We start from the raw sequence: 72,089 nt of genomic DNA, 5'->3' as shown, positions 1-72,089 counted from the left end.
TTTTGTCGTTTTCAGCCAATAGTTTGGATTTTTGAAAATTTCACTTTTTTGTGAAAATATCCACTAAATGAGGGGGAATAATATGTGTGAGGGTACCCCAGGAGAGTTCCAATTGTGTGTGGGTAGAATATATATCCCACGGGGGTAAAATTGAAAAAAGTTGAAAAAAAATTTTTTTTGGACTTAGTCATTTTTCCGGCGTTTATCAGACTTTCAGATAGGGGAAACGTCAGTGAGCGTTCCGATTTCGGTTCCAGAGCGATTCGCCCAATGAGTCCTTGATATTTAGTCGTTTTCAGCCAATTTTCTGGATTTTTGAAAATTTCACTTTTTTTGTGAAAATATCCACTAATTGAGGGAATAATATGTGTGAGGGTACCCCAGGAGAGTTCCAAATGTGTGTGGGTAGAATATATATCCCACGGGGGTAAAATTGAAAAAAGTTGAAAAAATTTTTTTTTTGGACTTAGTCATTTTTCCAACGTTTATCAGACTTTCAGATAGGGGAAATGTCAGTGAGCGTTCCGATTTCAGTTCCAGAGCGATTCGCCCAATGAGTCCTTGATATTTGGTCGTTTTCAGCCAATTTTTGGGATTTTTGAAAATTTCACTTTTTTGTGAAAATATCCACTAAATGAGGGAATAATATGTGTGAGGGTACCCCAGGAGAGTTCCAAATGTGTGTGGGTAGAATATATATCCCACGGGGGTAAAATTGAAAAAAGTTGAAAAAAAATTTTTTTTGGACTTAGTCATTTTTCCGGCGTTTATCAGACTTTCAGATAGGGGAAATGTCAGTGAGCGTTCCGATTTAAGTTCCAGAGCGATTCGCCCAATGAGTCCTTGATATTTTGTCGTTTTCAGCCAATAGTTTGGATTTTTGAAAATTTCACTTTTTTGTGAAAATATCCACTAAATGAGGGGGAATAATATGTGTGAGGGTACCCCAGGAGAGTTCCAATTGTGTGTGGGTAGAATATATATCCCACGGGGGCAAAATTGAAAAAAGTTAAAAAAAAATTTTTTTTGGACTTAGTCATTTTTCCGACGTTTATCAGACTTTCAGATAGGGGAAATGTCAGTGAGCGTTCCGATTTCAGTTCCAGAGCGATTCGCCCAATGAGTCCTTGATATTTGGAAGTTTTCAACCAATTTTTTGGATTTTTGAAAATTTCACTTTTTTGTGAAAATATCCACTAAATGAGGGAATAATATGTGTGAGGGTACCCCAGGAGAGTTCCAAATGTGTGTGGGTAGAATATATATCCCACGGGGGTAAAATTGAAAAAAGTTGAAAAAAAATTTTTTTTGGACTTAGTCATTTTTCCGGCGTTTATCAGACTTTCAGATAGGGGAAATGTCAGTGAGCGTTCCGATTTAAGTTCCAGAGCGATTCGCCCAATGAGTCCTTGATATTTTGTCGTTTTCAGCCAATAGTTTGGATTTTTGAAAATTTCACTTTTTTGTGAAAATATCCACTAAATGAGGGAATAATATGTGTGAGGGTACCCCAGGAGAGTTCCAAATGTGTGTGGGTAGAATATATATCCCACGGGGGTAAAATTGAAAAAAGTTGAAAACATTTTTTTTTTAACTTAGTCATTTTTCCGACTTTTATCAGACTTTCAGATAGGGGAAATGTCAGTGAGCGTTCCTATTTCAGTTCCAGAGCGATTCGCCCAATGAGTCCTTGATATTTTATCGTTTTCAGCCAATAGTTTGGATTTTTGAAAATTTCACTTTTTTGTGAAAATATCCACTAAATAAGGGAATAATATGTGTGAGGGTACCCCAGGAGAGTTCCAAATGTGTGTGGGTAGAATATATATCCCACGGGGGTAAAATTGAAAAAAGTTGAAAAAAAATATTTTTTGGACTTAGTTATTTTTCCGGCATTTATCAGACTTTCAGATAGGGGAAACGTCAGTGAGCGTTCCGATTTCAGTTCCAGAGCGATTCGCCCAATGAGTCCTTGATATTTGGTCGTTTTCAGCCAATTTTTTGGATTTTTGAAAATTTCACTTTTTTGTGAAAATATCCACTAAATGAGGGAATAATATGTGTGAGGGCACCCCAGGAGAGTTCCAAATGTGTGTGGGTAGAATATATATCCCACGGGGGTAAAATTGAAAAAAGTTGAAAACATTTTTTTTTTAACTTAGTCATTTTTCCGACTTTTATCAGACTTTCAGATAGGGGAAATGTCAGTGAGCGTTTCTATTTCAGTTCCAGAGCGATTCGCCCAATGAGTCCTTGATATTTAATCGTTTTCAGCCAATTTTCTGGATTTTTGAAAATTTCACTTTTTTTGTGAAAATATCCACTAATTGAGGGAATAATATGTGTGAGGGTACCCCAGGAGAGTTCCAAATGTGTGTGGGTAGAATAAATATCCCACGCGGGTAAAATTGAAAAAAGTTGAAAAAAATTTTTTTTTGGACTTAGTCATTTTTCCGGCGTTTATCAGACTTTCAGATTGGGCAAATGTCAGTGAGCGTTCCGATTTCAGTTCCAGAGCGATTCGCCCAATGAGTCCTTGATATTTAGTCGTTTTCAGCCAATTTTCTGGATTTTTGAAAATTTCACTTTTTTGTGAAAATATCCACTAAATGAGGGAATAATATGTGTGAGGGTACCCCAGGAGAGTTCCAAATGTGTGTGGGTAGAATATATATCCCACGGGGGTAAAATTGAAAAAAGTTGAAAAAAAATTTTTTTTGGACTTAGTCATTTTTCCGGCGTTTATCAGACTTTCAGATAGGGGAAATGTCAGTGAGCGTTCCGATTTAAGTTCCAGAGCGATTCGCCCAATGAGTCCTTGATATTTTGTCGTTTTCAGCCAATAGTTTGGATTTTTGAAAATTTCACTTTTTTGTGAAAATATCCACTAAATGAGGGGAAATAATATGTGTGAGGGTACCCCAGGAGAGTTCCAATTGTGTGTGGGTAGAATATATATCCCACGGGGGTAAAATTGAAAAAAGTTGAAAAAAAATTTTTTTTGGACTTAGTCATTTTTCCGGCGTTTATCAGACTTTCAGATAGGGGAAACGTCAGTGAGCGTTCCGATTTCGGTTCCAGAGCGATTCGCCCAATGAGTCCTTGATATTTAGTCGTTTTCAGCCAATTTTCTGGATTTTTGAAAATTTCACTTTTTTGTGAAAATATCCACTAAATGAGGGAATAATATGTGTGAGGGTACCCCAGGAGAGTTTCAAATGTGTGTGGGTATAATATATATCCCACGGGGGTAAAATTGAAAAAAGTTGAAAACATTTTTTTTTTTAACTTAGTCATTTTTCCGACTTTTATCAGACTTTCAGATAGGGGAAATGTCAGTGAGCGTTCCTATTTCAGTTCCAGAGCGATTCGCCCAATGAGTCCTTGATATTTAGTCGTTTTCAGCCAATTTTCTGGATTTTTGAAAATTTCACTTTTTTTGTGAAAATATCCACTAAATGAGGGAATAATATGTGTGAGGGTACCCCAGGAGAGTTCCAAATGTGTGTGGGTAGAATATATATCCCACGGGGGTAAAATTGAAAAAAGTTGAAAAAAAATTTTTTTTGGACTTAGTCATTTTTCCGGCGTTTATCAGACTTTCAGATAGGGGAAATGTCAGTGAGCGTTCCGATTTAAGTTCCAGAGCGATTCGCCCAATGAGTCCTTGATATTTTGTCGTTTTCAGCCAATAGTTTGGATTTTTGAAAATTTCACTTTTTTGTGAAAATATCCACTAAATGAGGGAATAATATGTGTGAGGGTACCCCAGGAGAGTTCCAAATGTGTGTGGGTAGAATATATATCCCACGGGGGTAAAATTGAAAAAAGTTGAAAACATTTTTTTTTTAACTTAGTCATTTTTCCGACTTTTATCAGACTTTCAGATAGGGGAAATGTCAGTGAGCGTTCCTATTTCAGTTCCAGAGCGATTCGCCCAATGAGTCCTTGATATTTTATCGTTTTCAGCCAATAGTTTGGATTTTTGAAAATTTCACTTTTTTGTGAAAATATCCACTAAATAAGGGAATAATATGTGTGAGGGTACCCCAGGAGAGTTCCAAATGTGTGTGGGTAGAATATATATCCCACGGGGGTAAAATTGAAAAAAGTTGAAAAAAAATATTTTTTGGACTTAGTTATTTTTCCGGCGTTTATCAGACTTTCAGATAGGGGAAACGTCAGTGAGCGTTCCGATTTCAGTTCCAGAGCGATTCGCCCAATGAGTCCTTAATATTTGGTCGTTTTCAGCCAATTTTTTGGATTTTTGAAAATTTCACTTTTTTGTGAAAATATCCACTAAATGAGGGAATAATATGTGTGAGGGTACCCCAGGAGAGTTCCAAATGTGTGTGGGTAGAATATATATCCCACGGGGGTAAAATTGAAAAAAGTTGAAAACATTTTTTTTTTAACTTAGTCATTTTTCCGACTTTTATCAGACTTTCAGATAGGGGAAATGTCAGTGAGCGTTCCTATTTCAGTTCCAGAGCGATTCGCCCAATGAGTCCTTGATATTTAATCGTTTTCAGCCAATTTTCTGGATTTTTGAAAATTTCACTTTTTTTGTGAAAATATCCACTAATTGAGGGAATAATATGTGTGAGGGTACCCCAGGAGAGTTCCAAATGTGTGTGGGTAGAATAAATATCCCACGCGGGTAAAATTGAAAAAAGTTGAAAAAAATTTTTTTTTGGACTTAGTCATTTTTCCGGCGTTTATCAGACTTTCAGATTGGGCAAATGTCAGTGAGCGTTCCGATTTCAGTTCCAGAGCGATTCGCCCAATGAGTCCTTGATATTTGGTCGTTTTCAGACAATTTTTGGGATTTTTGAAAATTTCACTTTTTTGTGAAAATATCACTAAATGAGGGAATAATATGTGTGAGGGTACCCCAGAAGAGTTCCAAATGTGTGTGGGTAGAATATATATCCCACAGGGGTAACTTGAAAGAAGTTGAAAAAAATTTTTTTTTGGACTTAGTCATTTTTACGACGTTTATCAGACTTTCAGATAGGGTAAATGTCAGTGAGCGTTCCGATTTAAGTTCCAGAGCGATTCGCCCAATGAGTCCTTGATATTTTGTCGTTTTCAGCCAATAGTTTGGATTTTTGAAAATTTCACTTTTTTGTGAAAATATCCACTAAATGAGGGGGAATAATATGTGTGAGGGTACCCCAGGAGAGTTCCAATTGTGTGTGGGTAGAATATATATCCCACGGGGGTAAAATTGAAAAAAGTTGAAAAAAATTTTTTTTGGACTTAGTCATTTTTCCGGCGTTTATCAGACTTTCAGATAGGGGAAATGTCAGTGAGCGTTCCGATTTAAGTTCCAGAGCGATTCGCCCAATGAGTCCTTGATATTTTGTCGTTTTCAGCCAATAGTTTGGATTTTTGAAAATTTCACTTTTTTGTGAAAATATCCACTAAATGAGGGAATAATATGTGTGAGGGTACCCCAGGAGAGTTCCAAATGTGTGTGGGTAGAATATATATCCCACGGGGGTAAAATTGAAAAAAGTTGAAAACATTTTTTTTTTAACTTAGTCATTTTTCCGACTTTTATCAGACTTTCAGATAGGGGAAATGTCAGTGAGCGTTCCTATTTCAGTTCCAGAGCGATTCGCCCAATGAGTCCTTGATATTTTATCGTTTTCAGCCAATAGTTTGGATTTTTGAAAATTTCACTTTTTTGTGAAAATATCCACTAAATAAGGGAATAATATGTGTGAGGGTACCCCAGGAGAGTTCCAAATGTGTGTGGGTAGAATATATATCCCACGGGGGTAAAATTGAAAAAAGTTGAAAAAAAATATTTTTTGGACTTAGTTATTTTTCCGGCGTTTATCAGACTTTCAGATAGGGGAAACGTCAGTGAGCGTTCCGATTTCAGTTCCAGAGCGATTCGCCCAATGAGTCCTTGATATTTGGTCGTTTTCAGCCAATTTTTTGGATTTTTGAAAATTTCACTTTTTTGTGAAAATATCCACTAAATGAGGGAATAATATGTGTGAGGGTACCCCAGGAGAGTTCCAAATGTGTGTGGGTAGAATATATATCCCACGGGGGTAAAATTGAAAAAAGTTGAAAACATTTTTTTTTTAACTTAGTCATTTTTCCGACTTTTATCAGACTTTCAGATAGGGGAAATGTCAGTGAGCGTTCCTATTTCAGTTCCAGAGCGATTCGCCCAATGAGTCCTTGATATTTAATCGTTTTCAGCCAATTTTCTGGATTTTTGAAAATTTCACTTTTTTTGTGAAAATATCCACTAATTGAGGGAATAATATGTGTGAGGGTACCCCAGGAGAGTTCCAAATGTGTGTGGGTAGAATAAATATCCCAAGCGGGTAAAATTGAAAAAAGTTGAAAAAAATTTTTTTTTGGACTTAGTCATTTTTCCGGCGTTTATCAGACTTTCAGATTGGGCAAATGTCAGTGAGCGTTCCGATTTCAGTTCCAGAGCGATTCGCCCAATGAGTCCTTGATATTTGGTCGTTTTCAGACAATTTTTGGGATTTTTGAAAATTTCACTTTTTTGTGAAAATATCACTAAATGAGGGAATAATATGTGTGAGGGTACCCCAGAAGAGTTCCAAATGTGTGTGGGTAGAATATATATCCCACAGGGGTAACTTGAAAGAAGTTGAAAAAAATTTTTTTTTGGACTTAGTCATTTTTACGACGTTTATCAGACTTTCAGATAGGGTAAATGTCAGTGAGCGTTCCGATTTAAGTTCCAGAGCGATTCGCCCAATGAGTCCTTGATATTTTGTCGTTTTCAGCCAATAGTTTGGATTTTTGAAAATTTCACTTTTTTGTGAAAATATCCACTAAATGAGGGGGAATAATATGTGTGAGGGTACCCCAGGAGAGTTCCAATTGTGTGTGGGTAGAATATATATCCCACGGGGGTAAAATTGAAAAAAGTTGAAAAAAAATTTTTTTTGGACTTAGTCATTTTTCCGGCGTTTATCAGACTTTCAGATTGGGCAAATGTCAGTGAGCGTTCCGATTTCAGTTCCAGAGCGATTCGCCCAATGAGTCCTTGATATTTGGTCGTTTTCAGCCAATTTTTGGGATTTTTGAAAATTTCACTTTTTTGTGAAAATATCACTAAATGAGGGAATAATATGTGTGAGGGTACCCCAGGAGAGTTCCAAATGTGTGTGGGTAGAATATATATCCCACGGGGGTAACTTGAAAGAAGTTGAAAAAAATTTTTTTTTGGACTTAGTCATTTTTACGACATTCATCATACTTTCAGATAGGGGAAATGTCAGTGAGCGTTCCGATTTCAGTTCCAGAGCGATTCGCCCAATGAGTCCTTGATATTTAGTCGTTTTCAGCCAATTGTTTGGATTTTTGAAAATTTCACTTTTTTGTGAAAATATCCACTAAATGAGGGGGAATAATATGTGTGAGGGTACCCCAGGAGAGTTCCAATTGTGTGTGGGTAGAATATATATCCCACGGGGGCAAAATTGAAAAAAGATGAAAAACATTTTTTTTTGGACTTAGTCATTTTTCCGACGTTTATCAGACTTTCAGATAGGGGAAATGTCAGTGAGCGTTCCGATTTCAGTTCCAGAGCGATTCGCCCAATGAGTCCTTGATATTTGGTCGTTTTCAGCCAATTTTCTGGATTTTTGAAAATTTCACTTTTTTGTGAAAATATCCGCTAAATGAGGGAATAATATGTGTGAGGGTACCCCAGGAGAGTTCCAAATGTGTGTGGGTAGAATATATATCCCACGGGGGTAAAATTGAAAAAAGTTGAAAAAAATTTTTTTTTGGACTTAGTCATTTTTCCGGCGTTTATCAGACTTTCAGATTGGGCAAATGTCAGTGAGCGTTCCGATTTCAGTTCCAGAGCGATTCGCCCAATGAGTCCTTGATATTTGGTCGTTTTCAGCCAATTTTTGGGATTTTTGAAAATTTCACTTTTTTGTGAAAATATCCACTAAATGAGGGAATAATATGTGTGAGGGTACCCCAGGAGAGTTCCAAATGTGTGTGGGTAGAATATATATCCCACGGGGGTAACTTGAAAGAAGTTGAAAAAAATTTTTTTTTGGACTTAGTCATTTTTACGACGTTTATCAGACTTTCAGATAGGGGAAATGTCAGTGAGCCTCCGATTTCAGTTCCAGAGCGATTCGCCCAATGAGTCCTTGATATTTTGTCGTTTTCAGCCAATAGTTTGGATTTTTGAAAATTTCACTTTTTTGTGAAAATATCCACTAAATGAGGGGGAATAATATGTGTGAGGGTACCCCAGGAGAGTTCCAATTGTGTGTGGGTAGAATATATATCCCACGGGGGCAAAATTGAAAAAAGTTAAAAAAAAATTTTTTTTGGACTTAGTCATTTTTCCGACGTTTATCAGACTTTCAGATAGGGGAAATGTCAGTGAGCGTTCCGATTTCAGTTCCAGAGCGATTCGCCCAATGAGTCCTTGATATTTAGTCGTTTTCAGCCAATTTTCTGGATTTTTGAAAATTTCACTTTTTTGTGAAAATATCCACTAATTGAGGGAATAATATGTGTGAGGGTACCCCAGGAGAGTTCCAAATGTGTGTGGGTAGAATATACATCCCACGGGGGTAAAATTGAAAAAAGTTGAAAAAAATTTTTTTTTGGACTTAGTCATTTTTCCGGCGTTTATCAGACTTTCAGATAGGGGAACCGTCAGTGAGCGTTCCGATTTCGGTTCCAGAGCGATTCGCCCAATGAGTCCTTGATATTTAGTCGTTTTCAGCCAATTTTCTGGATTTTTGAAAATTTCACTTTTTTTATGAAAATATCCACTAATTGAGGGAATAATATGTGTGAGGGTACCCCAGGAGAGTTCCAAATGTGTGTGGGTAGAATATATATCCCACGGGGGTAAAATTGAAAAAAGTTGAAAAAATTTTTTTTTTGGACTTAGTCATTTTTCCGGCGTTTATCAGACTTTCAGATTGGGCAAATGTCAGTGAGCGTTCCTATTTCAGTTCCAGAGCGATTCGCCCAATGAGTCCTTGATATTTAGTCGTTTTCAGCCAATTTTCTGGATTTTTGAAAATTTCACTTTTTTGTGAAAATATCCACTAAATGAGGGAATAATATGTGTGAGGGTACCCCAGGAGAGTTCCAAATGTGTGTGGGTAGAATATATATCCCACGGGGGTAAAATTGAAAAAAGTTGAAAACATTTTTTTTTTTTAACTTAGTCATTTTTCCGACTTTTATCAGACTTTCAGATAGGGGAAATGTCAGTGAGCGTTCCTATTTCAGTTCCAGAGCGATTCGCCCAATGAGTCCTTGATATTTAGTCGTTTTCAGCCAATTTTCTGGATTTTTGAAAATTTCACTTTTTTTGTGAAAATATCCACTAAATGAGGGAATAATATGTGTGAGGGTACCCCAGGAGAGTTCCAAATGTGTGTGGGTAGAATATATATCCCACGGGGGTAAAATTGAAAAAAGTTGAAAAAAAATTTTTTTTGGACTTAGTCATTTTTCCGGCGTTTATCAGACTTTCAGATAGGGGAAATGTCAGTGAGCGTTCCGATTTAAGTTCCAGTGCGATTCGCCCAATGAGTCCTTGATATTTTGTCGTTTTCAGCCAATAGTTTGGATTTTTGAAAATTTCACTTTTTTGTGAAAATATCCACTAAATGAGGGGGAATAATATGTGTGAGGGTACCCCAGGAGAGTTCCAATTGTGTGTGGGTAGAATATATATCCCACAGGGGCAAAATTGAAAAAAGGTAAAAAAAAAAAAAATTTTTTGGACTTAGTCATTTTTCCGACGTTTATCAGACTTTCAGATAGGGGAAATGTCAGTGAGCGTTCCGATTTCAGTTCCAGAGCGATTCGCCCAATGAGTCCTTGATATTTGGTCGTTTTCAGCCAATTTTTGGGATTTTTGAAAATTTCACTTTTTTGTGAAAATATCCACTAAATGAGGGAATAATATGTGTGAGGGTACCCCAGGAGAGTTCCAAATGTGTTTGGGTAGAATATATATCCCACGGGGGTAAAATTGAAAAAGTTGAAAAAAATTATTTTTTGGACTTAGTTATTTTTCCGGCGTTTATCAGACTTTCAGATAGGGGAAACGTCAGTGAGCGTTTCGATTTCGGTTCCAGAGCGATTCGCCCAATGAGTCCTTGATATTTAGTCGTTTTCAGCCAATTTTCTGGATTTTTGAAAATTTCACTTTTTTTGTGAAAATATCCACTAATTGAGGGAATAATATGTGTGAGGGTACCCCAGGAGAGTTCCAAATGTGTGTGGGTAGAATATATATCCCACGGGGGTAAAATTGAAAAAAGTTGAAAAAAATTTTTTTTTGGACTTAGTCATTTTTCCGGCGTTTATCAGACTTTCAGATTGGGCAAATGTCAGTGAGCGTTCCGATTTCAGTTCCAGAGCGATTCGCCCAATGAGTCCTTGATATTTGGTCGTTTTCAGCCAATTTTTGGGATTTTTGAAAATTTCACTTTTTTGTGAAAATATCCACTAAATGAGGGAATAATATGTGTGAGGGTACCCCAGGAGAGTTCCAAATGTGTGTGGGTAGAATATATATCCCACGGGGGTAAAATTGAAAAAAGTTGAAAAAAATTTTTTTTTGGACTTAGTCATTTTTCCGGCGTTTATCAGACTTTCAGATTGGGCAAATGTCAGTGAGCGTTCCGATTTCAGTTCCAGAGCGATTCGCCCAATGAGTCCTTGATATTTGGTCGTTTTCAGCCAATTTTTGGGATTTTTGAAAATTTCACTTTTTTGTGAAAATATCCACTAAATGAGGGAATAATATGTGTGAGGGTACCCCAGGAGAGTTCCAAATGTGTGTGGGTAGAATATATATCCCACGGGGGTAACTTGAAAGAAGTTGAAAAAAATTTTTTTTTGGACTTAGTCATTTTTACGACGTTTATCAGACTTTCAGATAGGGGAAATGTCAGTGAGCGCTCCGATTTCAGTTCCAGAGCGATTCGCCCAATGAGTCCTTGATATTTTGTCGTTTTCAGCCAATAGTTTGGATTTTTGAAAATTTCACTTTTTTGTGAAAATATCCACTAAATGAGGGGGAATAATATGTGTGAGGGTACCCCAGGAGAGTTCCAATTGTGTGTGGGTAGAATATATATCCCACGGGGGCAAAATTGAAAAAAGTTAAAAAAAAATTTTTTTTGGACTTAGTCATTTTTCCGACGTTTATCAGACTTTCAGATAGGGGAAATGTCAGTGAGCGTTCCGATTTCAGTTCCAGAGCGATTCGCCCAATGAGTCCTTGATATTTAGTCGTTAACAGCCAATTTTCTGGATTTTTGAAAATTTCACTTTTTTGTGAAAATATCCACTAATTGAGGGAATAATATGTGTGAGGGTACCCCAGGAGAGTTCCAAATGTGTGTGGGTAGAATATACATCCCACGGGGGTAAAATTGAAAAAAGTTGAAAAAAATTTTTTTTTGGACTTAGTCATTTTTCCGGCGTTTATCAGACTTTCAGATAGGGGAACCGTCAGTGAGCGTTCCGATTTCGGTTCCAGAGCGATTCGCCCAATGAGTCCTTGATATTTAGTCGTTTTCAGCCAATTTTCTGGATTTTTGAAAATTTCACTTTTTTTATGAAAATATCCACTAATTGAGGGAATAATATGTGTGAGGGTACCCCAGGAGAGTTCCAAATGTGTGTGGGTAGAATATATATCCCACGGGGGTAAAATTGAAAAAAGTTGAAAAAATTTTTTTTTTGGACTTAGTCATTTTTCCGGCGTTTATCAGACTTTCAGATTGGGCAAATGTCAGTGAGCGTTCCTATTTCAGTTCCAGAGCGATTCGCCCAATGAGTCCTTGATATTTAGTCGTTTTCAGCCAATTTTCTGGATTTTTGAAAATTTCACTTTTTTGTGAAAATATCCACTAAATGAGGGAATAATATGTGTGAGGGTACCCCAGGAGAGTTCCAAATGTGTGTGGGTAGAATATATATCCCACGGGGGTAAAATTGAAAAAAGTTGAAAACATTTTTTTTTTTTAACTTAGTCATTTTTCCGACTTTTATCAGACTTTCAGATAGGGGAAATGTCAGTGAGCGTTCCTATTTCAGTTCCAGAGCGATTCGCCCAATGAGTCCTTGATATTTAGTCGTTTTCAGCCAATTTTCTGGATTTTTGAAAATTTCACTTTTTTTGTGAAAATATCCACTAAATGAGGGAATAATATGTGTGAGGGTACCCCAGGAGAGTTCCAAATGTGTGTGGGTAGAATATATATCCCACGGGGGTAAAATTGAAAAAAGTTGAAAAAAAATTTTTTTTGGACTTAGTCATTTTTCCGGCGTTTATCAGACTTTCAGATAGGGGAAATGTCAGTGAGCGTTCCGATTTAAGTTCCAGAGCGATTCGCCCAATGAGTCCTTGATATTTTGTCGTTTTCAGCCAATAGTTTGGATTTTTGAAAATTTCACTTTTTTGTGAAAATATCCACTAAATGAGGGGGAATAATATGTGTGAGGGTACCCCAGGAGAGTTCCAATTGTGTGTGGGTAGAATATATATCCCACGGGGGCAAAATTGAAAAAAGTTAAAAAAAAAAATTTTTTGGACTTAGTCATTTTTCCGACGTTTATCAGACTTTCAGATAGGGGAAATGTCAGTGAGCGTTCCGATTTCAGTTCCAGAGCGATTCGCCCAATGAGTCCTTGATATTTGGTCGTTTTCAGCCAATTTTTGGGATTTTTGAAAATTTCACTTTTTTGTGAAAATATCCACTAAATGAGGGAATAATATGTGTGAGGGTACCCCAGGAGAGTTCCAAATGTGTTTGGGTAGAATATATATCCCACGGGGGTAAAATTGAAAAAGTTGAAAAAAATTATTTTTTGGACTTAGTTATTTTTCCGGCGTTTATCAGACTTTCAGATAGGGGAAACGTCAGTGAGCGTTTCGATTTCGGTTCCAGAGCGATTCGCCCAATGAGTCCTTGATATTTAGTCGTTTTCAGCCAATTTTCTGGATTTTTGAAAATTTCACTTTTTTTGTGAAAATATCCACTAATTGAGGGAATAATATGTGTGAGGGTACCCCAGGAGAGTTCCAAATGTGTGTGGGTAGAATATATATCCCACGGGGGTAAAATTGAAAAAAGTTGAAAAAAATTTTTTTTTGGACTTAGTCATTTTTCCGGCGTTTATCAGACTTTCAGATTGGGCAAATGTCAGTGAGCGTTCCGATTTCAGTTCCAGAGCGATTCGCCCAATGAGTCCTTGATATTTGGTCGTTTTCAGCCAATTTTTGGGATTTTTGAAAATTTCACTTTTTTGTGAAAATATCCACTAAATGAGGGAATAATATGTGTGAGGGTACCCCAGGAGAGTTCCAAATGTGTGTGGGTAGAATATATATCCCACGGGGGTAACTTGAAAAAAGTTGAAAAAAATTTTTTTTTGGACTTAGTCATTTTTCCGGCGTTTATCAGACTTTCAGATAGGGGAACCGTCAGTGAGCGTTCCGATTTCGGTTCCAGAGCGATTCGCCCAATGAGTCCTTGATATTTAGTCGTTTTCAGCCAATTTTCTGGATTTTTGAAAATTTCACTTTTTTTATGAAAATATCCACTAATTGAGGGAATAATATGTGTGAGGGTACCCCAGGAGAGTTCCAAATGTGTGTGGGTAGAATATATATCCCACGGGGGTAAAATTGAAAAAAGTTGAAAACATTTTTTTTTTTTAACTTAGTCATTTTTCCGACTTTTATCAGACTTTCAGATAGGGGAAATGTCAGTGAGCGTTCCTATTTCAGTTCCAGAGCGATTCGCCCAATGAGTCCTTGATATTTAGTCGTTTTCAGCCAATTTTCTGGATTTTTGAAAATTTCACTTTTTTTGTGAAAATATCCACTAAATGAGGGAATAATATGTGTGAGGGTACCCCAGGAGAGTTCCAAATGTGTGTGGGTAGAATATATATCCCACGGGGGTAAAATTGAAAAAAGTTGAAAAAAAATTTTTTTTGGACTTAGTCATTTTTCCGGCGTTTATCAGACTTTCAGATAGGGGAAATGTCAGTGAGCGTTCCGATTTAAGTTCCAGAGCGATTCGCCCAATGAGTCCTTGATATTTTGTCGTTTTCAGCCAATAGTTTGGATTTTTGAAAATTTCACTTTTTTGTGAAAATATCCACTAAATGAGGGGGAATAATATGTGTGAGGGTACCCCAGGAGAGTTCCAATTGTGTGTGGGTAGAATATATATCCCACGGGGGCAAAATTGAAAAAAGTTAAAAAAAAAAATTTTTTGGACTTAGTCATTTTTCCGACGTTTATCAGACTTTCAGATAGGGGAAATGTCAGTGAGCGTTCCGATTTCAGTTCCAGAGCGATTCGCCCAATGAGTCCTTGATATTTGGTCGTTTTCAGCCAATTTTTGGGATTTTTGAAAATTTCACTTTTTTGTGAAAATATCCACTAAATGAGGGAATAATATGTGTGAGGGTACCCCAGGAGAGTTCCAAATGTGTTTGGGTAGAATATATATCCCACGGGGGTAAAATTGAAAAAGTTGAAAAAAATTATTTTTTGGACTTAGTTATTTTTCCGGCGTTTATCAGACTTTCAGATAGGGGAAACGTCAGTGAGCGTTTCGATTTCGGTTCCAGAGCGATTCGCCCAATGAGTCCTTGATATTTAGTCGTTTTCAGCCAATTTTCTGGATTTTTGAAAATTTCACTTTTTTTGTGAAAATATCCACTAATTGAGGGAATAATATGTGTGAGGGTACCCCAGGAGAGTTCCAAATGTGTGTGGGTAGAATATATATCCCACGGGGGTAAAATTGAAAAAAGTTGAAAAAAATTTTTTTTTGGACTTAGTCATTTTTCCGGCGTTTATCAGACTTTCAGATTGGGCAAATGTCAGTGAGCGTTCCGATTTCAGTTCCAGAGCGATTCGCCCAATGAGTCCTTGATATTTGGTCGTTTTCAGCCAATTTTCTGGATTTTTGAAAATTTCACTTTTTTGTGAAAATATCCACTAAATGAGGGAATAATATGTGTGAGGGTACCCCAGGAGAGTTCCAAATGTGTGTGGGTAGAATATATATCCCACGGGGGTAAAATTGAAAAAAGTTGAAAACATTTTTTTTTTTTAACTTAGTCATTTTTCCGACTTTTATCAGACTTTCAGATAGGGGAAATATCAGTGAGCATTCCTATTTCAGTTCCAGAGCGATTCGCCCAATGAGTCCTTGATATTTAGTCGTTTTCAGCCAATTTTCTGGATTTTTGAAAATTTCACTTTTTTTGTGAAAATATCCACTAAATGAGGGAATAATATGTGTGAGGGTACCCCAGGAGAGTTCCAAATGTGTGTGGGTAGAATATATATCCCACGGGGGTAAAATTGAAAAAAGTTGAAAAAAAATTTTTTTTGGACTTAGTCATTTTTCCGGCGTTTATCAGACTTTCAGATAGGGGAAATGTCAGTGAGCGTTCCGATTTAAGTTCCAGAGCGATTCGCCCAATGAGTCCTTGATATTTTGTCGTTTTCAGCCAATAGTTTGGATTTTTGAAAATTTCACTTTTTTGTGAAAATATCCACTAAATGAGGGGGAATAATATGTGTGAGGGTACCCCAGGAGAGTTCCAATTGTGTGTGGGTAGAATATATATCCCACGGGGGCAAAATTGAAAAAAGTTAAAAAAAAAAATTTTTTGGACTTAGTCATTTTTCCGACGTTTATCAGACTTTCAGATAGGGGAAATGTCAGTGAGCGTTCCGATTTCAGTTCCAGAGCGATTCGCCCAATGAGTCCTTGATATTTGGTCGTTTTCAGCCAATTTTTGGGATTTTTGAAAATTTCACTTTTTTGTGAAAATATCCACTAAATGAGGGAATAATATGTGTGAGGGTACCCCAGGAGAGTTCCAAATGTGTTTGGGTAGAATACATATCCCACGGGGGTAAAATTGAAAAAGTTGAAAAAAATTATTTTTTGGACTTAGTTATTTTTCCGGCGTTTATCAGACTTTCAGATAGGGGAAACGTCAGTGAGCGTTTCGATTTCGGTTCCAGAGCGATTCGCCCAATGAGTCCTTGATATTTAGTCGTTTTCAGCCAATTTTCTGGATTTTTGAAAATTTCACTTTTTTTGTGAAAATATCCACTAATTGAGGGAATAATATGTGTGAGGGTACCCCAGGAGAGTTCCAAATGTGTGTGGGTAGAATATATATCCCACGGGGGTAAAATTGAAAAAAGTTGAAAAAAATTTTTTTTTGGACTTAGTCATTTTTCCGGCGTTTATCAGACTTTCAGACTGGGCAAATGTCAGTGAGCGTTCCGATTTCAGTTCCAGAGCGATTCGCCCAATGAGTCCTTGATATTTGGTCGTTTTCAGCCAATTTTTGGGATTTTTGAAAATTTCACTTTTTTGTGAAAATATCCACTAAATGAGGGAATAATATGTGTGAGGGTACCCCAGGAGAGTTCCAAATGTGTGTGGGTAGAATATATATCCCACGGGGGTAAAATTGAAAAAAGTTGAAAAAAATTTTTTTTTGGACTTAGTCATTTTTCCGGCGTTTATCAGACTTTCAGATTGGGCAAATGTCAGTGAGCGTTCCGATTTCTGTTCCAGAGCGATTCGCCCAATGAGTCCTTGATATTTGGTCGTTTTCAGCCAATTTTTGGGATTTTTGAAAATTTCACTTTTTTGTGAAAATATCCACTAAATGAGGGAATAATATGTGTGAGGGTACCCCAGGAGAGTTCCAAATGTGTGTGGGTAGAATATATATCCCACGGGGGTAACTTGAAAGAAGTTGAAAAAAATTTTTTTTTGGACTTAGTCATTTTTACGACGTTTATCAGACTTTCAGATAGGGCAAATGTCAGTGAGCGTTCCCATTTCAGTTCCAGAGCGATTCGCCCAATGAGTCCTTGATATTTAGTCGTTTTCAGCCAATTTTCTGGATTTTTGAAAATTTCACTTTTTTGTGAAAATATCCACTAAATGAGGGAATAATATGTGTGAGGGTACCCCAGGAGAGTTCCAAATGTGTGTGGGTAGAATATATATCCCACGGGGGCAAAATTGAAAAAAGTTGAAAAAAATTTTTTTTTGGACTTAGTCATTTTTCCGAAGTTTATCAGACTTTCAGATAGGGCAAATGTCAGTGAGCGTTCCGATTTCAGTTCCAGAGCGATTCGCCCAATGAGTCCTTGATATTTTGTCGTTTTCAGCCAATAGTTTGGATTTTTGAAAATTTCACTTTTTTGTGAAAATATCCACTAAATGAGGGGGAATAATATGTGTGAGGGTACCCCAGGAGAGTTCCAAATGTGTTTGGGTAGAATATATATCCCACGGGGGTAAAATTGAAAAAGTTGAAAAAAATTATTTTTTGGACTTAGTTATTTTTCCGGCGTTTATCAGACTTTCAGATAGGGGAAACGTCAGTGAGCGTTCCGATTTCGGTTCCAGAGCGATTCGCCCAATGAGTCCTTGATATTTAGACGTTTTCAGCCAATTTTCTGGATTTTTGAAAATTTCACTTTTTTTTTAAAATATCCACTAAATGAGAGAATAATATGTGTGAGGGTACCCCAGGAGAGTTCCAAATGTGTGTGGGTAGAATATATATCCCACGGGGGTAAAATTGAAAAAAGTTGAAAAAAATTATTTTTTGGACTTAGTCATTTTTCCGGCGTTTATCAGACTTTCAGATTGGGCAAATGTCAGTGAGCATTCCAATTTTAGTTCCAGAGCGATTCGCCCAATGAGTCCTTGATATTTAGTCGTTTTCAGCCAATTTTCTGGATTTTTGAAAATTTCACTTTTTTGTGAAAATATCCACTAAATGAGGGAATAATATGTGTGAGGGTACCCCAGGAGAGTTCCAAATGTGTGTGGGTAGAATATATATCCCACGGGGGTAAAATTGAAAAAAGTTGAAAAAATTTTTTTTCTGGACTTAGTCATTTTTCCGGCGTTTATCAGACTTTCAGATAGGGGAAATGTCAGTGAGCGTTCCGATTTAAGTTCCAGAGCGATTCGCCCAATGATTCCTTGATATTTGGTCGTTTTCAGCCAATTTTTGGGATTTTTGAAAATTTCACTTTTTTGTGAAAATATCCACTAAATGAGGGATTAATATGTGTGAGGGTACCCCAGGAGAGTTCCAAATGTGTGTGGGTAGAATATATATCCCACGGGGGTAAAATTGAAAAAAGTTGAAAAAAATTATTTTTTGGACTTAGTTATTTTTCCGGCGTTTATCAGACTTTCAGATAGGGGAAACGTCAGTGAGCGTTCCGATTTCGGTTCCAGAGCGATTCGCCCAATGAGTCCTTGATATTTAGTCGTTTTCAGCCAATTTTCTGGATTTTTGAAAATTTCACTTTTTTTGTGAAAATATCCACTAAATGAGGGAATAATATGTGTGAGGGTACCCCAGGAGAGTTCCAAATGTGTGTGGGTAGAATATATATCCCACGGGGGTAAAATTGAAAAAAGTTGAAAAAATTTTTTTTTTGGACTTAGTCATTTTTCCGGCGTTTATCAGACTTTCAGATTGGGCAAATGTCAGTGAGCGTTCCGATTTCAGTTCCAGAGCGATTCGCCCAATGAGTCCTAGATATTTGGTCGTTTTCAGCCAATTTTTTGGATTTTTGAAAATTTCACTTTTTTGTGAAAATATCCACTAAATGAGGGAATAATATGTGTGAGGGTACCCCAGGAGAGTTCCAAATGTGTGTGGGTAGAATATATATCCCACAGGGGCAAAATTGAAAAAAGTTGAAAAAATTTTTTTTTTGGACTTAGTCATTTTTCCGGCGTTTATCAGACTTTCAGATTGGGCAAATGTCAGTGAGCGTTCCGATTTCAGTTCCAGAGCGAATCGCCCAATGAGTCCTTGATATTTAGTCGTTTTCAGCCAATTTTCTGGATTTTTGAAAATTTCACTTTTTTGTGAAAATATCCACTAAATGAGGGAATAATATGTGTGAGGGTACCCCAGGAGAGTTCCAAATGTGTGTGGGTAGAATATATATCCCACGGGGGCAAAATTGAAAAAAGTTAAAAAAAAATTTTTTTTGGACTTAGTCATTTTTCCAACGTTTATCAGACTTTCAGATAGGGCAAATGTCAGTGAGCGTTCCTATTTCAGTTCCAGAGCGATTCGCCCAATGAATCCTTGATATTTAGACGTTTTCAGCCAATTTTCTGGATTTTTGAAAATTTCACTTTTTTTTTAAAATATCCACTAAATGAGAGAATAATATGTGTGAGGGTACCCCAGGAGAGTTCCAAATGTGTGTGGGTAGAATATATATCCCACGGGGGTAAAATTGAAAAAAGTTGAAAAAAATTATTTTTTGGACTTAGTCATTTTTCCGACTTTTATCAGACTTTCAGATTGGGCAAATGTCAGTGAGCGTTCCAATTTTAGTTCCAGAGCGATTCGCCCAATGAGTCCTAGATATTTAGTCGTTTTCAGCCAATTTTCTGGATTTTTGAAAATTTCACTTTTTTGTGAAAATATCCACTAAATGAGGGAATAATATGTGTGAGGGTACCCCAGGAGAGTTCCAAATGTGTGTGGGTACAATATATATCCCACGGGGGTAACTTGAAAGAAGTTGAAAAAAATTTTTTTTTGGACTTCGTCATTTTTACGACGTTTATCAGACTTTCAGATAGGGCAAATGTCAGTGAGCGTTCCGATTTCAGTTCCAGAGCGATTCGCCCAATGAGTCCTTGATATTTAGTCGTTTTCAGCCAATTTTCTGGATTTTTGAAAATTTCACTTTTTTGTGAAAATATCCACTAAATGAGGGAATAATATGTGTGAGGGTACCCCAGGAGAGTTCCAAATGTGTGTGGGTAGAATATATATCCCACGGGGGCAAAATTGAAAAAAGTTGAAAAAAATTTTTTTTTGGACTTAGTCATTTTTCCGAAGTTTATCAGACTTTCAGATAGGGCAAATGTCAGTGAGCGTTCCGATTTCAGTTCCAGAGCGATTCGCCCAATGAGTCCTTGATATTTTGTCGTTTTCAGCCAATAGTTTGGATTTTTGAAAATTTCACTTTTTTGTGAAAATATCCACTAAATGAGGGGGAATAATATGTGTGAGGGTACCCCAGGAGAGTTCCAAATGTGTTTGGGTAGAATATATATCCCACGGGGGTAAAATTGAAAAAGTTGAAAAAAATTATTTTTTGGACTTAGTTATTTTTCCGGCGTTTATCAGACTTTCAGATAGGGGAAACGTCAGTGAGCGTTCCGATTTCGGTTCCAGAGCGATTCGCCCAATGAGTCCTTGATATTTAGTCGTTTTCAGCCAATTTTCTGGATTTTTGAAAATTTCACTTTTTTTGTGAAAATATCCACTAATTGAGGGAATAATATGTGTGAGGGTACCCCAGGAGAGTTCCAAATGTGTGTGGGTAGAATATATATCCCACGGGGGTAAAATTGAAAAAAGTTGAAAAAAAATTTTTTTTGGACTTAGTCATTTTTCCGGCGTTTATCAGACTTTCAGATAGGGGAAATGTCAGTGAGCGTTCCGATTTAAGTTCCAGAGCGATTCGCCCAATGAGTCCTTGATATTTTGTCGTTTTCAGCCAATAGTTTGGATTTTTGAAAATTTCACTTTTTTGTGAAAATATCCACTAAATGAGGGGGAATAATATGTGTGAGGGTACCCCAGGAGAGTTCCAATTGTGTGTGGGTAGAATATATATCCCACGGGGGCAAAATTGAAAAAAGTTAAAAAAAAAAATTTTTTGGACTTAGTCATTTTTCCGACGTTTATCAGGCTTTCAGATAGGGGAAATGTCAGTGAGCGTTCCGATTTCAGTTCCAGAGCGATTCGCCCAATGAGTCCTTGATATTTGGTCGTTTTCAGCCAATTTTTGGGATTTTTGAAAATTTCACTTTTTTGTGAAAATATCCACTAAATGAGGGAATAATATGTGTGAGGGTACCCCAGGAGAGTTCCAAATGTGTTTGGGTAGAATACATATCCCACGGGGGTAAAATTGAAAAAGTTGAAAAAAATTATTTTTTGGACTTAGTTATTTTTCCGGCGTTTATCAGACTTTCAGATAGGGGAAACGTCAGTGAGCGTTTCGATTTCGGTTCCAGAGCGATTCGCCCAATGAGTCCTTGATATTTAGTCGTTTTCAGCCAATTTTCTGGATTTTTGAAAATTTCACTTTTTTTGTGAAAATATCCACTAATTGAGGGAATAATATGTGTGAGGGTACCCCAGGAGAGTTCCAAATGTGTGTGGGTAGAATATATATCCCACGGGGGTAAAATTGAAAAAAGTTGAAAAAAATTTTTTTTTGGACTTAGTCATTTTTCCGGCGTTTATCAGACTTTCAGATTGGGCAAATGTCAGTGAGCGTTCCGATTTCAGTTCCAGAGCGATTCGCCCAATGAGTCCTTGATATTTGGTCGTTTTCAGCCAATTTTTGGGATTTTTGAAAATTTCACTTTTTTGTGAAAATATCCACTAAATGAGGGAATAATATGTGTGAGGGTACCCCAGGAGAGTTCCAAATGTGTGTGGGTAGAATATATATCCCACGGGGGTAAAATTGAAAAAAGTTGAAAAAAATTTTTTTTTGGACTTAGTCATTTTTCCGGCGTTTATCAGACTTTCAGATTGGGCAAATGTCAGTGAGCGTTCCGATTTCTGTTCCAGAGCGATTCGCCCAATGAGTCCTTGATATTTGGTCGTTTTCAGCCAATTTTTGGGATTTTTGAAAATTTCACTTTTTTGTGAAAATATCCACTAAATGAGGGAATAATATGTGTGAGGGTACCCCAGGAGAGTTCCAAATGTGTGTGGGTAGAATATATATCCCACGGGGGTAACTTGAAAGAAGTTGAAAAAAATTTTTTTTTGGACTTAGTCATTTTTACGACGTTTATCAGACTTTCAGATAGGGCAAATGTCAGTGAGCGTTCCCATTTCAGTTCCAGAGCGATTCGCCCAATGAGTCCTTGATATTTAGTCGTTTTCAGCCAATTTTCTGGATTTTTGAAAATTTCACTTTTTTGTGAAAATATCCACTAAATGAGGGAATAATATGTGTGAGGGTACCCCAGGAGAGTTCCAAATGTGTGTGGGTAGAATATATATCCCACGGGGGCAAAATTGAAAAAAGTTGAAAAAAATTTTTTTTTGGACTTAGTCATTTTTCCGAAGTTTATCAGACTTTCAGATAGGGCAAATGTCAGTGAGCGTTCCGATTTCAGTTCCAGAGCGATTCGCCCAATGAGTCCTTGATATTTTGTCGTTTTCAGCCAATAGTTTGGATTTTTGAAAATTTCACTTTTTTGTGAAAATATCCACTAAATGAGGGGGAATAATATGTGTGAGGGTACCCCAGGAGAGTTCCAAATGTGTTTGGGTAGAATATATATCCCACGGGGGTAAAATTGAAAAAGTTGAAAAAAATTATTTTTTGGACTTAGTTATTTTTCCGGCGTTTATCAGACTTTCAGATAGGGGAAACGTCAGTGAGCGTTCCGATTTCGGTTCCAGAGCGATTCGCCCAATGAGTCCTTGATATTTAGACGTTTTCAGCCAATTTTCTGGATTTTTGAAAATTTCACTTTTTTGTGAAAATATCCACTAAATGAGGGAATAATATGTGTGAGGGTACCCCAGGAGAGTTCCAAATGTGTGTGGGTAGAATATATATCCCACGGGGGTAAAATTGAAAAAAGTTGAAAAAATTTTTTTTCTGGACTTAGTCATTTTTCCGGCGTTTATCAGACTTTCAGATAGGGGAAATGTCAGTGAGCGTTCCGATTTAAGTTCCAGAGCGATTCGCCCAATGATTCCTTGATATTTGGTCGTTTTCAGCCAATTTTTGGGATTTTTGAAAATTTCACTTTTTTGTGAAAATATCCACTAAATGAGGGATTAATATGTGTGAGGGTACCCCAGGAGAGTTCCAAATGTGTGTGGGTAGAATATATATCCCACGGGGGTAAAATTGAAAAAAGTTGAAAAAAATTATTTTTTGGACTTAGTTATTTTTCCGGCGTTTATCAGACTTTCAGATAGGGGAAACGTCAGTGAGCGTTCCGATTTCGGTTCCAGAGCGATTCGCCCAATGAGTCCTTGATATTTAGTCGTTTTCAGCCAATTTTCTGGATTTTTGAAAATTTCACTTTTTTTGTGAAAATATCCACTAAATGAGGGAATAATATGTGTGAGGGTACCCCAGGAGAGTTCCAAATGTGTGTGGGTAGAATATATATCCCACGGGGGTAAAATTGAAAAAAGTTGAAAAAATTTTTTTTTTGGACTTAGTCATTTTTCCGGCGTTTATCAGACTTTCAGATTGGGCAAATGTCAGTGAGCGTTCCGATTTCAGTTCCAGAGCGATTCGCCCAATGAGTCCTAGATATTTGGTCGTTTTCAGCCAATTTTTTGGATTTTTGAAAATTTCACTTTTTTGTGAAAATATCCACTAAATGAGGGAATAATATGTGTGAGGGTACCCCAGGAGAGTTCCAAATGTGTGTGGGTAGAATATATATCCCACAGGGGCAAAATTGAAAAAAGTTGAAAAAATTTTTTTTTTGGACTTAGTCATTTTTCCGGCGTTTATCAGACTTTCAGATTGGGCAAATGTCAGTGAGCGTTCCGATTTCAGTTCCAGAGCGAATCGCCCAATGAGTCCTTGATATTTAGTCGTTTTCAGCCAATTTTCTGGATTTTTGAAAATTTCACTTTTTTGTGAAAATATCCACTAAATGAGGGAATAATATGTGTGAGGGTACCCCAGGAGAGTTCCAAATGTGTGTGGGTAGAATATATATCCCACGGGGGCAAAATTGAAAAAAGTTAAAAAAAAATTTTTTTTGGACTTAGTCATTTTTCCAACGTTTATCAGACTTTCAGATAGGGCAAATGTCAGTGAGCGTTCCTATTTCAGTTCCAGAGCGATTCGCCCAATGAATCCTTGATATTTAGACGTTTTCAGCCAATTTTCTGGATTTTTGAAAATTTCACTTTTTTTTTAAAATATCCACTAAATGAGAGAATAATATGTGTGAGGGTACCCCAGGAGAGTTCCAAATGTGTGTGGGTAGAATATATATCCCACGGGGGTAAAATTGAAAAAAGTTGAAAAAAATTATTTTTTGGACTTAGTCATTTTTCCGGCGTTTATCAGACTTTCAGATTGGGCAAATGTCAGTGAGCGTTCCGATTTCTGTTCCAGAGCGATTCGCCCAATGAGTCCTTGATATTTGGTCGTTTTCAGCCAATTTTTGGGATTTTTGAAAATTTCACTTTTTTGTGAAAATATCCACTAAATGAGGGAATAATATGTGTGAGGGTACCCCAGGAGAGTTCCAAATGTGTGTGGGTAGAATATATATCCCACGGGGGTAACTTGAAAGAAGTTGAAAAAAATTTTTTTTTGGACTTAGTCATTTTTACGACGTTTATCAGACTTTCAGATAGGGCAAATGTCAGTGAGCGTTCCCATTTCAGTTCCAGAGCGATTCGCCCAATGAGTCCTTGATATTTAGTCGTTTTCAGCCAATTTTCTGGATTTTTGAAAATTTCACTTTTTTGTGAAAATATCCACTAAATGAGGGAATAATATGTGTGAGGGTACCCCAGGAGAGTTCCAAATGTGTGTGGGTAGAATATATATCCCACGGGGGCAAAATTGAAAAAAGTTGAAAAAAATTTTTTTTTGGACTTAGTCATTTTTCCGAAGTTTATCAGACTTTCAGATAGGGCAAATGTCAGTGAGCGTTCCGATTTCAGTTCCAGAGCGATTCGCCCAATGAGTCCTTGATATTTTGTCGTTTTCAGCCAATAGTTTGGATTTTTGAAAATTTCACTTTTTTGTGAAAATATCCACTAAATGAGGGGGAATAATATGTGTGAGGGTACCCCAGGAGAGTTCCAAATGTGTTTGGGTAGAATATATATCCCACGGGGGTAAAATTGAAAAAGTTGAAAAAAATTATTTTTTGGACTTAGTTATTTTTCCGGCGTTTATCAGACTTTCAGATAGGGGAAACGTCAGTGAGCGTTCCGATTTCGGTTCCAGAGCGATTCGCCCAATGAGTCCTTGATATTTAGACGTTTTCAGCCAATTTTCTGGATTTTTGAAAATTTCACTTTTTTGTGAAAATATCCACTAAATGAGGGAATAATATGTGTGAGGGTACCCCAGGAGAGTTCCAAATGTGTGTGGGTAGAATATATATCCCACGGGGGTAAAATTGAAAAAAGTTGAAAAAATTTTTTTTCTGGACTTAGTCATTTTTCCGGCGTTTATCAGACTTTCAGATAGGGGAAATGTCAGTGAGCGTTCCGATTTAAGTTCCAGAGCGATTCGCCCAATGATTCCTTGATATTTGGTCGTTTTCAGCCAATTTTTGGGATTTTTGAAAATTTCACTTTTTTGTGAAAATATCCACTAAATGAGGGATTAATATGTGTGAGGGTACCCCAGGAGAGTTCCAAATGTGTGTGGGTAGAATATATATCCCACGGGGGTAAAATTGAAAAAAGTTGAAAAAAATTATTTTTTGGACTTAGTTATTTTTCCGGCGTTTATCAGACTTTCAGATAGGGGAAACGTCAGTGAGCGTTCCGATTTCGGTTCCAGAGCGATTCGCCCAATGAGTCCTTGATATTTAGTCGTTTTCAGCCAATTTTCTGGATTTTTGAAAATTTCACTTTTTTTGTGAAAATATCCACTAAATGAGGGAATAATATGTGTGAGGGTACCCCAGGAGAGTTCCAAATGTGTGTGGGTAGAATATATATCCCACGGGGGTAAAATTGAAAAAAGTTGAAAAAATTTTTTTTTTGGACTTAGTCATTTTTCCGGCGTTTATCAGACTTTCAGATTGGGCAAATGTCAGTGAGCGTTCCGATTTCAGTTCCAGAGCGATTCGCCCAATGAGTCCTAGATATTTGGTCGTTTTCAGCCAATTTTTTGGATTTTTGAAAATTTCACTTTTTTGTGAAAATATCCACTAAATGAGGGAATAATATGTGTGAGGGTACCCCAGGAGAGTTCCAAATGTGTGTGGGTAGAATATATATCCCACAGGGGCAAAATTGAAAAAAGTTGAAAAAATTTTTTTTTTGGACTTAGTCATTTTTCCGGCGTTTATCAGACTTTCAGATTGGGCAAATGTCAGTGAGCGTTCCGATTTCAGTTCCAGAGCGAATCGCCCAATGAGTCCTTGATATTTAGTCGTTTTCAGCCAATTTTCTGGATTTTTGAAAATTTCACTTTTTTGTGAAAATATCCACTAAATGAGGGAATAATATGTGTGAGGGTACCCCAGGAGAGTTCCAAATGTGTGTGGGTAGAATATATATCCCACGGGGGCAAAATTGAAAAAAGTTAAAAAAAAATTTTTTTTGGACTTAGTCATTTTTCCAACGTTTATCAGACTTTCAGATAGGGCAAATGTCAGTGAGCGTTCCTATTTCAGTTCCAGAGCGATTCGCCCAATGAATCCTTGATATTTAGACGTTTTCAGCCAATTTTCTGGATTTTTGAAAATTTCACTTTTTTTTTAAAATATCCACTAAATGAGAGAATAATATGTGTGAGGGTACCCCAGGAGAGTTCCAAATGTGTGTGGGTAGAATATATATCCCACGGGGGTAAAATTGAAAAAAGTTGAAAAAAATTATTTTTTGGACTTAGTCATTTTTCCGGCGTTTATCAGACTTTCAGATTGGGCAAATGTCAGTGAGCGTTCCGATTTCAGTTCCAGAGCGATTCGCCCAATGAGTCCTTGATATTTAGTCGTTTTCAGCCAATTTTCTGGATTTTTGAAAATTTCACTTTTTTTTTGAAAATATCCACTAAATGAGGGAATAATATGTGTGAGGGTACCCCAGGAGAGTTCCAAATGTGTGTGGGTAGAATATATATCCCACGGGGGTAAAATTGAAAAAAGTTGAAAAAATTTTTTTTTTGGACTTAGTCATTTTTCCGGCGTTTATCAGACTTTCAGATTGGGCAAATGTCAGTGAGCGTTCCGATTTCAGTTCCAGAGCGATTTGCCCAATGAGTCCTTGATATTTGGTCGTTTTCAGCCAATTTTTTGGATTTTTGAAAATTTCACTTTTTTGTGAAAATATCCACTAAATGAGGGAATAATATGTGTGAGGGTACCCCAGGAGAGTTCCAAATGTGTGTGGGTAGAATATATATCCCACGGGGGTAAAATTGAAAAAAGTTGAAAACATTTTTTTTTTAACTTAGTCATTTTTCCGACTTTTATCAGACTTTCAGATAGGGGAAATGTCAGTGAGCGTTCCGATTTAAGTTCCAGAGCGATTCGCCCAATGAGTCCTTGATATTTGGTCGTTTTCAGCCAATTTTTGGGATTTTTGAAAATTTCACTTTTTTGTGAAAATATCCACTAAATGAGGGGGAATAATATGTGTGAGGGTACCCCAGGAGAGTTCCAAATGTGTTTGGGTAGAATATATATCCCACGGGGGTAAAATTGAAAAAGTTGAAAAAAATTATTTTTTGGACTTAGTTATTTTTCCGGCGTTTATCAGACTTTCAGATAGGGGAAACGTCAGTGAGCGTTCCGATTTCGGTTCCAGAGCGATTCGCCCAATGAGTCCTTGATATTTAGTCGTTTTCAGCCAATTTTCTGGATTTTTGAAAATTTCACTTTTTTTGTGAAAATATCCACTAATTGAGGGAATAATATCTGTGAGGGTACCCCAGGAGAGTTCCAAATGTGTGTGGGTAGAATATATATCCCACGGGGGTAAAATTGAAAAAAGTTGAAAAAATTTTTTTTTTGGACTTAGTCATTTTTCCGGCGTTTATCAGACTTTCAGATTGGGCAAATGTCAGTGAGCGTTCCGATTTCAGTTCCAGAGCGATTCGCCCAATGAGTCCTTGATATTTGGTCGTTTTCAGCCAATTTTTGGGATTTTTGAAAATTTCACTTTTTTGTGAAAATATCCACTAAATGAGGGAATAATATGTGTGAGGGTACCCCAGGAGAGTTCCAAATGTGTGTGGGTAGAATATATATCCCACTGGGGTAAAATTGAAAAAAGTTGAAAATAAAATTTTTTTGGACTTAGTCATTTTTCCGGTGTTTATCAGACTTTCAGATAGGGGAAATGTCAGTGAGCGTTCCGATTTCAGTTCCAGAGCGATTCGCCCAATGAGTCCTTGATATTTTGTCGTTTTCAGCCAATAGTTTGGATTTTTGAAAATTTCACTTTTTTGTGAAAATATCCACTAAATGAGGGGGAATAATATGTGTGAGGGTACCCCAGGAGAGTTCCAATTGTGTGTGGGTAGAATATATATCCCACGGGGGCAAAATTGAAAAAAGATGAAAAACATTTTTTTTTGGACTTAGTCATTTTTCCGACGTTTATCAGACTTTCAGATAGGGGAAATGTCAGTGAGCGTTCCGATTTCAGTTCCAGAGCGATTCGCCCAATGAGTCCTTGATATTTGGTCGTTTTCAGCCAATTTTTGGGATTTTTGAAAATTTCACTTTTTTGTGAAAATATCCGCTAAATGAGGGAATAATATGTGTGAGGGTACCCCAGGAGAGTTCCAAATGTGTGTGGGTAGAATACATATCCCACGGGGGCAAAATTGAAAAAAGTTGAAAAAAATTTTTTTTTGGACTTAGTCATTTTTCCGAACTTTATCCGACTTTCAGATAGGGCAAATGTCAGTGAGCATTCCGATTTCAGTTCCAGAGCGATTCGCCCAATGAGTCCTTGATATTTAGTCGTTTTCAGCCAATTTTCTGGATTTTTGAAAATTTCACTTTTTTGTGAAAATATCCACTAAATGAGGGAATAATATGTGTGAGGGTACCCCAGGAGAGTTCCAAATGTGTGTGGGTAGAATATATATCCCACGGGGGTAAAATTGAAAAAAGTTGAAAAAAAATTTTTTTTGGACTTAGTCATTTTTCCGGCGTTTATCAGACTTTCAGATAGGGGAAATGTCAGTGAGCGTTCCGATTTAAGTTCCAGAGCGATTCGCCCAATGAGTCCTTGATATTTTGTCGTTTTCAGCCAATAGTTTGGATTTTTGAAAATTTCACTTTTTTGTGAAAATATCCACTAAATGAGGGGGAATAATATGTGTGAGGGTACCCCAGGAGAGTTCCAATTGTGTGTGGGTAGAATATATATCCCACGGGGGCAAAATTGAAAAAAGTTAAAAAAAAATTTCTTTGGGACTTAGTCATTTTTCCGACGTTTATCAGACTTTCAGATAGGGGAAATGTCAGTGAGCGTTCCGATTTCAGTTCCAGAGCGATTCGCCCAATGAGTCCTTGATATTTAGTCGTTTTCAGCCAATTTTCTGGATTTTTGAAAATTTCACTTTTTTTTTGAAAATATCCACTAAATGAGGGAATAATATGTGTGAGGGTACCCCAGGAGAGTTCCAAATGTGTGTGGGTAGAATATATATCCCACGGGGGTAAAATTGAAAAAAGTTGAAAAAATTTTTTTTTTGGACTTAGTCATTTTTCCGGCGTTTATCAGACTTTCAGATTGGGCAAATGTCAGTGAGCGTTCCGATTTCAGTTCCAGAGCGATTTGCCCAATGAGTCCTTGATATTTGGTCGTTTTCAGCCAATTTTTTGGATTTTTGAAAATTTCACTTTTTTGTGAAAATATCCACTAAATGAGGGAATAATATGTGTGAGGGTACCCCAGGAGAGTTCCAAATGTGTGTGGGTAGAATATATATCCCACGGGGGTAAAATTGAAAAAAGTTGAAAACATTTTTTTTTTAACTTAGTCATTTTTCCGACTTTTATCAGACTTTCAGATAGGGGAAATGTCAGTGAGCGTTCCGATTTAAGTTCCAGAGCGATTCGCCCAATGAGTCCTTGATATTTGGTCGTTTTCAGCCAATTTTTGGGATTTTTGAAAATTTCACTTTTTTGTGAAAATATCCACTAAATGAGGGATTAATATGTGTGAGGGTACCCCAGGAGAGTTCCAAATGTGTGTGGGTAGAAAATATATCCCACGGGGGTAAAATTGAAAAAAGTTGAAAAAAAATATTTTTTGGACTTAGTTATTTTTCCGGCGTTTATCAGACTTTCAGATAGGGGAAACGTCAGTGAGCGTTCCGATTTCGGTTCCAGAGCGATTCGCCCAATGAGTCCTTGATATTTAGTCGTTTTCAGCCAATTTTCTGGATTTTTGAAAATGTCACTTTTTTTGTGAAAATATCCACTAAATGAGGGAATAATATGTGTGAGGGTACCCCAGGAGAGTTCCAAATGTGTGTGGGTAGAATATATATCCCACGGGGGTAAAATTGAAAAAAGTTGAAAAAATTTTTTTTTTGGACTTAGTCATTTTTCCGGCGTTTATCAGACTTTCAGATTGGGCAAATGTCAGTGAGCGTTCCGATTTCAGTTCCAGAGCGATTCGCCCAATGAGTCCTAGATATTTGGTCGTTTTCAGCCAATTTTTTGGATTTTTGAAAATTTCACTTTTTTGTGAAAATATCCACAAAATGAGGGAATAATATGTGTGAGGATACCCCAGGAGAGTTCCAAATGTGTGTGGGTAGAATATATATCCCACGGGGGTAAAATTTAAAAAAGTTGAAAACATTTTTTTTTTTAACTTAGTCATTTTTCCGACTTTTATCAGACTTTCAGATAGGGGAAATGTCAGTGAGCGTTCCTATTTCAGTTCCAGAGCGATTCGCCCAATGAGTCCTTGATATTTGGTCGTTTTCAGCCAATTTTTTAGATTTTTGAAAATTTCACTTTTTTGTGAAAATATCCACTAAATGAGGGGGAATAATATGTGTGAGGGTACCCCAGGAGAGTTCCAATTGTGTGTGGTAGAATATATATCCCACAGGGGCAAAATTGAAAAAAGTTGAAAAAATTTTTTTTTGGACTTAGTCATTTTTCCGGCGTTTATCAGACTTTCAGATTGGGCAAATGTCAGTGAGCGTTCCAATTTTAGTTCCAGAGCGATTCGCCCAAAGAGTCCTTGATATTTAGTCGTTTTCAGCCAATTTTCTGGATTTTTGAAAATTTCACTTTTTTGTGAAAATATCCACTAAATGAGGGAATAATATGTGTGAGGGTACCCCAGGAGAGTTCCAAATGTGTGTGGGTAGAATATATATCCCACGGGGGTAAAATTGAAAAAAGTTGAAAAAAATTATTTTTTGGACTTAGTTATTTTTCCGGCGTTTATCAGACTTTCAGATAGGGGAAACGTCAGTGAGCGTTCCGATTTCGGTTCCAGAGCGATTCGCCCAATGAGTCCTTGATATTTAGTCGTTTTCAGCCAATTTTCTGGATTTTTGAAAATTTCACTTTTTTTGTGAAAATATCCACTAAATGAGGGAATAATATGTGTGAGGGTACCCCAGGAGAGTTCCAAATGTGTGTGGGTAGAATATATATCCCACGGGGGTAAAATTGAAAAAAGTTGAAAAAATTTTTTTTTTGGACTTTGACATTTCCCCTATCTGAAAATCTGATAAACGTCGGAAAAATGACTGTGAGCGTTCTGATTTCAGTTCCAGAGCGATTCGCCCAATGAGTCCTTGATATTTGGTCGTTTTCAGCAAATTTTTTGGATTTTTGAAAATTTCACTTTTTTGTGAAAATATCCACTAAATGAGGGAATAATATGTGTGAGGGTACCCCAGGAGAGTTCCAAATGTGTGTGGGTAGAATATATATCCCACGGGGGTAAAATTGAAAAAAGTTGAAAAAAAATTTTTTTTGGACTTAGTCATTTTTCCGGCGTTTATCAGACTTTCAGATAGGGCAAATGTCAGTGAGCGTTCCTATTTCAGTTCCAGAGCGATTCGCCCAATGAGTCCTTGATATTTCGACGTTTTCAGACAATTTTCTGGATTTTTGAAAATTTCACTTTTTTTTTAAAATATCCACTAAATGAGAGAATAGTATGTGTGAGGGTACCCCAGGAGAGTTCCAAATGTGTGTGGGTAGAATATATATCCCACGGGGGTAAAATTGAAAAAAGTTGAAAAAAATTATTTTTTGGACTTAGTCATTTTTCCGGCGTTTATCAGACTTTCAGATAGGGGAAATGTCAGTGAGCGTTCCGATTTAAGTTCCAGAGCGATTCACCCAATGAGTCCTTGATATTTGGTCGTTTTCAGCCAATTTTTGGGATTTTTGAAAATTTCACTTTTTTGTGAAAATATCCACTAAATGAGGGATTAATATGTGTGAGGGTACCCCAGGAGAGTTCCAAATGTGTGTGGGTAGAATATATATCCCACGGGGGTAAAATTGAAAAAAGTTGAAAAAAATTATTTTTTGGACTTAGTTATTTTTCCGGCGTTTATCAGACTTTCAGATAGGGGAAACGTCAGTGAGCGTTCCGATTTCGGTTCCAGAGCGATTCGCCCAATGAGTCCTTGATATTTAGTCGTTTTCAGCCAATTTTCTGGATTTTTGAAAATTTCACTTTTTTGTGAAAATATCCACTAAATGAGGGAATAATATGTGTGAGGGTACCCCAGGAGAGTTCCAAATGTGTGTGGGTAGAATATATATCCCACGGGGGTAAAATTGAAAAAAGTTGAAAAAATTTTTTTTTTGGAATTTGACATTTCCCCTATCTGAAAATCTGATAAACGTCGGAAAAATGACTGTGAGCGTTCCGATTTCAGTTCCAGAGCGATTCGCCCAATGAGTCCTTGATATTTGGTCGTTTTCAGCCAATTTTTTGGATTTTTGAAAATTTCACTTTTTTGTGAAAATATCCACTAAATGAGGGAATAATATGTGTGAGGGTACCCCAGGAGAGTTCCAAATGTGTGTGGGTAGAATATATATCCCACGGGGGTAAAATTGAAAAAAGTTGAAAAAAAATTTTTTTTGGACTTAGTCATTTTTCCGGCGTTTATCAGACTTTCAGATAGGGGAAATGTCAGTGAGCGTTCCGATTTCGGTTCCAGAGCGATTCGCCCAATGAGTCCTTAATATTTAGTCGTTTTCAGCCAATTTTCTGGATTTTTGAAAATTTCACTTTTTTTGTGAAAATATCCACTAAATGAGGGAATAATATGTGTGAGGGTACCCCAGGAAAGTTCCAAATGTGTGTGGGTAGAATATATATCCCACGGGGGTAAAATTGAAAAAAGTTGAAAAAAATTATTTTTTGGACTTAGTCATTTTTCCGACGTTTATCAGACTTTCAGATAGGGGAAATGTCAGTGAACGTTCCAATTTTAGTTCCAGAGCGATTCGCCCAATGAGTCCTTGATATTTGGTCGTTTTCAGCCAATTTTTTGGATTTTTGAAAATTTCACTTTTTTGTGAAAATATCCACTAAATGAGGGAATAATATGTGTGAGGGTACCCCAGGAGAGTTCCAAATGTGTGTGGGTAGAATATATATCCCACGGGGGTAAAATTGAAAAAAGTTGAAAAAAATTATTTTTTGGACTTAGTCATTTTTCCGGCGTTTATCAGACTTTCAGATTGGGCAAATGTCAGTGAGCATTCCAATTTTAGTTCCAGAGCGATTCGCCCAATGAGTCCTTGATATTTAGTCGTTTTCAGCCAATTTTTTTGATTTTTGAAAATTTCACTTTTTTGTGAAAATATCCACTAAATGAGGGAATAATATGTGTGAGGGTACCCCAGGAGAGTTCCAAATGTGTGTGGGTAGAATATATATCCCAAGGGGGTAAAATTGAAAAAAGTTGAAAAAAATTATTTTTTGGACTTAGTCATTTTTCCGACGTTTATCAGACCTTCAGATTGGGCAAATGTCAGTGAGCGTTCCAATTTTAGTTCCAGAGCGATTCGCCCAATGAGTCCTTGATATTTGGTCGTTTTCAGCCAATTTTTTGGATTTTTGAAAATTTCACTTTTTTGTGAAAATATCCACTAAATGAGGGAATAATATGTGTGAGGGTACCCCAGGAGAGTTCCAAATGTGTGTGGGTAGAATATATATCCCACGTGGGTAAAATTGAAAAAAGTTGAAAAAAATTATTTTTTGGACTTAGTCATTTTTCCGGCGTTTATCAGACCTTCAGATTGGGCAAATGTCAGTGAGCGTTCCAATTTTAGTTCCAGAGCGATTCGCCCAATGAGTCCTTGATATTTGGTCGTTTTCAGCCAATTTTTTGGATTTTTGAAAATTTCACTTTTTTGTGAAAATATCCACTAAATGAGGGAATAATATGTGTGAGGGTACCCCAGGAGAGTTCCAAATGTGTGTGGGTAGAATATATATCCCACGGGGGTAAAATTGAAAAAAGTTGAAAACATTTTTTTTTTTAACTTAGTCATTTTTCCGACTTTTATCAGACTTTCAGATAGGGGAAATGTCAGTGAGCGTTCCTATTTCAGTTCCAGAGCGATTCGCCCAATGAGTCCTTGATATTTAGACGTTTTCAGCCAATTTTCTGGATTTTTGAAAATTTCACTTTTTTTTGAAAATATCCACTAAATGAGAGAATAATATGTGTGAGGGTACCCCAGGAGAGTACCAAATGTGTGTGGGTAGAATATATATCCCACGGGGGTAAAATTGAAAAAAGTTGAAAAAAATTATTTTTTGGACTTAGTCATTTTTCCGGCGTTTATCAGACTTTCAGATTGGGCAAATGTCAGTGAGCGTTCCAATTTTAGTTCCAGAGCGATTCGCCCAATGAGTCCTTGATATTTAGTCGTTTTCAGCCAATTTTCTGGATTTTTGAAAATTTCACTTTTTTGTGAAAATATCCACTAAATGAGGGAATAATATGTGTGAGGGTACCCCAGGAGAGTTCCAAATGTGTGTGGGTAGAATATATATCCCACGGGGGTAAAATTGAAAAAAGTTGAAAAAATTTTTTTTTTGGACTTTGACATTTCCCCTATCTGAAAATCTGATAAACATCGGAAAAATGACTGTGAGCGTTCCGATTTCAGTTCCAGAGCGATTCGCCCAATGAGTCCTTGATATTTGGTCGTTTTCAGCCAATTTTTTGGATTTTTGAAAATTTCACTTTTTTGTGAAAATATCCACTAAATGAGGGAATAATATGTGTGAGGGTACCCCAGGAGAGTTCCAAATGTGTGTTGGTAGAATATATATCCCACGGGGGTAAAATTGAAAAAAGTTGAAAAAAAATTTTTTTTGGACTTAGTCATTTTTCCGGCGTTTATCAGACTTTCAGATAGGGGAAATGTCAGTGAGCGTTACGATTTCGGTTCCAGAGCGATTCGCCCAATGAGTCCTTAATATTTAGTCGTTTTCAGCCAATTTTCTGGATTTTTGAAAATTTCACTTTTTTTGTGAAAATATCCACTAAATGAGGGAATAATATGTGTGAGGGTACCCCAGGAGAGTTCCAAATGTGTGTGGGTAGCATATATATCCCACGGGGGTAAAATAGAAAAAAGTTAAAAAAAAATTTTTTTTTGACTTAGTCATTTTTCCGGCGTTTATCAGACTTTCAGATTGGGCAAATGTCAGTGAGCGTTCCGATTTCAGTTCCAGAGCGATTCGCCCAATGAGTCCTTGATACTTGGTCGGTTTCAGCCAATTTTTTTGATTTTTGAAAATTTCACTTTTTTGTGAAAATATCCACTAAATGAGGGAATAATATGTGTGAGGGTACCCCAGGAGAGTTCCAAATGTGTGTGGGTAGAATATATATCCCACGGGGGTAAAATTAAAAAAAGTTGAAAAAATTTTTTTTTTTGGACTTAGTCATTTTTCCGACGTTTATCAGACTTTCAGATAGGGGAAATGTCAGTGAGCGTTCCGATTTCAGTTCTACAGCGATTCGCCCAATGAGTCCTTGATATTTGGTCGTTTTCAGCCAATTTTTTGGATTTTTGAAAATTTCACTTTTTTGTGAAAATATCCACTAAATGAGGGAATAATATGTGTGAGGGTACCCCAGGAGAGTTCCAAATGTGTGTGGGTAGAATATATATCCCACAGGGGTAAAATTGAAAAAAGTTGAAAAATTTTTTTTTTTGGACTTAGTCATTTTTCCGACGTTTATCAGACTTTCAGATAGGGCAAATGTCAGTGAGCGTTCCGATTTCAGTTCCAGAGCGATTCGCCTAATGAGTCCTTGATACTTGGTCGTTTTCAGCCAATTTTCTGGATTTTTGAAAATTTCACTTTTTTGTGAAAATATCCACTAAATGAGGGAATAATATGTGTGAGGGTACCCCAGGAGAGTTCCAAATGTGTGTGGGTAGAATATATATCCCACGGGGGCAAAATTGAAAAAAGTTGAAAAAATTTTTTTTTTGGACTTAGTCATTTTTCCGACGTTTATCAGACTTTCAGATAGGGGAAATGTCAGTGAGCGTTCCGATTTCAGTTCCAGAGCGATTCGCCCAATGAGTCCTTGATATTTGGTCGGTTTCAGCCAATTTTTTTGATTTTTCAAAATTTCACTTTTTTGTGAAAATATCCACTAAATGAGGGAATAATATGTGTGAGGGTACCCCAGGAGAGTTCCAAATGTGTGTTGGTAGAATATATATCCCACGGGGGTAAAATTGAAAAAAGTTGAAAAAAAATTTTTTTTGGACTTAGTCATTTTTCCGGCGTTTATCAGACTTTCAGATAGGGGAAATGTCAGTGAGCGTTCCGATTTCGGTTCCAGAGCGATTCGCCCAATGAGTCCTTAATATTTAGTCGTTTTCAGCCAATTTTCTGGATTTTTGAAAATTTCACTTTTTTTGTGAAAATATCCACTAAATGAGGGAATAATATGTGTGAGGGTACCCCAGGAGAGTTCCAAATGTGTGTGGGTAGCATATATATCCCACGGGGGTAAAATAGAAAAAAGTTAAAAAAAAATTTTTTTTTGACTTAGTCATTTTTCCGGCGTTTATCAGACTTTCAGATTGGGCAAATGTCAGTGAGCGTTCCAATTTCAGTTCCAGAGCGATTCGCCCAATGAGTCCTTGATATATGGTCGTTTTCAGCCAATTTTTTGGATTTTTGAAAATTTCACTTTTTTGTGAAAATATCCACTAAATGAGGGAATAATATGTGTGAGGGTACCCCAGGAGAGTTCCAAATGTGTGTGGGTAGAATATATATCCCACGGGGGCAAAATTGAAAAAAGTTGAAAAAATTTTTTTTTTGGACTTAGTCATTTTTCCGACGTTTATCAGACTTTCAGATAGGGGAAATGTCAGTGAGCGTTCCGATTTCAGTTCCAGAGCGATTCGCCCAATGAGTCCTTGATACTTGGTCGGTTTCAGCCAATTTTTTTGATTTTTGAAAATTTCACTTTTTTGTGAAAATATCCACTAAATGAGGGAATAATATGTGTGAGGGTACCCCAGGAGAGTTCCAAATGTGTGTGGGTAGAATATATATCCCACGGGGGTAAAATTAAAAAAAGTTGAAAAAATTTTTTTTTTGGACTTAGTCATTTTTCCGACGTTTATCAGACTTTCAGATAGGGGAAATGTCAGTGAGCGTTCCGATTTCAGTTCCACAGCGATTCGCCCAATGAGTCCTTGATATTTGGTCGTTTTCAGCCAATTTTTTGGATTTTTGAAAATTTCACTTTTTTGTGAAAATATCCACTAAATGAGGGAATAATATGTGTGAGGGTACCCCAGGAGAGTTCCAAATGTGTGTGGGTAGAATATATATCCCACGGGGGCAAAATTGAAAAAAGTTGAAAAAATTTTTTTTTTGGACTTAGTCATTTTTCCGACGTTTATCAGACTTTCAGATAGGGGAAATGTCAGTGAGCGTTCCGATTTCAGTTCCAGAGCGATTCGCCCAATGAGTCCTTGATACTTGGTCGGTTTCAGCCAATTTTTTTGATTTTTGAAAATTTCACTTTTTTGTGAAAATATCCACTAAATGAGGGAATAATATGTGTGAGGGTACCCCAGGAGAGTTCCAAATGTGTGTGGGTAGAATATATATCCCACGGGGGTAAAATTAAAAAAAGTTGAAAAAATTTTTTTTTTGGACTTAGTCATTTTTCCGACGTTTATCAGACTTTCAGATAGGGGAAATGTCAGTGAGCGTTCCGATTTCAGTTCCAGAGCGATTCGCCTAATGAGTCCTTGATACTTGGTCGTTTTCAGCCAATTTTCTGGATTTTTGAAAATTTCACTTTTTTGTGAAAATATCCACTAAATGAGGGAATAATATGTGTGAGGGTACCCCAGGAGAGTTCCAAATGTGTGTGGGTAGAATATATATCCCACGGGGGCAAAATTGAAAAAAGTTGAAAAAATTTTTTTTTTGGACTTAGTCATTTTTCCGACGTTTATCAGACTTTCAGATAGGGGAAATGTCAGTGAGCGTTACGATTTCAGTTCCAGAGCGATTCGCCCAATGAGTCCTTGATATTTGGTCGGTTTCAGCCAATTTTTTTGATTTTTGAAAATTTCACTTTTTTGTGAAAATATCCACTAAATGAGGGAATAATATGTGTGAGGGTACCCCAGGAGAGTTCCAAATGTGTATTGGTAGAATATATATCCCACGGGGGTAAAATTGAAAAAAGTTGAAAAAAATTTTTTTTGGGACTTAGTCATTTTTCCGGCGTTTATCAGACTTTCAGATAGGGGAAATGTCAGTGAGCGTTCCGATTTCGGTTCCAGAGCGATTCGCCCAATGAGTCCTTAATATTTAGTCGTTTTCAGCCAATTTTCTGGATTTTTGAAAATTTCACTTTTTTTGTGAAAATATCCACTAAATGAGGGAATAATATGTGTGAGGGTACCCCAGGAGAGTTCCAAATGTGTGTGGGTAGAATATATATCCCACGGGGGTAAAATTGAAAAAAGTTGAAAAAATTTTTTTTTTGGACTTAGTCATTTTTCCGCGTTTATCAGACTTTCAGATAGGGGAAATGTCAGTGAGCGTTCCGATTTCTGTTCCAGAGCGATTCGCCCAATGAGTCCTTAATATTTAGTCGTTTTCAGCCAATTTTCTTGATTTTTGAAAATTTCACTTTTTTTGTGAAAATATCCACTAAATGAGGGAATAATATGTGTGAGGGTACCCCAGGAGAGTTCCAAATGTGTGTGGGTAGCATATATATCCCACGGGGGTAAAATTGAAAAAAGTTTAAAAAATTTTTTTTTTGTACTTAGTCATTTTTCCGGCGTTTATCAGACTTTCAGATTGGGCAAATGTCAGTGAGCGTTCCGATTTCAGTTCCAGAGCGATTCGCCCAATGAGTCCTTGATACTTGGTCGGTTTCAGCCAATTTTTTTGATTTTTGAAAATTTCACTTTTTTGTGAAAATATCCACTAAATGAGGGAATAATATGTGTGAGGGTACCCCAGGAGAGTTCCAAATGTGTGTGGGTAGAATATATATCCCACGGGGGTAAAATTAAAAAAAGTTGAAAAAATTTTTTTTTTGGACTTAGTCATTTTTCCGACGTTTATCAGACTTTCAGATAGGGGAAATGTCAGTGAGCGTTCCGATTTCAGTTCCACAGCGATTCGCCCAATGAGTCCTTGATATTTGGTCGGTTTCAGCCAATTTTTTGGATTTTTGAAAATTTTACTTTTTTGTGAAAATATCCAGTAAATGAGGGAATAATATGTGTGAGGGTACCCCAGGAGAGTTCCAAATGTGTGTGGGTAGAATATATATCCCACGGGGGTAAAATTGAAAAAAGTTGAAAAAATTTTTTTTTTGGACTTAGTCATTTTTCCGACGTTTATCAGACTTTCAGATAGGGCAAATGTCAGTGAGCGTTCCGATTTCAGTTCCAGAGCGATTCGCCTAATGAGTCCTTGATACTTGGTCGTTTTCAGCCAATTTTCTGGATTTTTGAAAATTTCACTTTTTTGTGAAAATATCCACTAAATGAGGGAATAATATGTGTGAGGGTACCCCAGGAGAGTTCCAAATGTGTGTGGGTAGAATATATATCCCACGGGGGCAAAATTGAAAAAAGTTGAAAAAATTTTTTTTTTGGACTTAGTCATTTTTCCGACGTTTATCAGACTTTCAGATAGGGGAAATGTCAGTGAGCGTTCCGATTTCAGTTCCAGAGCGATTCGCCCAATGAGTCCTTGATATTTGGTCGGTTTCAGCCAATTTTTTTGATTTTGGAAAATTTCACTTTTTTGTGAAAATATCCACTAAATGAGGGAATAATATGTGTGAGGGTACCCCAGGAGAGTTCCAAATGTGTGTTGGTAGAATATATATCCCACGGGGGTAAAATTGAAAAAAGTTGAAAAAAAATTTTTTTTGGACTTAGTCATTTTTCCGGCGTTTATCAGACTTTCAGATAGGGGAAATGTCAGTGAGCGTTCCGATTTCAGTTCCAGAGCGATTCGCCCAATGAGTCCTTGATATTTGGTCGGTTTCAGCCAATTTTTTTGATTTTTGAAAATTTCACTTTTTTGTGAAAATATCCACTAAATGAGGGAATAATATGTGTGAGGGTACCCCAGGAGAGTTCCAAATGTGTATTGGTAGAATATATATCCCACGGGGGTAAAATTGAAAAAAGTTGAAAAAAATTTTTTTTTGGACTTAGTCATTTTTCCGGCGTTTATCAGACTTTCAGATAGGGGAAATGTCAGTGAGCGTTCCGATTTCGGTTCCAGAGCGATTCGCCCAATGAGTCCTTAATATTTAGTCGTTTTCAGCCAATTTTCTGGATTTTTGAAAATTTCACTTTTTTTGTGAAAATATCCACTAAATGAGGGAATAATATGTGTGAGAGTACCCCAGGAGAGTTCCAACTGTGTGTGGGTAGCATATATATCCCACGGGGGTAAAATTGAAAAAAGTTGAAAAAAATTTTTTTTTGGACTTAGTCATTTTTCCGGCGTTTATCAGACTTTCAGATTGGGCAAATGTCAGTGAGCGTTCCAATTTCAGGTCCAGAGCGATTCGCCCAATGAGTCCTTGATATATGGTCGTTTTCAGCCAATTTTTTGGATTTTTGAAAATTTCACTTTTTTGTGAAAATATCCACTAAATGAGGGAATAATATGTGTGAGGGTACCCCAGGAGAGTTCCAAATGTGTGTTGGTAGAATATATATCCCACGGGGGTAAAATTGAAAAAAGTTTAAAAAAATTTTTTTTGGGACTTAGTCATTTTTCCGGCGTTTATCAGACTTTCAGATAGGGGAAATGTCAGTGAGCGTTCCGATTTCGGTTCCAGAGCGATTCGCCCAATGAGTCCTTAATATTTAGTCGTTTTCAGCCAATTTTCTGGATTTTTGAAAATTTCACTTTTTTTGTGAAAATATCCACTAAATGAGGGAATAATATGTGTGAGGGTACCCCAGGAGAGTTCCAAATGTGTGTGGGTAGAATATATATCCCACGGGGGTAAAATTGAAAAAAGTTGAAAAAATTTTTTTTTTGGACTTAGTCATTTTTCCGCGTTTATCAGACTTTCAGATAGGGGAAATGTCAGTGAGCGTTCCGATTTCGGTTCCAGAGCGATTCGCCCAATGAGTCCTTAATATTTAGTCGTTTTCAGCCAATTTTCTGGATTTTTGAAAATTTCACTTTTTTTGTGAAAATATCCACTAAATGAGGGAATAATATGTGTAAGGGTACCCCAGGAGAGTTCCAAATGTGTGTGGGTAGCATATATATCCCACGGGGGTAAAATTGAAAAAAGTTTAAAAAATTTTTTTTTGTACTTAGTCATTTTTCCGGCGTTTATCAGACTTTCAGATTGGGCAAATGTCAGTGAGCGTTCCGATTTCAGTTCCAGAGCGATTCTCCCAATGAGTCCTTGATATATGGTCGTTTTCAGCCAATTTTTTGGATTTTTGAAAATTTCACTTTTTTGTGAAAATATCCACTAAATGAGGGAATAATATGTGTGAGGGTACCCCAGGAGAGTTCCAAATGTGTGTTGGTAGAATATATATCCCACGGGGGTAAAATTGAAAAAAGTTGAAAAAAAATTTTTTTTGGACTTAGTCATTTTTCCGGCGTTTATCAGACTTTCAGATAGGGGAAATGTCAGTGAGCGTTCCGATTTCAGTTCCAGAGCGATTCGCCCAATGAGTCCTTGATATTTGGTCGGTTTCAGCCAATTTTTTTGATTTTTGAAAATTTCACTTTTTTGTGAAAATATCCACTAAATGAGGGAATAATATGTGTGAGGGTACCCCAGGAGAGTTCCAAATGTGTATTGATAGAATATATATCCCACGGGGGTAAAATTGAAAAAAGTTGAAAAAAATTTTTTTTTGGACTTAGTCATTTTTCCGGCGTTTATCAGACTTTCAGATAGGGGAAATGTCAGTGAGCGTTCCGATTTCGGTTCCAGAGCGATTCGCCCAATGAGTCCTTAATATTTAGTCGTTTTCAGCCAATTTTCTGGATTTTTGAAAATTTCACTTTTTTTGTGAAAATATCCACTAAATGAGGGAATAATATGTGTGAGGGTACCCCAGGAGAGTTCCAAATGTGTGTGGGTAGAATATATATCCCACGGGGGTAAAATTGAAAAAAGTTGAAAAAATTTTTTTTTTCGACTTAGTCATTTTTCCGCGTTTATCAGACTTTCAGATAGGGGAAATGTCAGTGAGCGTTCCGATTTCGGTTCCAGAGCGATTCGCCCAATGAGTCCTTAATATTTAGTCGTTTTCAGCCAATTTTCTGGATTTTTGAAAATTTCACTTTTTTTGTGAAAATATCCACTAAATGAGGGAATAATATGTGTGAGGGTACCCCAGGAGAGTTCCAAATGTGTGTGGGTAGCATATATATCCCACGGGGGTAAAATTGAAAAAAGTTTAAAAAATTTTTTTTTTGTACTTAGTCATTTTTCCGGCGTTTATCAGACTTTCAGATTGGGCAAATGTCAGTGAGCGTTCCGATTTCAGTTCCAGAGCGATTCTCCCAATGAGTCCTTGATATATGGTCGTTTTCAGCCAATTTTTTTGATTTTTGAAAATTTCACTTTTTTGTGAAAATATCCACTAAATGAGGGAATAATATGTGTGAGGGTACCCCAGGAGAGTTCCAAATGTGTGTGGGTAGAATATATATCCCACGGGGGTAAAATTAAAAAAAGTTGAAAAAATTTTTTTTTTGGACTTAGTCATTTTTCCGACGTTTATCAGACTTTCAGATAGGGGAAATGTCAGTGAGCGTTCCGATTTCAGTTCCACAGCGATTCGCCCAATGAGTCCTTGATATTTGGTCGGTTTCAGCCAATTTTTTGGATTTTTGAAAATTTTACTTTTTTGTGAAAATATCCAGTAAATGAGGGAATAATATGTGTGAGGGTACCCCAGGAGAGTTCCAAATGTGTGTGGGTAGAATATATATCCCACGGGGGTAAAATTGAAAAAAGTTGAAAAAATTTTTTTTTTGGACTTAGTCATTTTTCCGACGTTTATCAGACTTTCAGATAGGGCAAATGTCAGTGAGCGTTCCGATTTCAGTTCCAGAGCGATTCGCCTAATGAGTCCTTGATACTTGGTCGTTTTCAGCCAATTTTCTGGATTTTTGAAAATTTCACTTTTTTGTGAAAATATCCACTAAATGAGGGAATAATATGTGTGAGGGTACCCCAGGAGAGTTCCAAATGTGTGTGGGTAGAATATATATCCCACGGGGGCAAAATTGAAAAAAGTTGAAAAAATTTTTTTTTTGGACTTAGTCATTTTTCCGACGTTTATCAGACTTTCAGATAGGGGAAATGTCAGTGAGCGTTCCGATTTCAGTTCCAGAGCGATTCGCCCAATGAGTCCTTGATATTTGGTCGGTTTCAGCCAATTTTTTTGATTTTTGAAAATTTCACTTTTTTGTGAAAATATCCACTAAATGAGGGAATAATATGTGTGAGGGTACCCCAGGAGAGTTCCAAATGTGTGTTGGTAGAATATATATCCCACGGGGGTAAAATTGAAAAAAGTTGAAAAAAAATTTTTTTTGGACTTAGTCATTTTTCCGGCGTTTATCAGACTTTCAGATAGGGGAAATGTCAGTGAGCGTTCCGATTTCAGTTCCAGAGCGATTCGCCCAATGAGTCCTTGATATTTGGTCGGTTTCAGCCAATTTTTTTGATTTTTGAAAATTTCACTTTTTTGTGAAAATATCCACTAAATGAGGGAATAATATGTGTGAGGGTACCCCAGGAGAGTTCCAAATGTGTATTGGTAGAATATATATCCCACGGGGGTAAAATTGAAAAAAGTTGAAAAAAATTTTTTTTTGGACTTAGTCATTTTTCCGGCGTTTATCAGACTTTCAGATAGGGGAAATGTCAGTGAGCGTTCCGATTTCGGTTCCAGAGCGATTCGCCCAATGAGTCCTTAATATTTAGTCGTTTTCAGCCAATTTTCTGGATTTTTGAAAATTTCACTTTTTTTGTGAAAATATCCACTAAATGAGGGAATAATATGTGTGAGAGTACCCCAGGAGAGTTCCAACTGTGTGTGGGTAGCATATATATCCCACGGGGGTAAAATTGAAAAAAGTTGAAAAAAATTTTTTTTTGGACTTAGTCATTTTTCCGGCGTTTATCAGACTTTCAGATTGGGCAAATGTCAGTGAGCGTTCCAATTTCAGGTCCAGAGCGATTCGCCCAATGAGTCCTTGATATATGGTCGTTTTCAGCCAATTTTTTGGATTTTTGAAAATTTCACTTTTTTGTGAAAATATCCACTAAATGAGGGAATAATATGTGTGAGGGTACCCCAGGAGAGTTCCAAATGTGTGTTGGTAGAATATATATCCCACGGGGGTAAAATTGAAAAAAGTTTAAAAAAATTTTTTTTGGGACTTAGTCATTTTTCCGGCGTTTATCAGACTTTCAGATAGGGGAAATGTCAGTGAGCGTTCCGATTTCGGTTCCAGAGCGATTCGCCCAATGAGTCCTTAATATTTAGTCGTTTTCAGCCAATTTTCTGGATTTTTGAAAATTTCACTTTTTTTGTGAAAATATCCACTAAATGAGGGAATAATATGTGTGAGGGTACCCCAGGAGAGTTCCAAATGTGTGTGGGTAGAATATATATCCCACGGGGGTAAAATTGAAAAAAGTTGAAAAAATTTTTTTTTTGGACTTAGTCATTTTTCCGCGTTTATCAGACTTTCAGATAGGGGAAATGTCAGTGAGCGTTCCGATTTCGGTTCCAGAGCGATTCGCCCAATGAGTCCTTAATATTTAGTCGTTTTCAGCCAATTTTCTGGATTTTTGAAAATTTCACTTTTTTTGTGAAAATATCCACTAAATGAGGGAATAATATGTGTAAGGGTACCCCAGGAGAGTTCCAAATGTGTGTGGGTAGCATATATATCCCACGGGGGTAAAATTGAAAAAAGTTTAAAAAATTTTTTTTTTGTACTTAGTCATTTTTCCGGCGTTTATCAGACTTTCAGATTGGGCAAATGTCAGTGAGCGTTCCGATTTCAGTTCCAGAGCGATTCTCCCAATGAGTCCTTGATATATGGTCGTTTTCAGCCAATTTTTTGGATTTTTGAAAATTTCACTTTTTTGTGAAAATATCCACTAAATGAGGGAATAATATGTGTGAGGGTACCCCAGGAGAGTTCCAAATGTGTGTTGGTAGAATATATATCCCACGGGGGTAAAATTGAAAAAAGTTGAAAAAAAATTTTTTTTGGACTTAGTCATTTTTCCGGCGTTTATCAGACTTTCAGATAGGGGAAATGTCAGTGAGCGTTCCGATTTCAGTTCCAGAGCGATTCGCCCAATGAGTCCTTGATATTTGGTCGGTTTCAGCCAATTTTTTTGATTTTTGAAAATTTCACTTTTTTGTGAAAATATCCACTAAATGAGGGAATAATATGTGTGAGGGTACCCCAGGAGAGTTCCAAATGTGTATTGATAGAATATATATCCCACGGGGGTAAAATTGAAAAAAGTTGAAAAAAATTTTTTTTTGGACTTAGTCATTTTTCCGGCGTTTATCAGACTTTCAGATAGGGGAAATGTCAGTGAGCGTTCCGATTTCGGTTCCAGAGCGATTCGCCCAATGAGTCCTTAATATTTAGTCGTTTTCAGCCAATTTTCTGGATTTTTGAAAATTTCACTTTTTTTGTGAAAATATCCACTAAATGAGGGAATAATATGTGTGAGGGTACCCCAGGAGAGTTCCAAATGTGTGTGGGTAGAATATATATCCCACGGGGGTAAAATTGAAAAAAGTTGAAAAAATTTTTTTTTTCGACTTAGTCATTTTTCCGCGTTTATCAGACTTTCAGATAGGGGAAATGTCAGTGAGCGTTCCGATTTCGGTTCCAGAGCGATTCGCCCAATGAGTCCTTAATATTTAGTCGTTTTCAGCCAATTTTCTGGATTTTTGAAAATTTCACTTTTTTTGTGAAAATATCCACTAAATGAGGGAATAATATGTGTGAGGGTACCCCAGGAGAGTTCCAAATGTGTGTGGGTAGCATATATATCCCACGGGGGTAAAATTGAAAAAAGTTTAAAAAATTTTTTTTTTGTACTTAGTCATTTTTCCGGCGTTTATCAGACTTTCAGATTGGGCAAATGTCAGTGAGCGTTCCGATTTCAGTTCCAGAGCGATTCTCCCAATGAGTCCTTGATATATGGTCGTTTTCAGCCAATTTTTTGGATTTTTGAAAATTTCACTTTTTTGTGAAAATATCCACTAAATGAGGGAATAATATGTGTGAGGGTACCCCAGGAGAGTTCCAAATGTGTGTTGGTAGAATATATATCCCACGGGGGTAAAATTGAAAAAAGTTGAAAAAAAATTTTTTTTGGACTTAGTCATTTTTCCGGCGTTTATCAGACTTTCAGATAGGGGAAATGTCAGTGAGCGTTCCGATTTCAGTTCCAGAGCGATTCGCCCAATGAGTCCTTGATATTTGGTCGGTTTCAGCCAATTTTTTTGATTTTTGAAAATTTCACTTTTTTGTGAAAATATCCACTAAATGAGGGAATAATATGTGTGAGGGTACCCCAGGAGAGTTCCAAATGTGTATTGATAGAATATATATCCCACGGGGGTAAAATTGAAAAAAGTTGAAAAAAATTTTTTTTTGGACTTAGTCATTTTTCCGGCGTTTATCAGACTTTCAGATAGGGGAAATGTCAGTGAGCGTTCCGATTTCGGTTCCAGAGCGATTCGCCCAATGAGTCCTTAATATTTAGTCGTTTTCAGCCAATTTTCTGGATTTTTGAAAATTTCACTTTTTTTGTGAAAATATCCACTAAATGAGGGAATAATATGTGTGAGGGTACCCCAGGAGAGTTCCAAATGTGTGTGGGTAGAATATATATCCCACGGGGGTAAAATTGAAAAAAGTTGAAAAAATTTTTTTTTTCGACTTAGTCATTTTTCCGCGTTTATCAGACTTTCAGATAGGGGAAATGTCAGTGAGCGTTCCGATTTCGGTTCCAGAGCGATTCGCCCAATGAGTCCTTAATATTTAGTCGTTTTCAGCCAATTTTCTGGATTTTTGAAAATTTCACTTTTTTTGTGAAAATATCCACTAAATGAGGGAATAATATGTGTGAGGGTACCCCAGGAGAGTTCCAAATGTGTGTGGGTAGCATATATATCCCACGGGGGTAAAATTGAAAAAAGTTTAAAAAATTTTTTTTTTGTACTTAGTCATTTTTCCGGCGTTTATCAGACTTTCAGATTGGGCAAATGTCAGTGAGCGTTCCGATTTCAGTTCCAGAGCGATTCTCCCAATGAGTCCTTGATATATGGTCGTTTTCAGCCAATTTTTTGGATTTTTGAAAATTTCACTTTTTTGTGAAAATATCCACTAAATGAGGGAATAATATGTGTGAGGGTACCCCAGGAGAGTTCCAAATGTGTGTTGGTAGAATATATATCCCACGGGGGTAAAATTGAAAAAAGTTGAAAAAAAATTTTTTTTGGACTTAGTCATTTTTCCGGCGTTTATCAGACTTTCAGATAGGGGAAATGTCAGTGAGCGTTCCGATTTCAGTTCCAGAGCGATTCGCCCAATGAGTCCTTGATATTTGGTCGGTTTCAGCCAATTTTTTTGATTTTTGAAAATTTCACTTTTTTGTGAAAATATCCACTAAATGAGGGAATAATATGTGTGAGGGTACCCCAGGAGAGTTCCAAATGTGTATTGATAGAATATATATCCCACGGGGGTAAAATTGAAAAAAGTTGAAAAAAATTTTTTTTTGGACTTAGTCATTTTTCCGGCGTTTATCAGACTTTCAGATAGGGGAAATGTCAGTGAGCGTTCCGATTTCGGTTCCAGAGCGATTCGCCCAATGAGTCCTTAATATTTAGTCGTTTTCAGCCAATTTTCTGGATTTTTGAAAATTTCACTTTTTTTGTGAAAATATCCACTAAATGAGGGAATAATATGTGTGAGGGTACCCCAGGAGAGTTCCAAATGTGTGTGGGTAGAATATATATCCCACGGGGGTAAAATTGAAAAAAGTTGAAAAAATTTTTTTTTTCGACTTAGTCATTTTTCCGCGTTTATCAGACTTTCAGATAGGGGAAATGTCAGTGAGCGTTCCGATTTCGGTTCCAGAGCGATTCGCCCAATGAGTCCTTAATATTTAGTCGTTTTCAGCCAATTTTCTGGATTTTTGAAAATTTCACTTTTTTTGTGAAAATATCCACTAAATGAGGGAATAATATGTGTGAGGGTACCCCAGGAGAGTTCCAAATGTGTGTGGGTAGCATATATATCCCACGGGGGTAAAATTGAAAAAAGTTTAAAAAATTTTTTTTTTGTACTTAGTCATTTTTCCGGCGTTTATCAGACTTTCAGATTGGGCAAATGTCAGTGAGCGTTCCGATTACAGTTCCAGAGCGATTCTCCCAATGAGTCCTTGATATATGGTCGTTTTCAGCCAATTTTTTGGATTTTTGAAAATTTCACTTTTTTGTGAAAATATCCACTAAATGAGGGAATAATATGTGTGAGGGTACCCCAGGAGAGTTCCAAATGTGTGTTGGTAGAATATATATCCCACGGGGGTAAAATTGAAAAAAGTTGAAAAAAATTTTTTTTGGGACTTAGTCATTTTTCCGGCGTTTATCAGACTTTCAGATAGGGGAAATGTCAGTGAGCGTTCCGATTTCGGTTCCAGAGCGATTCGCCCAATGAGTCCTTAATATTTAGTCGTTTTCAGCCAATTTTCTGGATTTTTGAAAATTTCACTTTTTTTGTGAAAATATCCACTAAATGAGGGAATAATATGTGTGAGGGTACCCCAGGAGAGTTCCAACTGTGTGTGGGTAGAATATATATCCCACGGGGGTAAAATTGAAAAAAGTTGAAAAAATTTTTTTTTTGGACTTAGTCATTTTTCCGGCGTTTATCAGACTTTCAGATTGGGCAAATGTCAGTGAGCGTTCCGATTTCAGTTCCAGAGCGATTCGCCCAATGAGTCATTGATATTTGGTCGTTTTCAGCCAATTTTTTGGATTTTTGAAAATTTCACTTTTTTGTGAAAATATCCACTAAATGAGGGAATAATATGTGTGAGGGTACCCCAGGAGAGTTCCAAATGTGTGTGGGTAGAATATATATCCCACGGGGGTAAAATTGAAAAAAGTTGAAAAAATTTTTTTTTTGGACTTAGTCATTTTTCCGACGTTTATCAGACTTTCAGATAGGGGAAATGTCAGTGAGCGTTCCGATTTCAGTTCCAGAGCGATTCGCCCAATGAGTCCTTGATACTTGGTCGGTTTCAGCCAATTTTTTTGATTTTTGAAAATTTCACTTTTTTGTGAAAATATCCACTAAATGAGGGAATAATATGTGTGAGGGTACCCCAGGAGAGTTCCAAATGTGTGTTGGTAGAATATATATCCCACGGGGGTAAAATTGAAAAAAGTTGAAAAAAAATTTTTTTTGGACTTAGTCATTTTTCCGGCGTTTATCAGACTTTCAGATAGGGGAAATGTCAGTGAGCATTCCGATTTCAGTTCCAGAGCGATTCGCCCAATGAGTCCTTGATATTTGGTCGGTTTCAGCCAATTTTTTTGATTTTTGAAAATTTCACTTTTTTGTGAAAATATCCACTAAATGAGGGAATAATATGTGTGAGGGTACCCCAGGAGAGTTCCAAATGTGTGTTGGTAGAATATATATCCCACGGGGGTAAAATTGAAAAAAGTTGAAAAAAAATTTTTTTTGGACTTAGTCATTTTTCCGGCGTTTATCAGACTTTCAGATAGGGGAAATGTCAGTGAGCGTTCCGATTTCGGTTCCAGAGCGATTCGCCCAATGAGTCCTTAATATTTAGTCGTTTTCAGCCAATTTTCTGGATTTTTGAAAATTTCACTTTTTTTGTGAAAATATCCACTAAATGAGGGAATAATATGTGTGAGGGTACCCCAGGAGAGTTCCAAATGTGTGTGGGTAGAATATATATCCCACGGGGGTAAAATTGAAAAAAGTTGAAAAAATTTTTTTTTTGGACTTAGTCATTTTTCCGGCGTTTATCAGACTTTCAGATAGGGGAAATGTCAGTGAGTGTTCCCATTTCAGTTCCAGAGCGATTCGCCCAATGAGTCCTTGATATTTGGTCGTTTTCAGCCAATTTTTTGGATTTTTGAAAATTTCACTTTTTTGTGAAAATATCCACTAAATGAGGGAATAATATGTGTGAGGGTACCCCAGGAGAGCTCCAAATGTGTGTGGGTAGAATATATATCCCACGGGGGTAAAATTGAAAAAAGTTGAAAAAATTTTTTTTTTGGACTTAGTCATTTTTCCGACGTTTATCAGACTTTCAGATAGGGGAAATGTCAGTGAGCGTTCCGATTTCAGTTCCAGAGCGATTCGCCCAATGAGTCCTTGATACTTGGTCGGTTTCAGCCAATTTTTTTGATTTTTGAAAATTTCACTTTTTTGTGAAAATATCCACTAAATGAGGGAATAATATGTGTGAGGGTACCCCAGGAGAGTTCCAAATGTGTGTGGGTAGAATATATATCCCACGGGGGTAAAATTGAAAAAAGTTGAAAAAATTTTTTTTTTGGACTTAGTCATTTTTCCGACGTTTATCAGACTTTCAGATAGGGGAAATGTCAGTGAGCGTTCCGATTTCAGTTCCAGAGCGATTCGCCCAATGAGTCCTTGATATTTGGTCGGTTTCAGCCAATTTTTTTGATTTTTGAAAATTTCACTTTTTTGTGAAAATATCCACTAAATGAGGGAATAATATGTGTGAGGGTACCCCAGGAGAGTTCCAAATGTGTGTGGGTAGAATATATATCCCACGGGGGTAAAATTAAAAAAAGTTGAAAAAATTTTTTTTTTGGACTTAGTCATTTTTCCGACGTTTATCAGACTTTCAGATAGGGCAAATGTCAGTGAGCGTTCCGATTTCAGTTCCAGAGCGATTCGCCTAATGAGTCCTTGATACTTGGTCGTTTTCAGCCAATTTTCTGGATTTTTGAAAATTTCACTTTTTTGTGAAAATATCCACTAAATGAGGGAATAATATGTGTGAGGGTACCCCAGGAGAGTTCCAAATGTGTGTGGGTAGAATATATATCCCACGGGGGCAAAATTGAAAAAAGTTGAAAAAATTTTTTTTTTGGACTTAGTCATTTTTCCGACGTTTATCAGACTTTCAGATAGGGGAAATGTCAGTGAGCGTTCCGATTTCAGTTCCAGAGCGATTCGCCCAATGAGTCCTTGATATTTGGTCGGTTTCAGCCAATTTTTTTGATTTTTGAAAATTTCACTTTTTTGTGAAAATATCCACTAAATGAGGGAATAATATGTGTGAGGGTACCCCAGGAGAGTTCCAAATGTGTGTTGGTAGAATATATATCCCACGGGGGTAAAATTGAAAAAAGTTGAAAAAAATTTTTTTTTGGACTTAGTCATTTTTCCGGCGTTTATCAGACTTTCAGATAGGGGAAATGTCAGTGAGCGTTCCGATTTCGGTTCCAGAGCGATTCGCCCAATGAGTCCTTAATATTTAGTCGTTTTCAGCCAATTTTCTGGATTTTTGAAAATTTCACTTTTTTTGTGAAAATATCCACTAAATGAGGGAATAATATGTGTGAGGGTACCCCAGGAGAGTTCCAAATGTGTGTGGGTAGCATATATATCCCACGGGGGTAAAATTGAAAAAAGTTGAAAAAAATTTTTTTTTGGACTTAGTCATTTTTCCGGCGTTTATCAGACTTTCAGATAGGGGAAATGTCAGTGAGCATTCCGATTTCAGTTCCAGAGCGATTCGCCCAATGAGTCCTTGATATTTGGTCGGTTTCAGCCAATTTTTTTGATTTTTGAAAATTTCACTTTTTTGTGAAAATATCCACTAAATGAGGGAATAATATGTGTGAGGGTACCCCAGGAGAGTTCCAAATGTGTGTGGGTAGAATATATATCCCACGGGGGTAAAATTGAAAAAAGTTGAAAAAATTTTTTTTTTGGACTTAGTCATTTTTCCGGCGTTTATCAGACTTTCAGATAGGGGAAATGTCAGTGAGTGTTCCCATTTCAGTTCCAGAGCGATTCGCCCAATGAGTCCTTGATATTTGGTCGTTTTCAGCCAATTTTTTGGATTTTTGAAAATTTCACTTTTTTGTGAAAATATCCACTAAATGAGGGAATAATATGTGTGAGGGTACCCCAGGAGAGCTCCAAATGTGTGTGGGTAGAATATATATCCCACGGGGGTAAAATTGAAAAAAGTTGAAAAAATTTTTTTTTTGGACTTAGTCATTTTTCCGACGTTTATCAGACTTTCAGATAGGGGAAATGTCAGTGAGCGTTCCGATTTCAGTTCCAGAGCGATTCGCCCAATGAGTCCTTGATACTTGGTCGGTTTCAGCCAATTTTTTTGATTTTTGAAAATTTCACTTTTTTGTGAAAATATCCACTAAATGAGGGAATAATATGTGTGAGGGTACCCCAGGAGAGTTCCAAATGTGTGTGGGTAGAATATATATCCCACGGGGGTAAAATTGAAAAAAGTTGAAAAAATTTTTTTTTTGGACTTAGTCATTTTTCCGACGTTTATCAGACTTTCAGATAGGGGAAATGTCAGTGAGCGTTCCGATTTCAGTTCCAGAGCGATTCGCCCAATGAGTCCTTGATACTTGGTCGGTTTCAGCCAATTTTTTTGATTTTTGAAAATTTCACTTTTTTGTGAAAATATCCACTAAATGAGGGAATAATATGTGTGAGGGTACCCCAGGAGAGTTCCAAATGTGTGTGGGTAGAATATATATCCCACGGGGGTAAAATTGAAAAAAGTTGAAAAAATTTTTTTTTTGGACTTAGTCATTTTTCCGACGTTTATCAGACTTTCAGATAGGGGAAATGTCAGTGAGCGTTCCGATTTCAGTTCCAGAGCGATTCGCCCAATGAGTCCTTGATATTTGGTCGGTTTCAGCCAATTTTTTTGATTTTTGAAAATTTCACTTTTTTGTGAAAATATCCACTAAATGAGGGAATAATATGTGTGAGGGTACCCCAGGAGAGTTCCAAATGTGTGTGGGTAGAATATATATCCCACGGGGGTAAAATTAAAAAAAGTTGAAAAAATTTTTTTTTTGGACTTAGTCATTTTTCCGACGTTTATCAGACTTTCAGATAGGGCAAATGTCAGTGAGCGTTCCGATTTCAGTTCCAGAGCGATTCGCCTAATGAGTCCTTGATACTTGGTCGTTTTCAGCCAATTTTCTGGATTTTTGAAAATTTCACTTTTTTGTGAAAATATCCACTAAATGAGGGAATAATATGTGTGAGGGTACCCCAGGAGAGTTCCAAATGTGTGTGGGTAGAATATATATCCCACGGGGGCAAAATTGAAAAAAGTTGAAAAAATTTTTTTTTTGGACTTAGTCATTTTTCCGACGTTTATCAGACTTTCAGATAGGGGAAATGTCAGTGAGCGTTCCGATTTCAGTTCCAGAGCGATTCGCCCAATGAGTCCTTGATATTTGGTCGGTTTCAGCCAATTTTTTTGATTTTTGAAAATTTCACTTTTTTGTGAAAATATCCACTAAATGAGGGAATAATATGTGTGAGGGTACCCCAGGAGAGTTCCAAATGTGTGTTGGTAGAATATATATCCCACGGGGGTAAAATTGAAAAAAGTTGAAAAAAATTTTTTTTGGACTTAGTCATTTTTCCGGCGTTTATCAGACTTTCAGATAGGGGAAATGTCAGTGAGCGTTCCGATTTCGGTTCCAGAGCGATTCGCCCAATGAGTCCTTAATATTTAGTCGTTTTCAGCCAATTTTCTGGATTTTTGAAAATTTCACTTTTTTTGTGAAAATATCCACTAAATGAGGGAATAATATGTGTGAGGGTACCCCAGGAGAGTTCCAAATGTGTGTGGGTAGCATATATATCCCACGGGGGTAAAATTGAAAAAAGTTGAAAAAAATTTTTTTTTGGACTTAGTCATTTTTCCGGCGTTTATCAGACTTTCAGATAGGGGAAATGTCAGTGAGCATTCCGATTTCAGTTCCAGAGCGATTCGCCCAATGAGTCCTTGATATTTGGTCGGTTTCAGCCAATTTTTTTGATTTTTGAAAATTTCACTTTTTTGTGAAAATATCCACTAAATGAGGGAATAATATGTGTGAGGGTACCCCAGGAGAGTTCCAAATGTGTGTGGGTAGAATATATATCCCACGGGGGTAAAATTGAAAAAAGTTGAAAAAATTTTTTTTTTGGACTTAGTCATTTTTCCGGCGTTTATCAGACTTTCAGATAGGGGAAATGTCAGTGAGTGTTCCCATTTCAGTTCCAGAGCGATTCGCCCAATGAGTCCTTGATATTTGGTCGTTTTCAGCCAATTTTTTGGATTTTTGAAAATTTCACTTTTTTGTGAAAATATCCACTAAATGAGGGAATAATATGTGTGAGGGTACCCCAGGAGAGCTCCAAATGTGTGTGGGTAGAATATATATCCCACGGGGGTAAAATTGAAAAAAGTTGAAAAAATTTTTTTTTTGGACTTAGTCATTTTTCCGACGTTTATCAGACTTTCAGATAGGGGAAATGTCAGTGAGCGTTCCGATTTCAGTTCCAGAGCGATTCGCCCAATGAGTCCTTGATACTTGGTCGGTTTCAGCCAATTTTTTTGATTTTTGAAAATTTCACTTTTTTGTGAAAATATCCACTAAATGAGGGAATAATATGTGTGAGGGTACCCCAGGAGAGTTCCAAATGTGTGTGGGTAGAATATATATCCCACGGGGGTAAAATTGAAAAAAGTTGAAAAAATTTTTTTTTTGGACTTAGTCATTTTTCCGACGTTTATCAGACTTTCAGATAGGGGAAATGTCAGTGAGCGTTCCGATTTCAGTTCCAGAGCGATTCGCCCAATGAGTCCTTGATATTTGGTCGGTTTCAGCCAATTTTTTTGATTTTTGAAAATTTCACTTTTTTGTGAAAATATCCACTAAATGAGGGAATAATATGTGTGAGGGTACCCCAGGAGAGTTCCAAATGTGTGTGGGTAGAATATATATCCCACGGGGGTAAAATTAAAAAAAGTTGAAAAAATTTTTTTTTTGGACTTAGTCATTTTTCCGACGTTTATCAGACTTTCAGATAGGGCAAATGTCAGTGAGCGTTCCGATTTCAGTTCCAGAGCGATTCGCCTAATGAGTCCTTGATACTTGGTCGTTTTCAGCCAATTTTCTGGATTTTTGAAAATTTCACTTTTTTGTGAAAATATCCACTAAATGAGGGAATAATATGTGTGAGGGTACCCCAGGAGAGTTCCAAATGTGTGTGGGTAGAATATATATCCCACGGGGGCAAAATTGAAAAAAGTTGAAAAAATTTTTTTTTTGGACTTAGTCATTTTTCCGACGTTTATCAGACTTTCAGATAGGGGAAATGTCAGTGAGCGTTCCGATTTCAGTTCCAGAGCGATTCGCCCAATGAGTCCTTGATATTTGGTCGGTTTCAGCCAATTTTTTTGATTTTTGAAAATTTCACTTTTTTGTGAAAATATCCACTAAATGAGGGAATAATATGTGTGAGGGTACCCCAGGAGAGTTCCAAATGTGTGTTGGTAGAATATATATCCCACGGGGGTAAAATTGAAAAAAGTTGAAAAAAAATTTTTTTTGGACTTAGTCATTTTTCCGGCGTTTATCAGACTTTCAGATAGGGGAAATGTCAGTGAGCGTTCCGATTTCGGTTCCAGAGCGATTCGCCCAATGAGTCCTTAATATTTAGTCGTTTTCAGCCAATTTTCTGGATTTTTGAAAATTTCACTTTTTTTGTGAAAATATCCACTAAATGAGGGAATAATATGTGTGAGGGTACCCCAGGAGAGTTCCAAATGTGTGTGGGTAGAATATATATCCCACGGGGGTAAAATTGAAAAAAGTTGAAAAAATTTTTTTTTTGGACTTAGTCATTTTTCCGGCGTTTATCAGACTTTCAGATAGGGGAAATGTCAGTGAGTGTTCCCATTTCAGTTCCAGAGCGATTCGCCCAATGAGTCCTTGATATTTGGTCGTTTTCAGCCAATTTTTTGGATTTTTGAAAATTTCACTTTTTTGTGAAAATATCCACTAAATGAGGGAATAATATGTGTGAGGGTACCCCAGGAGAGCTCCAAATGTGTGTGGGTAGAATATATATCCCACGGGGGTAAAATTGAAAAAAGTTGAAAAAATTTTTTTTTTGGACTTAGTCATTTTTCCGACGTTTATCAGACTTTCAGATAGGGGAAATGTCAGTGAGCGTTCCGATTTCAGTTCCAGAGCGATTCGCCCAATGAGTCCTTGATACTTGGTCGGTTTCAGCCAATTTTTTTGATTTTTGAAAATTTCACTTTTTTGTGAAAATATCCACTAAATGAGGGAATAATATGTGTGAGGGTACCCCAGGAGAGTTCCAAATGTGTGTGGGTAGAATATATATCCCACGGGGGTAAAATTGAAAAAAGTTGAAAAAATTTTTTTTTTGGACTTAGTCATTTTTCCGACGTTTATCAGACTTTCAGATAGGGGAAATGTCAGTGAGCGTTCCGATTTCAGTTCCAGAGCGATTCGCCCAATGAGTCCTTGATATTTGGTCGGTTTCAGCCAATTTTTTTGATTTTTGAAAATTTCACTTTTTTGTGAAAATATCCACTAAATGAGGGAATAATATGTGTGAGGGTACCCCAGGAGAGTTCCAAATGTGTGTGGGTAGAATATATATCCCACGGGGGTAAAATTAAAAAAAGTTGAAAAAATTTTTTTTTTGGACTTAGTCATTTTTCCGACGTTTATCAGACTTTCAGATAGGGCAAATGTCAGTGAGCGTTCCGATTTCAGTTCCAGAGCGATTCGCCTAATGAGTCCTTGATACTTGGTCGTTTTCAGCCAATTTTCTGGATTTTTGAAAATTTCACTTTTTTGTGAAAATATCCACTAAATGAGGGAATAATATGTGTGAGGGTACCCCAGGAGAGTTCCAAATGTGTGTGGGTAGAATATATATCCCACGGGGGCAAAATTGAAAAAAGTTGAAAAAATTTTTTTTTTGGACTTAGTCATTTTTCCGACGTTTATCAGACTTTCAGATAGGGGAAATGTCAGTGAGCGTTCCGATTTCAGTTCCAGAGCGATTCGCCCAATGAGTCCTTGATATTTGGTCGGTTTCAGCCAATTTTTTTGATTTTTGAAAATTTCACTTTTTTGTGAAAATATCCACTAAATGAGGGAATAATATGTGTGAGGGTACCCCAGGAGAGTTCCAAATGTGTGTTGGTAGAATATATATCCCACGGGGGTAAAATTGAAAAAAGTTGAAAAAAAATTTTTTTTGGACTTAGTCATTTTTCCGGCGTTTATCAGACTTTCAGATAGGGGAAATGTCAGTGAGCGTTCCGATTTCGGTTCCAGAGCGATTCGCCCAATGAGTCCTTAATATTTAGTCGTTTTCAGCCAATTTTCTGGATTTTTGAAAATTTCACTTTTTTTGTGAAAATATCCACTAAATGAGGGAATAATATGTGTGAGGGTACCCCAGGAGAGTTCCAAATGTATGTGGGTAGCATATATATCCCACGGGGGTAAAATTGAAAAAAGTTGAAAAAAATTTTTTTTTGGACTTAGTCATTTTTCCGGCGTTTATCAGACTTTCAGATAGGGGAAATGTCAGTGAGCATTCCGATTTCAGTTCCAGAGCGATTCGCCCAATGAGTCCTTGATATTTGGTCGGTTTCAGCCAATTTTTTTGATTTTTGAAAATTTCACTTTTTTGTGAAAATATCCACTAAATGAGGGAATAATATGTGTGAGGGTACCCCAGGAGAGTTCCAAATGTGTGTTGGTAGAATATATATCCCACGGGGGTAAAATTGAAAAAAGTTGAAAAAAAATTTTTTTTGGACTTAGTCATTTTTCCGGCGTTTATCAGACTTTCAGATAGGGGAAATGTCAGTGAGCGTTCCGATTTCGGTTCCAGAGCGATTCGCCCAATGAGTCCTTAATATTTAGTCGTTTTCAGCCAATTTTCTGGATTTTTGAAAATTTCACTTTTTTTGTGAAAATATCCACTAAATGAGGGAATAATATGTGTGAGGGTACCCCAGGAGAGTTCCAAATGTGTGTGGGTAGAATATATATCCCACGGGGGTAAAATTGAAAAAAGTTGAAAAAATTTTTTTTTTGGACTTAGTCATTTTTCCGGCGTTTATCAGACTTTCAGATAGGGGAAATGTCAGTGAGTGTTCCCATTTCAGTTCCAGAGCGATTCGCCCAATGAGTCCTTGATATTTGGTCGTTTTCAGCCAATTTTTTGGATTTTTGAAAATTTCACTTTTTTGTGAAAATATCCACTAAATGAGGGAATAATATGTGTGAGGGTACCCCAGGAGAGCTCCAAATGTGTGTGGGTAGAATATATATCCCACGGGGGTAAAATTGAAAAAAGTTGAAAAAATTTTTTTTTTGGACTTAGTCATTTTTCCGACGTTTATCAGACTTTCAGATAGGGGAAATGTCAGTGAGCGTTCCGATTTCAGTTCCAGAGCGATTCGCCCAATGAGTCCTTGATACTTGGTCGGTTTCAGCCAATTTTTTTGATTTTTGAAAATTTCACTTTTTTGTGAAAATATCCACTAAATGAGGGAATAATATGTGTGAGGGTACCCCAGGAGAGTTCCAAATGTGTGTGGGTAGAATATATATCCCACGGGGGTAAAATTGAAAAAAGTTGAAAAAATTTTTTTTTTGGACTTAGTCATTTTTCCGACGTTTATCAGACTTTCAGATAGGGGAAATGTCAGTGAGCGTTCCGATTTCAGTTCCAGAGCGATTCGCCCAATGAGTCCTTGATATTTGGTCGGTTTCAGCCAATTTTTTTGATTTTTGAAAATTTCACTTTTTTGTGAAAATATCCACTAAATGAGGGAATAATATGTGTGAGGGTACCCCAGGAGAGTTCCAAATGTGTGTGGGTAGAATATATATCCCACGGGGGTAAAATTAAAAAAAGTTGAAAAAATTTTTTTTTTGGACTTAGTCATTTTTCCGACGTTTATCAGACTTTCAGATAGGGCAAATGTCAGTGAGCGTTCCGATTTCAGTTCCAGAGCGATTCGCCTAATGAGTCCTTGATACTTGGTCGTTTTCAGCCAATTTTCTGGATTTTTGAAAATTTCACTTTTTTGTGAAAATATCCACTAAATGAGGGAATAATATGTGTGAGGGTACCCCAGGAGAGTTCCAAATGTGTGTGGGTAGAATATATATCCCACGGGGGCAAAATTGAAAAAAGTTGAAAAAATTTTTTTTTTGGACTTAGTCATTTTTCCGACGTTTATCAGACTTTCAGATAGGGGAAATGTCAGTGAGCGTTCCGATTTCAGTTCCAGAGCGATTCGCCCAATGAGTCCTTGATATTTGGTCGGTTTCAGCCAATTTTTTTGATTTTTGAAAATTTCACTTTTTTGTGAAAATATCCACTAAATGAGGGAATAATATGTGTGAGGGTACCCCAGGAGAGTTCCAAATGTGTGTTGGTAGAATATATATCCCACGGGGGTAAAATTGAAAAAAGTTGAAAAAAATTTTTTTTGGGACTTAGTCATTTTTCCGGCGTTTATCAGACTTTCAGATAGGGGAAATGTCAGTGAGCGTTCCGATTTCGGTTCCAGAGCGATTCGCCCAATGAGTCCTTAATATTTAGTCGTTTTCAGCCAATTTTCTGGATTTTTGAAAATTTCACTTTTTTTGTGAAAATATCCACTAAATGAGGGAATAATATGTGTGAGGGTACCCCAGGAGAGTTCCAAATGTGTGTGGGTAGCATATATATCCCACGGGGGTAAAATTGAAAAAAGTTTAAAAAATTTTTTTTTTGTACTTAGTCATTTTTCCGGCGTTTATCAGACTTTCAGATTGGGCAAATGTCAGTGAGCGTTCCGATTTCAGTTCCAGAGCGATTCTCCCAATGAGTCCTTGATATATGGTCGTTTTCAGCCAATTTTTTGGATTTTTGAAAATTTCACTTTTTTGTGAAAATATCCACTAAATGAGGGAATAATATGTGTGAGGGTACCCCAGGAGAGTTCCAAATGTGTGTTGGTAGAATATATATCCCACGGGGGTAAAATTGAAAAAAGTTGAAAAAAATTTTTTTTGGGACTTAGTCATTTTTCCGGCGTTTATCAGACTTTCAGATAGGGGAAATGTCAGTGAGCGTTCCGATTTCGGTTCCAGAGCGATTCGCCCAATGAGTCCTTAATATTTAGTCGTTTTCAGCCAATTTTCTGGATTTTTGAAAATTTCACTTTTTTTGTGAAAATATCCACTAAATGAGGGAATAATATGTGTGAGGGTACCCCAGGAGAGTTCCAACTGTGTGTGGGTAGAATATATATCCCACGGGGGTAAAATTGAAAAAAGTTGAAAAATTTTTTTTTTTGGACTTAGTCATTTTTCCGGCGTTTATCAGACTTTCAGATTGGGCAAATGTCAGTGAGCGTTCCGATTTCAGTTCCAGAGCGATTCGCCCAATGAGTCATTGATATTTGGTCGTTTTCAGCCAATTTTTTGGATTTTTGAAAATTTCACTTTTTTGTGAAAATATCCACTAAATGAGGGAATAATATGTGTGAGGGTACTCCAGGAGAGTTCCAAATGTGTGTGGGTAGAATATATATCCCACGGGGGTAAAATTGAAAAAAGTTGAAAAAATTTTTTTTTTGGACTTAGTCATTTTTCCGACGTTTATCAGACTTTCAGATAGGGGAAATGTCAGTGAGCGTTCCGATTTCAGTTCCAGAGCGATTCGCCCAATGAGTCCTTGATACTTGGTCGGTTTCAGCCAATTTTTTTGATTTTTGAAAATTTCACTTTTTTGTGAAAATATCCACTAAATGAGGGAATAATATGTGTGAGGGTACCCCAGGAGAGTTCCAAATGTGTGTTGGTAGAATATATATCCCACGGGGGTAAAATTGAAAAAAGTTGAAAAAAAATTTTTTTTGGACTTAGTCATTTTTCCGGCGTTTATCAGACTTTCAGATAGGGGAAATGTCAGTGAGCGTTCCGATTTCAGTTCCAGAGCGATTCGCCCAATGAGTCCTTGATATTTGGTCGGTTTCAGCCAATTTTTTTGATTTTTGAAAATTTCACTTTTTTGTGAAAATATCCACTAAATGAGGGAATAATATGTGTGAGGGTACCCCAGGAGAGTTCCAAATGTGTATTGGTAGAATATATATCCCACGGGGGTAAAATTGAAAAAAGTTGAAAAAAATTTTTTTTTGGACTTAGTCATTTTTCCGGCGTTTATCAGACTTTCAGATAGGGGAAATGTCAGTGAGCGTTCCGATTTCGGTTCCAGAGCGATTCGCCCAATGAGTCCTTAATATTTAGTCGTTTTCAGCCAATTTTCTGGATTTTTGAAAATTTCACTTTTTTTGTGAAAATATCCACTAAATGAGGGAATAATATGTGTGAGGGTACCCCAGGAGAGTTCCAAATGTGTGTGGGTAGCATATATATCCCACGGGGGTAAAATTGAAAAAAGTTGAAAAAAATTTTTTTTTGGACTTAGTCATTTTTCCGGCGTTTATCAGACTTTCAGATTGGGCAAATGTCAGTGAGCGTTCCAATTTCAGGTCCAGAGCGATTCGCCCAATGAGTCCTTGATATATGGTCGTTTTCAGCCAATTTTTTGGATTTTTGAAAATTTCACTTTTTTGTGAAAATATCCACTAAATGAGGGAATAATATGTGTGAGGGTACCCCAGGAGAGTTCCAAATGTGTGTTGGTAGAATATATATCCCACGGGGGTAAAATTGAAAAAAGTTGAAAAAAAATTTTTTTTGGACTTAGTCATTTTTCCGGCGTTTATCAGACTTTCAGATAGGGGAAATGTCAGTGAGCGTTCCGATTTCAGTTCCAGAGCGATTCGCCCAATGAGTCCTTGATATTTGGTCGGTTTCAGCCAATTTTTTTGATTTTTGAAAATTTCACTTTTTTGTGAAAATATCCACTAAATGAGGGAATAATATGTGTGAGGGTACCCCAGGAGAGTTCCAAATGTGTATTGGTAGAATATATATCCCACGGGGGTAAAATTGAAAAAAGTTGAAAAAAATTTTTTTTTGGACTTAGTCATTTTTCCGGCGTTTATCAGACTTTCAGATAGGGGAAATGTCAGTGAGCATTCCGATTTCGGTTCCAGAGCGATTCGCCCAATGAGTCCTTAATATTTAGTCGTTTTCAGCCAATTTTCTGGATTTTTGAAAATTTCACTTTTTTTGTGAAAATATCCACTAAATGAGGGAATAATATGTGTGAGGGTACCCCAGGAGAGTTCCAAATGTGTGTGGGTAGCATATATATCCCACGGGGGTAAAATTGAAAAAAGTTGAAAAAAATTTTTTTTTGGACTTAGTCATTTTTCCGGCGTTTATCAGACTTTCAGATTGGGCAAATGTCAGTGAGCGTTCCAATTTCAGGTCCAGAGCGATTCGCCCAATGAGTCCTTGATATATGGTCGTTTTCAGCCAATTTTTTGGATTTTTGAAAATTTCACTTTTTTGTGAAAATATCCACTAAATGAGGGAATAATATGTGTGAGGGTACTCCAGGAGAGTTCCAAATGTGTGTGGGTAGAATATATATCCCACGGGGGTAAAATTGAAAAAAGTTGAAAAAATTTTTTTTTTGGACTTAGTCATTTTTCCGACGTTTATCAGACTTTCAGATAGGGGAAATGTCAGTGAGCGTTCCGATTTCAGTTCCAGAGCGATTCGCCCAATGAGTCCTTGATACTTGGTCGGTTTCAGCCAATTTTTTTGATTTTTGAAAATTTCACTTTTTTGTGAAAATATCCACTAAATGAGGGAATAATATGTGTGAGGGTACCCCAGGAGAGTTCCAAATGTGTGTTGGTAGAATATATATCCCACGGGGGTAAAATTGAAAAAAGTTGAAAAAAAATTTTTTTTGGACTTAGTCATTTTTCCGGCGTTTATCAGACTTTCAGATAGGGGAAATGTCAGTGAGCGTTCCGATTTCAGTTCCAGAGCGATTCGCCCAATGAGTCCTTGATATTTGGTCGGTTTCAGCCAATTTTTTTGATTTTTGAAAATTTCACTTTTTTGTGAAAATATCCACTAAATGAGGGAATAATATGTGTGAGGGTACCCCAGGAGAGTTCCAAATGTGTATTGGTAGAATATATATCCCACGGGGGTAAAATTGAAAAAAGTTGAAAAAAATTTTTTTTTGGACTTAGTCATTTTTCCGGCGTTTATCAGACTTTCAGATAGGGGAAATGTCAGTGAGCGTTCCGATTTCGGTTCCAGAGCGATTCGCCCAATGAGTCCTTAATATTTAGTCGTTTTCAGCCAATTTTCTGGATTTTTGAAAATTTCACTTTTTTTGTGAAAATATCCACTAAATGAGGGAATAATATGTGTGAGGGTACCCCAGGAGAGTTCCAAATGTGTGTGGGTAGCATATATATCCCACGGGGGTAAAATTGAAAAAAGTTGAAAAAAATTTTTTTTTGGACTTAGTCATTTTTCCGGCTTTTATCAGACTTTCAGATTGGGCAAATGTCAGTGAGCGTTCCAATTTCAGGTCCAGAGCGATTCGCCCAATGAGTCCTTGATATATGGTCGTTTTCAGCCAATTTTTTGGATTTTTGAAAATTTCACTTTTTTGTGAAAATATCCACTAAATGAGGGAATAATATGTGTGAGGGTACCCCAGGAGAGTTCCAAATGTGTGTTGGTAGAATATATATCCCACGGGGGTAAAATTGAAAAAAGTTGAAAAAAAATTTTTTTGGGACTTAGTCATTTTTCCGGCGTTTATCAGACTTTCAGATAGGGGAAATGTCAGTGAGCGTTCCGATTTCGGTTCCAGAGCGATTCGCCCAATGAGTCCTTAATATTTAGTCGTTTTCAGCCAATTTTCTGGATTTTTGAAAATTTCACTTTTTTTGTGAAAATATCCACTAAATGAGGGAATAATATGTGTGAGGGTACCCCAGGAGAGTTCCAAATGTGTGTGGGTAGCATATATATCCCACGGGGGTAAAATTGAAAAAAGTTTAAAAAATTTTTTTTTTGTACTTAGTCATTTTTCCGGCGTTTATCAGACTTTCAGATTGGGCAAATGTCAGTGAGCGTTCCGATTTCAGTTCCAGAGCGATTCTCCCAATGAGTCCTTGATATATGGTCGTTTTCAGCCAATTTTTTGGATTTTTGAAAATTTCACTTTTTTGTGAAAATATCCACTAAATGAGGGAATAATATGTGTGAGGGTACCCCAGGAGAGTTCCAAATGTGTGTTGGTAGAATATATATCCCACGGGGGTAAAATTGAAAAAAGTTGAAAAAAAATTTTTTTTGGACTTAGTCATTTTTCCGGCGTTTATCAGACTTTCAGATAGGGGAAATGTCAGTGAGCGTTCCGATTTCAGTTCCAGAGCGATTCGCCCAATGAGTCCTTGATATTTGGTCGGTTTCAGCCAATTTTTTTGATTTTTGAAAATTTCACTTTTTTGTGAAAATATCCACTAAATGAGGGAATAATATGTGTGAGGGTACCCCAGGAGAGTTCCAAATGTGTATTGGTAGAATATATATCCCACGGGGGTAAAATTGAAAAAAGTTGAAAAAAATTTTTTTTTGGACTTAGTCATTTTTCCGGCGTTTATCAGACTTTCAGATAGGGGAAATGTCAGTGAGCGTTCCGATTTCGGTTCCAGAGCGATTCGCCCAATGAGTCCTTAATATTTAGTCGTTTTCAGCCAATTTTCTGGATTTTTGAAAATTTCACTTTTTTTGTGAAAATATCCACTAAATGAGGGAATAATATGTGTGAGGGTACCCCAGGAGAGTTCCAACTGTGTGTGGGTAGAATATATATCCCACGGGGGTAAAATTGAAAAAAGTTGAAAAAATTTTTTTTTTGGACTTAGTCATTTTTCCGGCGTTTATCAGACTTTCAGATTGGGCAAATGTCAGTGAGCGTTCCGATTTCAGTTCCAGAGCGATTCGCCCAATGAGTCATTGATATTTGGTCGTTTTCAGCCAATTTTTTGGATTTTTGAAAATTTCACTTTTTTGTGAAAATATCCACTAAATGAGGGAATAATATGTGTGAGGGTACCCCAGGAGAGTTCCAAATGTGTGTGGGTAGAATATATATCCCACGGGGGTAAAATTGAAAAAAGTTGAAAAAATTTTTTTTTTGGACTTAGTCATTTTTCCGACGTTTATCAGACTTTCAGATAGGGGAAATGTCAGTGAGCGTTCCGATTTCAGTTCCAGAGCGATTCGCCCAATGAGTCCTTGATACTTGGTCGGTTTCAGCCAATTTTTTTGATTTTTGAAAATTTCACTTTTTTGTGAAAATATCCACTAAATGAGGGAATAATATGTGTGAGGGTACCCCAGGAGAGTTCCAAATGTGTGTGGGTAGCATATATATCCCACGGGGGTAAAATTGAAAAAAGTTTAAAAAATTTTTTTTTTGTACTTAGTCATTTTTCCGGCGTTTATCAGACTTTCAGATTGGGCAAATGTCAGTGAGCGTTCCGATTTCAGTTCCAGAGCGATTCTCCCAATGAGTCCTTGATATATGGTCGTTTTCAGCCAATTTTTTGGATTTTTGAAAATTTCACTTTTTTGTGAAAATATCCACTAAATGAGGGAATAATATGTGTGAGGGTACCCCAGGAGAGTTCCAAATGTGTGTTGGTAGAATATATATCCCACGGGGGTAAAATTGAAAAAAGTTGAAAAAAATTTTTTTTGGGACTTAGTCATTTTTCCGGCGTTTATCAGACTTTCAGATAGGGGAAATGTCAGTGAGCGTTCCGATTTCGGTTCCAGAGCGATTCGCCCAATGAGTCCTTAATATTTAGTCGTTTTCAGCCAATTTTCTGGATTTTTGAAAATTTCACTTTTTTTGTGAAAATATCCACTAAATGAGGGAATAATATGTGTGAGGGTACCCCAGGAGAGTTCCAACTGTGTGTGGGTAGAATATATATCCCACGGGGGTAAAATTGAAAAAAGTTGAAAAAATTTTTTTTTTGGACTTAGTCATTTTTCCGGCGTTTATCAGACTTTCAGATTGGGCAAATGTCAGTGAGCGTTCCGATTTCAGTTCCAGAGCGATTCGCCCAATGAGTCATTGATATTTGGTCGTTTTCAGCCAATTTTTTGGATTTTTGAAAATTTCACTTTTTTGTGAAAATATCCACTAAATGAGGGAATAATATGTGTGAGGGTACCCCAGGAGAGTTCCAAATGTGTGTGGGTAGAATATATATCCCACGGGGGTAAAATTGAAAAAAGTTGAAAAAATTTTTTTTTTGGACTTAGTCATTTTTCCGACGTTTATCAGACTTTCAGATAGGGGAAATGTCAGTGAGCGTTCCGATTTCAGTTCCAGAGCGATTCGCCCAATGAGTCCTTGATACTTGGTCGGTTTCAGCCAATTTTTTTGATTTTTGAAAATTTCACTTTTTTGTGAAAATATCCACTAAATGAGGGAATAATATGTGTGAGGGTACCCCAGGAGAGTTCCAAATGTGTGTTGGTAGAATATATATCCCACGGGGGTAAAATTGAAAAAAGTTGAAAAAAAATTTTTTTTGGACTTAGTCATTTTTCCGGCGTTTATCAGACTTTCAGATAGGGGAAATGTCAGTGAGCGTTCCGATTTCGGTTCCAGAGCGATTCGCCCAATGAGTCCTTAATATTTAGTCGTTTTCAGCCAATTTTCTGGATTTTTGAAAATTTCACTTTTTTTGTGAAAATATCCACTAAATGAGGGAATAATATGTGTGAGGGTACCCCAGGAGAGTTCCAAATGTGTGTGGGTAGCATATATATCCCACGGGGGTAAAATTGAAAAAAGTTTAAAAAATTTTTTTTTTGGACTTAGTCATTTTTCCGGCGTTTATCAGACTTTCAGATTGGGCAAATGTCAGTGAGCGTTCCAATTTCAGTTCCAGAGCGATTCTCCCAATGAGTCCTTGATATATGGTCGTTTTCAGCCAATTTTTTGGATTTTTGAAAATTTCACTTTTTTGTGAAAATATCCACTAAATGAGGGAATAATATGTGTGAGGGTACCCCAGGAGAGTTCCAAATGTGTGTTGGTAGAATATATATCCCACGGGGGTAAAATTGAAAAAAGTTGAAAAAAATTTTTTTTGGGACTTAGTCATTTTTCCGGCGTTTATCAGACTTTCAGATAGGGGAAATGTCAGTGAGTGTTCCGATTTCAGTTCCAGAGCGATTCGCCCAATGAGTCCTTGATATTTGGTCGTTTTCAGCCAATTTTTTGGATTTTTGAAAATTTCACTTTTTTGTGAAAATATCCACTAAATGAGGGAATAATATGTGTGAGGGTACCCCAGGAGAGTTCCAAATGTGTGTGGGTAGAATATATATCCCACGGGGGTAAAATTGAAAAAAGTTGAAAAAATTTTTTTTTTGGACTTAGTCATTTTTCCGACGTTTATCAGACTTTCAGATAGGGGAAATGTCAGTGAGCGTTCCGATTTCAGTTCCAGAGCGATTCGCCCAATGAGTCCTTGATACTTGGTCGGTTTCAGCCAATTTTTTTGATTTTTGAAAATTTCACTTTTTTGTGAAAATATCCACTAAATGAGGGAATAATATGTGTGAGGGTACCCCAGGAGAGTTCCAAATGTGTGTGGGTAGAATATATATCCCACGGGGGTAAAATTGAAAAAAGTTGAAAAAATTTTTTTTTTGGACTTAGTCATTTTTCCGACGTTTATCAGACTTTCAGATAGGGCAAATGTCAGTGAGCGTTCCGATTTCAGTTCCAGAGCGATTCGCCTAATGAGTCCTTGATACTTGGTCGTTTTCAGCCAATTTTCTGGATTTTTGAAAATTTCACTTTTTTGTGAAAATATCCACTAAATGAGGGAATAATATGTGTGAGGGTACCCCAGGAGAGTTCCAACTGTGTGTGGGTAGAATATATATCCCACGGGGGTAAAATTGAAAAAAGTTGAAAAAATTTTTTTTTTGGACTTAGTCATTTTTCCGGCGTTTATCAGACTTTCAGATTGGGCAAATGTCAGTGAGCGTTCCGATTTCAGTTCCAGAGCGATTCGCCCAATGAGTCATTGATATTTGGTCGTTTTCAGCCAATTTTTTGGATTTTTGAAAATTTCACTTTTTTGTGAAAATATCCACTAAATGAGGGAATAATATGTGTGAGGGTACCCCAGGAGAGTTCCAAATGTGTGTGGGTAGAATATATATCCCACGGGGGTAAAATTGAAAAAAGTTGAAAAAATTTTTTTTTTGGACTTAGTCATTTTTCCGACGTTTATCAGACTTTCAGATAGGGGAAATGTCAGTGAGCGTTCCGATTTCAGTTCCAGAGCGATTCGCCCAATGAGTCCTTGATACTTGGTCGGTTTCAGCCAATTTTTTTGATTTTTGAAAATTTCACTTTTTTGTGAAAATATCCACTAAATGAGGGAATAATATGTGTGAGGGTACCCCAGGAGAGTTCCAAATGTGTGTTGGTAGAATATATATCCCACGGGGGTAAAATTGAAAAAAGTTGAAAAAAAATTTTTTTTGGACTTAGTCATTTTTCCGGCGTTTATCAGACTTTCAGATAGGGGAAATGTCAGTGAGCGTTCCGATTTCGGTTCCAGAGCGATTCGCCCAATGAGTCCTTAATATTTAGTCGTTTTCAGCCAATTTTCTGGATTTTTGAAAATTTCACTTTTTTTGTGAAAATATCCACTAAATGAGGGAATAATATGTGTGAGGGTACCCCAGGAGAGTTCCAAATGTGTGTGGGTAGCATATATATCCCACGGGGGTAAAATTGAAAAAAGTTTAAAAAATTTTTTTTTTGGACTTAGTCATTTTTCCGGCGTTTATCAGACTTTCAGATTGGGCAAATGTCAGTGAGCGTTCCAATTTCAGTTCCAGAGCGATTCTCCCAATGAGTCCTTGATATATGGTCGTTTTCAGCCAATTTTTTGGATTTTTGAAAATTTCACTTTTTTGTGAAAATATCCACTAAATGAGGGAATAATATGTGTGAGGGTACCCCAGGAGAGTTCCAAATGTGTGTTGGTAGAATATATATCCCACGGGGGTAAAATTGAAAAAAGTTGAAAAAATTTTTTTTTTGGACTTAGTCATTTTTCCGACGTTTATCAGACTTTCAGATAGGGGAAATGTCAGTGAGCGTTCCGATTTCAGTTCCAGAGCGATTCGCCCAATGAGTCCTTGATACTTGGTCGGTTTCAGCCAATTTTTTTGATTTTTGAAAATTTCACTTTTTTGTGAAAATATCCACTAAATGAGGGAATAATATGTGTGAGGGTACCCCAGGAGAGTTCCAAATGTGTGTTGGTAGAATATATATCCCACGGGGGTAAAATTGAAAAAAGTTGAAAAAAAATTTTTTTTGGACTTAGTCATTTTTCCGGCGTTTATCAGACTTTCAGATAGGGGAAATGTCAGTGAGCGTTCCGATTTCGGTTCCAGAGCGATTCGCCCAATGAGTCCTTAATATTTAGTCGTTTTCAGCCAATTTTCTGGATTTTTGAAAATTTCACTTTTTTTGTGAAAATATCCACTAAATGAGGGAATAATATGTGTGAGGGTACCCCAGGAGAGTTCCAAATGTGTGTGGGTAGCATATATATCCCACGGGGGTAAAATTGAAAAAAGTTTAAAAAATTTTTTTTTTGGACTTAGTCATTTTTCCGGCGTTTATCAGACTTTCAGATTGGGCAAATGTCAGTGAGCGTTCCAATTTCAGTTCCAGAGCGATTCTCCCAATGAGTCCTTGATATATGGTCGTTTTCAGCCAATTTTTTGGATTTTTGAAAATTTCACTTTTTTGTGAAAATATCCACTAAATGAGGGAATAATATGTGTGAGGGTACCCCAGGAGAGTTCCAAATGTGTGTTGGTAGAATATATATCCCACGGGGGTAAAATTGAAAAAAGTTGAAAAAAATTTTTTTTGGGACTTAGTCATTTTTCCGGCGTTTATCAGACTTTCAGATAGGGGAAATGTCAGTGAGTGTTCCGATTTCAGTTCCAGAGCGATTCGCCCAATGAGTCCTTGATATTTGGTCGTTTTCAGCCAATTTTTTGGATTTTTGAAAATTTCACTTTTTTGTGAAAATATCCACTAAATGAGGGAATAATATGTGTGAGGGTACCCCAGGAGAGTTCCAAATGTGTGTGGGTAGAATATATATCCCACGGGGGTAAAATTGAAAAAAGTTGAAAAAATTTTTTTTTTTGGACTTAGTCATTTTTCCGACGTTTATCAGACTTTCAGATAGGGGAAATGTCAGTGAGCGTTCCGATTTCAGTTCCAGAGCGATTCGCCCAATGAGTCCTTGATATTTGGTCGGTTTCAGCCAATTTTTTTGATTTTTGAAAATTTCACTTTTTTGTGAAAATATCCACTAAATGAGGGAATAATATGTGTGAGGGTACCCCAGGAGAGTTCCAATTGTGTGTGGGTAGAATATATATCCCACGGGGGCAAAATTGAAAAAAGTTAAAAAAAAATTTTTTTTGGACTTAGTCATTTTTCCGACGTTTATCAGACTTTCAGATAGGGGAAATGTCAGTGAGCGTTCCGATTTCAGTTCCAGAGCGATTCGCCCAATGAGTCCTTGATATTTGGTCGGTTTCAGCCAATTTTTTTGATTTTTGAAAATTTCACTTTTTTGTGAAAATATCCACTAAATGAGGGAATAATATGTGTGAGGGTACCCCAGGAGAGTTCCAAATGTGTGTGGGTAGAATATATATCCCACGGGGGTAAAATTAAAAAAAGTTGAAAAAATTTTTTTTTTGGACTTAGTCATTTTTCCGACGTTTATCAGACTTTCAGATAGGGCAAATGTCAGTGAGCGTTCCGATTTCAGTTCCAGAGCGATTCGCCTAATGAGTCCTTGATACTTGGTCGTTTTCAGCCAATTTTCTGGATTTTTGAAAATTTCACTTTTTTGTGAAAATATCCACTAAATGAGGGAATAATATGTGTGAGGGTACCCCAGGAGAGTTCCAAATGTGTGTGGGTAGAATATATATCCCACGGGGGCAAAATTGAAAAAAGTTGAAAAAATTTTTTTTTTGGACTTAGTCATTTTTCCGACGTTTATCAGACTTTCAGATAGGGGAAATGTCAGTGAGCGTTCCGATTTCAGTTCCAGAGCGATTCGCCCAATGAGTCCTTGATATTTGGTCGGTTTCAGCCAATTTTTTTGATTTTTGAAAATTTCACTTTTTTGTGAAAATATCCACTAAATGAGGGAATAATATGTGTGAGGGTACCCCAGGAGAGTTCCAAATGTGTGTTGGTAGAATATATATCCCACGGGGGTAAAATTGAAAAAAGTTGAAAAAAAATTTTTTTTGGACTTAGTCATTTTTCCGGCGTTTATCAGACTTTCAGATAGGGGAAATGTCAGTGAGCGTTCCGATTTCGGTTCCAGAGCGATTCGCCCAATGAGTCCTTAATATTTAGTCGTTTTCAGCCAATTTTCTGGATTTTTGAAAATTTCACTTTTTTTGTGAAAATATCCACTAAATGAGGGAATAATATGTGTGAGGGTACCCCAGGAGAGTTCC

This window comes from Phyllobates terribilis, unplaced genomic scaffold (genome assembly GCF_046119375.1).
Source record: "Phyllobates terribilis strain yellow unplaced genomic scaffold, ASM4611937v1 Scaffold_2__4_contigs__length_985480577, whole genome shotgun sequence".
Classification (NCBI taxonomy): Eukaryota; Metazoa; Chordata; class Amphibia; order Anura; family Dendrobatidae; genus Phyllobates; species Phyllobates terribilis.
The sequence above is the reverse complement of the archived record's forward strand: the minus strand, read 5'-3'. Positions refer to the sequence as shown.